At 49.2% G+C, this 67,156-nt stretch overlaps 5 protein-coding genes across 20 annotated transcripts; 3 read left to right on the top strand and 2 right to left on the bottom strand.

Moving 5' to 3' along the window:
- Window positions 1–6,381: 6,381 nt before the first annotated feature.
- Window positions 6,382–21,759, top strand: ELOA (elongin A). 3 transcript variants are annotated; one of them, XM_060141129.1, is made up of 11 exons: window positions 6,382–6,506; window positions 11,300–11,356; window positions 12,142–12,248; window positions 12,781–13,972; window positions 14,339–14,453; window positions 15,496–15,651; window positions 15,756–15,853; window positions 16,906–17,086; window positions 17,339–17,450; window positions 18,047–18,226; window positions 19,205–21,759. In XM_060141129.1, exons 1-11 carry the CDS (start codon window positions 6,432–6,434, stop codon window positions 19,233–19,235), a joined length of 2,304 nt encoding a protein of 767 aa, XP_059997112.1. In that variant the 5' UTR covers window positions 6,382–6,431; the 3' UTR covers window positions 19,236–21,759. The 3 variants fall into 3 exon arrangements, with proteins under 3 accessions (XP_059997112.1, XP_059997111.1, XP_059997110.1); XM_060141128.1 differs by having other exon boundaries at window positions 6,383–6,506; window positions 12,781–13,966; window positions 18,047–18,222; XM_060141127.1 differs by having other exon boundaries at window positions 6,383–6,506; window positions 18,047–18,222.
- A 9,130-nt stretch (window positions 21,760–30,889) lies between these two features.
- Window positions 30,890–37,378, top strand: PITHD1 (PITH domain containing 1). The gene is made up of 6 exons (XM_060141126.1): window positions 30,890–31,179; window positions 31,815–31,858; window positions 32,225–32,302; window positions 35,004–35,108; window positions 35,789–35,897; window positions 36,436–37,378. The coding sequence occupies exons 1-6, from the start codon at window positions 30,982–30,984 to the stop codon at window positions 36,535–36,537; spliced, it is 636 nt and encodes a 211-aa protein (XP_059997109.1). The 5' UTR covers window positions 30,890–30,981; the 3' UTR covers window positions 36,538–37,378.
- A 2,089-nt stretch (window positions 37,379–39,467) lies between these two features.
- LYPLA2 (lysophospholipase 2) lies at window positions 39,468–43,957 on the top strand. Of its 6 annotated transcripts, none has more exons than XM_060141122.1 (10): window positions 39,493–39,605; window positions 41,060–41,163; window positions 41,430–41,461; window positions 41,589–41,654; window positions 42,129–42,176; window positions 42,268–42,338; window positions 42,479–42,552; window positions 42,630–42,731; window positions 42,833–43,006; window positions 43,156–43,957. In XM_060141122.1, exons 2-10 carry the CDS (start codon window positions 41,086–41,088, stop codon window positions 43,222–43,224), a joined length of 714 nt encoding a protein of 237 aa, XP_059997105.1. In that variant the 5' UTR covers window positions 39,493–39,605; window positions 41,060–41,085; the 3' UTR covers window positions 43,225–43,957. The 6 variants fall into 6 exon arrangements, with proteins under 6 accessions (XP_059997108.1, XP_059997105.1, XP_059997106.1 ...); XM_060141123.1 differs by having other exon boundaries at window positions 39,572–39,669; XM_060141125.1 differs by lacking the exon at window positions 41,430–41,461 and having other exon boundaries at window positions 39,468–39,605; window positions 43,099–43,957.
- A 59-nt stretch (window positions 43,958–44,016) lies between these two features.
- Window positions 44,017–48,643, bottom strand: GALE (UDP-galactose-4-epimerase). Of its 7 annotated transcripts, XM_060141114.1 has the most exons (11): window positions 48,527–48,643; window positions 46,708–46,928; window positions 46,446–46,561; window positions 46,244–46,357; window positions 45,834–46,010; window positions 45,446–45,559; window positions 45,284–45,350; window positions 45,094–45,179; window positions 44,907–44,984; window positions 44,574–44,688; window positions 44,207–44,401 (listed from the first exon to the last, which is right to left on the bottom strand). In XM_060141114.1, exons 2-11 carry the CDS (start codon window positions 46,826–46,828, stop codon window positions 44,343–44,345), a joined length of 1,047 nt encoding a protein of 348 aa, XP_059997097.1. In that variant the 5' UTR covers window positions 46,829–46,928; window positions 48,527–48,643; the 3' UTR covers window positions 44,207–44,342. The 7 variants fall into 7 exon arrangements, with proteins under 7 accessions (XP_059997093.1, XP_059997092.1, XP_059997094.1 ...); XM_060141110.1 differs by lacking the exon at window positions 44,574–44,688 and having other exon boundaries at window positions 44,017–44,401; window positions 46,708–47,911; XM_060141109.1 differs by lacking the exon at window positions 44,574–44,688 and having other exon boundaries at window positions 44,017–44,401.
- Window positions 48,644–49,847: 1,204 nt separating this feature from the next.
- Window positions 49,848–66,543, bottom strand: HMGCL (3-hydroxy-3-methylglutaryl-CoA lyase). Of its 3 annotated transcripts, XM_060141117.1 has the most exons (9): window positions 66,446–66,543; window positions 62,028–62,111; window positions 60,133–60,240; window positions 59,324–59,419; window positions 57,463–57,611; window positions 54,882–54,945; window positions 53,234–53,422; window positions 51,807–51,932; window positions 49,848–50,606 (listed from the first exon to the last, which is right to left on the bottom strand). In XM_060141117.1, exons 1-9 carry the CDS (start codon window positions 66,503–66,505, stop codon window positions 50,505–50,507), a joined length of 978 nt encoding a protein of 325 aa, XP_059997100.1. In that variant the 5' UTR covers window positions 66,506–66,543; the 3' UTR covers window positions 49,848–50,504. The 3 variants fall into 3 exon arrangements, with proteins under 3 accessions (XP_059997100.1, XP_059997101.1, XP_059997102.1); XM_060141118.1 differs by lacking the exons at window positions 54,882–54,945; window positions 57,463–57,611; XM_060141119.1 differs by lacking the exons at window positions 62,028–62,111; window positions 66,446–66,543 and having other exon boundaries at window positions 59,324–59,438.
- Window positions 66,544–67,156: the final 613 nt, after the last annotated feature.

The raw sequence follows: 67,156 nt of genomic DNA, 5'->3' as shown, positions 1-67,156 counted from the left end.
GGGCCTCTCACTGTTGTGGTCTCTCCCGTTGCGGAGCACAGGCTCCGGACGCGCAGGCTCAGCGGCCATGGCTTACGGGCCCAGCCGCTCCGCGGCATGTGGGATCTTCCCAGACCGGGGCACGAACCCGTGTCCTCTGCATCGGCAGGCGGACTCTCAACCACTGCGCCACCAGGGAAGCCCTGTAGTCCTTAATTCTTGACACCCGGTCTACAGTGTTCAAACAATTAGTTTATAGATTTTACCACTCCCCTACCTGGGATCCATAAAACTTCACAATAAAATACAAAGTCCTTACCATGGTCTCTAAAACCCTCCATAATCTGCCCCCTGCCTTCCTCACCAGTTCATCTGGTGCTGCCCTTCCCCTTTCTCGGTCCACTCCAGCACCAAGGCTGGAGTGAGTGAATGAAGGAATGAAGGAATGAAGTGTGTCAGTTGGATGGTGTATTCCCAAGTGGCCTCTCTGGCAAAAGGGGAAACAAGTCAGCTTAAGGTCAAAGAGCTTGAGCTTTGGTGCTGGACAAACCTGGCTTTGACTCATGGCTGTGCTGCTTACAAGTTCTGTGACTTTAGGTAGGTCACAAATCCTCAGTTTCCTCATCTGTGAAATGGAGATTATATGATATCTATATTGCAATGAACAATATTATAGGTACAGTTGATAGTTAATGCAAATTGCTTAGCATAATGTGTGGCACATTGTAAGTGCCAAGAATTGGTAGTAGTGTTACCACCATTGTTATTGTTATCATTGCTTTGATACATCAGGCCTCCTCAGTTAACAGATGAGGAAGCAGGCCTCGACAGCGTCAAGCAATGAGCCAGGGAAGGAGGAGAGGTGACCAGCACCCAGGTGTTCACGTATGGAGTGCAAGCCAGTGTGGGCTTCCGAGCTGAGCAGACCTTGGTTCATGTTTTGGGTTTGTCATTTACCACGTTGGAGCTAGTTGCTTTACCTCTCTGAGCCTTGGGTTCTCCATCCTTAAAATGCCTCATGAGATTGTTGGAAGGTGGAGAAATAACATGTAAAGGTAGCCCAGAGCTGGACCACCTATAAGGCACTCAACAAGCAGCAGTTCTTCCCACCTCAGTGGTGATGGGCCTTCTTAATCTTCTCTGCTTAACCCAGTGGTTGGTTGGTTGGTTGGTTTTCCCAAAGAGATAAGGGAGACACGGACCCCTTTGAGAATTTGTAACCTGTGGACACCCAAACTCAGAGGGTTCCTAAACCTTTGCTGATAGTGGGGGTGAAAATTTAATAGATCCAGACTTAATCCAATCAATCAATCTCTCCTTCTTCTCCCTCCGTCCTCTCTGTTCTTTCTCTTTACTGTCTGACCCTATGTGTGCCAGGCAATTTGCTTTTATTTAGCTCACACTTTTTCTAACAACTTACCTCTAAGGGACATTCTCAGCAAAGACCACAACCACACTCTCACTTTCTGGAGCTGAGGGCATGGTGTCCCTTAAGTTTCCAAAGCATCAATTTCCTTATCTATAAAATGGATGGTGAGGATTAATGAAGATAACATTGTTGGTTGATAGCACTTTGCCAGGTATGTTCACATGTAATCTCATTAAATCCAAACAATAATTCCGTGAGGTAGACCTTTCATTCAACTCAGTCAATATTGAGTGCCTACTATGTTCTAGGTAGTTTTAGCCACAGTGATGCCTCATGGAGCTCACAGAGGGGACTCACAGAGCTCACAGAGACTATAAAAACATGAACCACTAAATAAGGCAGTTTCAAATTGTAACAGATGTTGTAACAAAACTGAAACAAGGTAAAGAGCTAAGGGACGGGTGGTTAGGTTGCTACCTGGATACAATTTATATAAATTCGTAGTATCAAAGTATATCCTTGATACTTCTTTCTTTCTTTATTATTTATTTTTTTATTTTTATTTTTTGGTACGCGGACCTCTCACCGTTGCCGCCTCTCCCATTGCGGAGCACAGGCTCCGGACGCGCAGGCTCAGCGGCCATGGCTCATGGGCCCAGCCGCTCCGCGGCATGTGGGATCTTCCCGGACCGGGGCACGAACCCGTGTCCCCTGCATCAGCAGGCGGACTCTCAACCACTGCGCCACCAGGGAAGCCCCATACTTCTTTATTTTTATAGTAGCTCCCCGCCCCTACCCCCGTCCCTGCCCCGGTCCCATAAATACAGATTCTCAGTGGACTGCTCTCCATGGGCATTACAGAATGCTTCAGTCTGCCCTCTTAAGACAAAGGGCCTCCGGAGGTTTCTAGGCCTGATATCCTTAACTAGTTAGTAGAGAGTTTAACTGAACTTCAAGGCAAGTCTATGAAAGGTGTGGACTTTGACTCTCAGACACCATTGGAGCTGGCAGTCTCTGCTTGCATTACCACATTTGAGGAGGGCAAATCCAGCCTGTGAAACTCATAAAGATGCCATCCCTAAGTAAAATAACCACCAACTGAACATGTTTGAAGTATGTGAAACAAAGATGAATGTAGTCAGTTCAGAAAAATAGCCCATTGGGGAAGAGAACAGGGGCTACAGCTGTGCAGAACGAAACTGCCCAGATGGTTTTATATCGTCCTTTACAGCAGAACATAATATTCTTTTTACCAAGGCAATGAATTTTCTCTAATAATTTGTTCTTTGAAAAAAAATACCTGGGCTTCCCTGGTGGCGCAGTGGTTGGGAGTCCGCCTGCCGATGCAGGGGACACGGGTTCGTGCCCCGGTCCAGGAAGATCCCTCGTGCCACAGAGCGGCTGGGCCCGTGAGCCATGGCCGCTGAGCCTGCACGTCCGGAGCCTGTGCTCCGCAACAGGAGAGTCCACAACAGTGAGAGGGCCCGCGTACCGCAAAAAAAAAACAAAAACAAAAACAAAAACCTACTGTATGTCAGTTACTTAATATAATGTATTAATAAACTTCACAAGAAATCTATAAAGAAACAATTTCAGCCAGTTTAAGTAACTTGACCACAGCCAACATTGGCAGAGGTGTCACTGAGCTCCAATCCTGTGTCCTTTAAATGCACCGCCCAACAAACCTCAGATGCCACCCACTTGGTTAGAGAGAGGAGTGGCAGAGCCCAGGCCAGGCGAGGTCCAAGGGGGAAGCCCTTCACCCACCTGTATTCCTCACCCACCTGTATTCCTCACCCAGCACACTGTCCAGCCCACAGAATCCCACTTGACCATTCCATGAAAGGCAAGGGCCCCTTTCTGCTATCAAGGACAAAGTGGTTGGTTTTTTGTTTTGTTTTGTTTTGTTTTTGTTTGTCCCCCCCCCCTTGTCTTTCAGTGTTTTAAATGACTCTAGTGCCAACCAGCTTGGGATTGCTCTTTTCCAAAATTAAAATGCCTTTAAGTTGTTTTCGTTATAAAAGTGGAACATATTTGTTACAAAAAGTGTGTATAGCAGAAGAGAGCGAGCCTCCCTGCCCATATTTGTCTCCCAGGATAGCCTTAAACATGCCTTCTGAACATGCTTTGTTGTTGTTTTAAAAGATGAGTCTTTTAAGTCCTCTCACAAGGGGCTGTATAGTGCTAACCCCCTCAGGTTTTCAGATGACACTCTGGGCTGGCCTTAAGTTGAATAATAATTAGTTCAGTTTTCAAGAAACCTTTATGGAATGTCACCTGTGTGCTAGGTGTTGCTGATCCAAGGTGGACAAAACAGCCTCAGACTTTAGAGAGCTCATTCTGTTGTTCAAAATCCTTGCATAAACCAAGGATTAGATAGATGGTGATCCTCCAGTGAACAGAGTATCACTTTAGAACTGGTTAAAAACTTTCTTTTTAATCAGAATGACACATATGATATAATTAACTGATCTGAGACACAGACGAATATTCAAGTGTAAGAGTTCTTTACTTTGCAGGTAACCCTGCCTCAGGCTGGCATAGATGGGGTAGGGATGGGGTGCATACCCCCCAGCAGCATACATTGTTTCTTTTCATTCCCGTTGTTGAGATCTCCCTGGGTAACTTGCACAAAGTGTTCCATGTGGCCTAAGTATATGCCAGGTCAGTTAGTCAGCAATTCTGCATCAGGAATGGGCCCATTTTTCCATTACACCAATGTTACATTTTCAAAATGGAAGGCATTGAAAATGTAAATTTAAAAGCATTTTTTTTTAACATCTTTATTGGGGTATAATTGCTTTACAATGGTGTGTTAGTTTCTGCTTTATAACAAAGTGAATCAGTTATACATATATATATGTTCCCATATCTCTTCCCTCTTGCGTCTCCCTCCCTCCCACCTTCCCTATCCCACCCCTCCAGGCAGTCACAGAGCACCGAGCTGATCTCCCTGTGCTATGCGGCTGCTTCCCACTAGCTATCTACCTTATGTTTGTTAGTGTATATATGTCCATGCCTCTCTCTCGCTTTGTCACAGCTCACCCTTCCCCCTCCCCGTATCCTCAAGTCTGTTCTCCAGTAGGTCTGTGTCTTTATTCCTGTCTTACCCCTAGGTTCTTCATGACATTTTTTTTTCTTAAATTCCATATATATGTGTTAGCATACGGTATTTGTCTTTCTCTTTCTGACTTACTTCACTCTGTATGACAGACTCTAGGTCTATCCACCTCATTACAAAAAGCATTTGCTGTGCAGGAAAGGGAGATTCTAGGGCCAGGACTAGAAACCAAGTCTCCTCACACCAGTTTGATGTGTTTTCCATTACACCCCATGATTGAGTCTTAGAGCACTGAATGGGTGATTATTAATCTTTATGGATTATTAATCTTTATGATTAATTAATATTTTTATGATTTTTAATATTTTATGATTAATTAATATTAATCTTTATGATTATTAATCTTTATTAATCTTTTTATCCAATGCTGATTATATGGACTGGATTGTGCTGGGCAACAGAGATTTAAAGTTGGACGGGTCAGGGAATTCCCTGGCAGTCCAGTGGTTAAGGCTCAGCACTTTCACTGCGGGGGCCTCAGTACCATCCCTGGTCAGGGAGCTAAGATTCCACAAGCCACACGGTGCAGCCAAAAAATAAAATAAAGTTGGACAGGCCAGTCACTGCACTTGATAAATAAACAGCTCAGTGAGAAGACAGAAGAATAAATTGACAATTTACACCCTGAAAAGTGTTAGTTGCAGAGGAAAGGGCACCAAGCAGAGGGGGTGGGAACACAGTGCAGGGGCGGGGAGAGGGGGGCTTCTCAATTTACGGAGTGAATGAAAGCTCATTTGAAGAAACAATTTATATTGTTTCTTTTACCTTTCCCAGAGCCAAGACCTGAAGAGCCCCTGGGCTTTCCCACATTGGTTGGGAGGTCAGGCTCGGTACACTGCCAAATTGTTGATGGTGATCAGATTAGTATGTAATCCGATATGATCTAATCAAACAAGATGTAATCAATGCTGGTATTTTAAACCAATTTTCAACTGTTTAGTAGTTTTTCTTTTTTTTTAGTAGTAATAATACTTTATTAATAGTAAAATTTAGTGCTTCTAGGATGAGGGTAAGGGCCCTCAAGGATGGTGTCTTGGGCTTGTCTGATTGAGGCCCTACTGATTTAGAGGAAACAGCCATTCATTCATTTATTCATTCATTCATTCAAGAAGTATTTATTTGGTACCTCTGTACCAGACACTGTTTTTTGGGGAAAGTGAGACACGGGCTATTACCTCTTGTAGCTAAACTGTTTGAATTTTGACAAATCACTTTCACTCTCTGGGCCTCAAATCCTTGACCTGTTCAGAGATGTGCGGTCACAGTGGACCTGGACTGTTTAGATTCACATTCCAGCTTCACTTCTTTCCTGTTACATGACCACATGCAGGTTAATTTAGTCTCCCTGAGCTTCAGTTTCCTCATCTGTAACATGGGGATAATATGCCTCGTTTCATTGGGTTGTACTGAGAGTGAAACTTAGCTCAACCACTGGGCTTAGTGCCCTCAATCAAGGCTGGCACTAGCGTCAATCCCTGATTTCCTGAGCCGCAAACCCACCCTGGAACCACACACAGGTGTTATTTGGGGCGTGGCTCACAGCGCAAGGGGGCGGGCTAGGATTTATAAAGGCAAGGTCCGGCGCAGTGGTCTCATCCTGCCTTGGCTGGACACCGGAGTGGTTTTCCAGGCCGTGGCTCCGCACTACGAGGACCAGAAGCGAGGCTGCCCAGCGGCGACCAGTGCGAAGCCGACGCGCTCGGGCCAAGCTGCTCCAGCTCCCGGCGCACGCGGCTCCGGGAGGGCGCAGAGGACCAGACCCCAACAACCACAGGCCGTGGGGGCGGGGCCTGCAGCCGGCCGGCCCCCCCACCCCCCGCGGCCCCTACACCCCACTTAGCCGAGGCCCGGAAGGGACCAGTCGCGCTTCCGTCCCCGCGGGGGAGGCACGGAGGGCGGAGCAGCAGCCAGAGGACGCGACGCGAGCCCAGTTCCGGCGAGGAGGCCGCGCCAGTGACAGCGATGGCGGCGGAGTCGGCGCTCCAAGTTGTGGAGAAGCTGCAGGCGCGCCTGGCCGCGAACCCGGACCCGAAGAAGGTGAGCGAGTGGGCAGCGCGGAGCGGGCCGGGTGTTGGGCGCGGCGCGGCCCCGTAACGGTCGCGGGCCCCGGTGCGGCTCCTTCCCGAGCGGCCGGGGCCGTGGGGGCTCGGACCCGGAGCGCGGCCCCGGCGGTCTGCGGCCTGCGATCGGGAAGTTAGTGGCCCTTGGCCGCTGCCCACGCGGTGGGACCCCGCACGGCGGGCGGCGCGCCTCGGCGGGCCCGGCCTCCCTGCCTCCCGGGCCGGGCGCCCGCGGGCTCCGGGCGGACACCGCGTGTCGGCGGGGCTCCCGGAGCCCTCCCCCGGCGTCCCGGGCCAGCTGTTTCCTGTCGGGAGAGCTCGCCCGGAGTTAACTCCTGCCCGCTCCATTCCTCACCCTGCGAAATGTTTCTGATTTCTTAGTGTCTTTTGATGTTTGTTGGGAGGAGGTGGTTCTGCCTGTGCTTGATGGAGTCTAGGCTCGGTGTGTGGTCCTGCGTCTTTAAGACGTTTTTATTGCTTTGGCTTGATTATTAGAGCGTGGACCTTTTCGCTTTCTCAGTAAATCTCTTTCGAAACAAAATAAACCTCACGTCACCCTAACTAAAAACTTAGGTTGTAAATGGAAAGAAAAAAAAAAACAAGACTTAGAAGTTGCAGCTAGATTTCCTTCTGGCCTTGATAGAAAGGTAAGAGCTACCTTTTGTGGCTGCTACGAGTGATGGGCAACCATTTTTAATTGCACTCAGCTAGTTTTTTTCCCCCTTAACTATTCTCTTAAGTTAAATGCGTTCTTCTCTCTTTGCGACTTTTCTTCCATCCAGCTTCTTGGTGTCTGGGAGAGTGTCCCGTGGATGTTAGAATTTTTTTTTTAATTGAAATACATTGATGAAAACACTCAAGGTGTTTGACATTCTCTGTCAGCATTATAGCTGGAGTGTACAGTGTTGTAAGAGTTGGATCTCTGAACCCCAGAGTGGCTTTTGAAGAGGAAATAATCCAGGGAGGCAGTCGAAATAAAGTGGTGAGGAGATTTGAGTTCTAATTTATTTGCCAGCCATGGACATTAGGGATGTTCCTTGCTAAGCCAGTTTCCTCACCTGCTTCTTCCCAGGACAGAACCAAAAGGCAGAAGTGCTCAGTAGATGTTAATCTCCACTCTTTACAATTTTTCTTGAAGGGCCCCTTTCTCTTCACCTTTTCTTGGCCTGTCATAGGTGAGGTTTTTTTCCCTCCGTTTCTAAAGGCTGCTCAACGCATCTCACTATCAGACCACTGTTTAACTCTTCTCATGCATACCTAGCTCAAAGATCCACTTCTTCAGGACGACATTTTAGCTTTAAGTCTGTGAAAACCGAAATGCTTTCACTTGTTTTGTGTTATATTTTCTATAATGGCTTCAGTACCTAGTGAACAGACACATTTACAAGTTTCTTTTTACAGTAACCCTTTGTGGGCATCTAATAAATGGTCATTATTTCCAAGTACTAGCTTGTTTTCCCAAACACTGGAGGTTTGTGACTGATTTTTTTTAAAACCCTAGAGCAATATGATGTAAATCGCCCCCACCTCCCCAATTTGGTCTTCCATCGGGTTAAAAACAATGCACTGTGTAGTGTCTACAGTCATTTTCCCACTAGAATTTAAATTTTGAAGTAGCTTTTCCAGTAGTTGATGTGCATGAAATTTCAAATTAAGAAAAGGTTTGTTTGACTTCACATCCTATTTGAACTATTAGTGATGGTGAGAATCTGGGCTTTCTCTTCCCAGATAGAAACTCACCCTGAGCTTCTGGCTTGGCATTACGAAGATCATTTTTGCGAAGGGCACAGTAGTTGGCACGCACAGTGAGCTAATGCAGAGGGAAAACTGCAGGCTGGCACACTGGCCTTCTCAACCTCTGTTAACCCGACAAGCTCCCACAGGTTGTTCTTGAAAGTGCAAGGTGATTATATGGCAGTACTGAACTTACAACTAAATCTTGATTTCAAACCATTATTAGCCAAACGGTTGATTCCACACCTGTATTCATAGATTTCCTCGTATTAAACATAGGTGTTTAACTGTAACTCTCTTTTCACTTTAAGCCCATCTATGATCTAGGCTTACTTGGGGAAAAAGGTATCAGGCAAACCAGGGTCACTTGGTTCCTATTATTTAAGTAGAAACAATTTTCATGGCTGGTAAAGTTACCTGTCCTGGGTTACAGTTTGAACGTGGAAACTACGAAGAACACAGTTTGAAGCCAAGCGGAGAACGAGGGCGACATTATGAACATCTTTAGCTCTTTGTGATGAAGTAGTGTGCAGAGGATAACTGAGATTCTTAAGCGTGGACTGTGCAAATGTTTGACATTTCTCAATGACTTGTTATCAGTTCTTGCAAACTACAACTGGTCCCTAGGTTTGATAACAGCAAGTTTCCACCTACCTGAGGATACCCAAAGTGCTTTATCATTTTAACGCTTTGTTCTTTTTTGAACCTCATTGTAAATAGAGGGGCTCTGAAGCCCTTTTTCTCTTACGTTGGGCTAAATTGGTTTGAATATCTCTAGGGTTTTAGTTTCATCTGCTTTTAAGCCATCCCTCCTAACCCCAAACGAAGCAGAAAGGCAGTGCTTATACTTCCAATTAGTGCTGGGCTTTGAGATGAACACACCTTCAGTGACTTCTGGCCCCATTCTTTTTTTTTTTTTTTTTTTGCGGTACGCGGGCCTCTCACTGTTGTGGCCTCTCCCGTTGCGGAGCACAGGCTCCGGACGCGCAGGCTCAGCGGCCGTGGCTCACGGGCCCAGCCGCTCCGCGGCATGTGGGATCTTCCCGGACCAGGGCACGAACCCATGTTCCCTGCATCGGCAGGCGGACTCTCAACCGCTGCGCCACCAGGGAAGCCGTGGCCCCATTCTTATATGTGGCCTTTGTAGAGGTCCTGGGACTCTGTCCTGGTGGTGACCTTCTTTCCTCTGTGGACTCTAAACTGCCTGACAACGTAACACTAAGGAGGGGTTCTTCTGCTTTGTGTCGAGTGTGCTAAGAGGCACATGAACTACTGCTCCATTTCCTTTTCCGGTCTTCTAAGGACAGTGTCTTTACGTTGGTTATTTCTCCTGACTTTGTAGTACATGCTGTGGTAAACACACTTGTTAGGCAAGTTACCTAACCTCACTGGGCTCAGTTTTAATATTTGTAAAATGGGGAACGTAATATCCATTTTACAGAGTTGGTTAATGAGGATGAAATGAGGTAACACATGTAAGGACGTAGCATAGTAGCCAGTGCACAGTAAATAGTATATAAATGCCTTCCAGGGAATGGCATTAGAGGAGACAACCTGTCTTTAACCTTTTCAATGATTCTAAATTTTCCTTTAAGAAAAGGAATTGGCATTCATCTTTGCACCCACAGCTTTGATGACAAGAAATACACATATACTTTGTCCTGAGTTGGATGGTGGTGGTGATCGAATTCGAAGTGGAGGATAATTTTCACTCAACTATGAAGGTGAAACTCCTTAGATACACCACTTGGCTTCTCATATGTTCCCAGTCAAAACAAGATTATCACATGTGATCCAGTTGCTCTGCGTAGCAACCAGGTTCAGTAATTATTGAAGTAGAATGACCAGAAAAACATACTTGCTACTCCACCTAGTAGCAATATAGCATACTAATTGTTGCCTGGGCTACACATAGGAAAAGAACAGGTCTTGTTATCAGATATTTAAATATAAAGGTAGTCACAGTTAATCTATTTTGAACTACTTGTACTTTTCAGCACTCCTCGAAAGGTAGGTATACTTATATATACATAAATATTTCCTAGAGAATGGCATAGCAGTCGTGACTTTGGGTAGAAGTGGAGCAAGTAGGAATTGGCTGGGGAATATCTGGTAGAGGATCAAGGGTAGCCGTTTAAAGAATGGTCAGTTGATGAATGAAATGATTAATAAGCATTTATTGAGCTTGTATAGCGTTCCAGGCACTATGGCTAAAGACTGCACATGGTTTGTCTCTCTGAATCCTCACAGCTTGTGAAGTACAGACAGGATCCAGTTCCTGTTTTGCAGATGAAGTAACTGAGGTTCAGAGAGGTTAGTGACTTGCACAAGATCACCCCACGAGGAACTGGCAGCGCCAAACTGAAGCCTGTCTCTGACTCTGGAACTCTGTCTTAACAGCTCTGCTATCTGATTTTGAGCTAGCTCAAGAGAATACAGAAAAGAAATGTGACCAAACCCAGATTGCTTCTCTAATCTACCCAGACATTTTGTGTTCACCATTTGCAACGGCAAAGCTCTGATTCTAGCAACTTGAAATTGGTGTTGGCTTCCCACTTATGTCCAAAAAACCCAGTTCTGTTAAACACACTTTTTCTGGAAACATGATACCCTTTTTCTGTAGAGACCTCTTCTCCTTTTTACTTTCCTCTATGCCGGGTGCATGAGTAATTTCCTAAAATTGGCTCCTTTCTCAGAAAGTGTCTCTCAAAACTGGGCAGAAAGATAGTTGTTGATTACGTTTCTTAGAGCTGATAGGTTTGATTCTCTTCTCTAAGTTTGATTTCCCCTTGTGTAGCATAGTGGCTGAAAGCACGCAATCTAAAGCCGCAGACCTAAGTGAATCCTGCCCTACTTGCATCCTGGGGCAAGTACCTTAACTTTTTCGAGTCTGTTTTCACACTTGTAAAATAAGGATAACAGCCATACTCTATACTACAGAGCAGTGTAAGTACTTAACCACTGGATATTATTCTTATTTGTTCCAGTGAATGATTATGATTTTATAGAAATTAATGTTTATTTTATTCTCTGCAGCTATTGAAATATCTGAAGAAACTCTCCACCTTGCCTATTACAGTAGACATTCTTGCGGTAAGAACTGTGTAATTTTAGACGTTATATAGCTATATCCCCTCCCCTTCCCGACCAGAGGGATTGTACAGTAAGAGCATGGGCTTTAGAAGTGAAAGAATCCAGACACAAGGCCACATGTTGTATGGTTTTATTTATATGAAATGTCCAGAATAGGCAAATCCATAGATAGAATGTTAGATTAGTGATTGCCAGGGGTGGGGGGAATTGGGAGGAACAGCGTTTCTTTTTAGGGTGATGAAAATCTTCTGGAATTAGTGGTGATGGTTGTGTAGTATTGTGAGTATTCTGGAAACCACTGAACTGTACACTTTAAAATGCTTAAAATAGTGAATTTTATCTCAGTTTTTTTTCTAAAAAATAAAAGAACATTGGCATCTAGTCCTGGATTCAAATCCAAGTTTGTGACTTTAGGCTGTTCCTTCTTTGTAAAATGGGGTAGGTCCTAACCTCACAGAGTTATCATATGATAAGTATTAATTCAGACACTGTATGCAGTGCTCTTAGCTCAGTGCCTAACACCTGCCATGATCACTCTTGTTATTATTGCTAAAGTTCTAGAAGTGTTTTAATTTAGTATTTTCCTCTTCTGAATCTGGTGCACTTTGCTACTGTGTATCATTAGAGGTTTGGGGCACAGACACAAAGTAAGTTTGTACTGAGATTTGCAAGGTATGTTTTTGGAAGGAAGTATTGGTTTGTTGAAAAGTAGGAGGTCTTATTTCTTTAGAACATTGTGAGCCTAGTTCTACAACCCTCTAACAATTCCTTTGTCAATTTTGTAGGAGACCGGGGTTGGGAAAACGGTAAATAGCTTGCGAAAACACGAGCATGTCGGAAGCTTTGCCAAGGACCTAGTGGCCCAGTGGAAGAAGCTGGTTCCTGTGGAACGGTAAGAAACGTTCCTCAATTCTGCCTCAATTATAAGAAATAATCCATGATCATTATAGAATACTAGAAAGCATTTAAAAATAGAAATAAGAATAAAAATTTCTTAATTCAACCATCCAAAGATAAGCATTATCGACATTTTGGAATGTTTCTTTCTAACTTGTTCTTAAAAGGCATTTTTATATAGTTGTGAATAAACTGATGTAAATGACAGCTCTTTTTTAATGTAACAAGTTAAATATTTCCCTGTGTTGAAAAGCTTTTTAAGTATTTTCACTTCCCAAGATGTTTGATCTTCTTTGTGTCCTGTAGTTAAACTCGTCATTTTCCACTTATTGAATATTTGGGCTTTCCCAGTTTTAAACCTTAGCTGAGTATCTTTGAGCAGAACCCATTTACCTTCTCCCCAAGACCTTGTTTCTAACTCCAAACTCTTCATCTCTTTCGTGAGTTCAGGTCCTGTGATGTTGTCCTCTGAACAAGGATTACCCTGAGATTTATGTCTGCTTCATCTGCTTTTTCTTTTATTTTAGAAACACTGAGCCTGATGAACAGGACTTTGAGAAGAGCAATTCTCGAAAGCGCCCCAGGGACGCCCTTAAGGAGGGGGAGGGGGAGGGGGACTACCCAGGCAGCTGGAGAGCCTCCGGCAGCCAGTCGTGCAGTCCTGATAACAGGCAGAAGAAACACAGAAAACTCCCGGAGCTTGACCGGCCTCACAAAGTATCTCACAGTCATGAGAGGAGAGACGAGAGAAAGAGGTACCACAGAGCTTCTCCAGTTTACTCTTCAGACCACGAATCTTCGGACTACGGCCATGTTCAGTCCCCACTGTCATCCGCCAGCCCTCATCAGATGTCTGTGGACCATTACAGATCCCTGGAGGAGGACCACGAGCCCTTTGTTTCACACCAGAAGCCTGGCAAAGGCCACAGTAATGCCTTTCAGGACAGACTGGGGGTCAGTCAAGAACGACACCTGGGTGAAGCCCAGGGGAAAGAGGTCGTGAGTCAGAGCAAGGAGCACAGATCTTCCCATAAAGAAAAACGTCCGGTGAATTCCAAAGGAGATGAGAAGTCGTCTTTGAGCAGAGAAAAATCACACAAGGCCATCTCCAAAGAGGAAAACCGGCGGAGGCCACCCTCAGGGGACAGTACAAAGGAGAAAGCGCCCTCTAGTGGTGTCAAGAAAGAGAAGGAAAAAGAGGGCGGCACCAAGAAGCTTTTACCCCCCTTGGAGGTGGCATCAGACAACCACCTTAAAAAGCCAAAATACAGAGACCCAGAGAAAACCAAATCAGACAAAAACAAGCAGAGTCTAGAAAGCTTAGACACAGGCAAGGGGGCAGGAGACCTGTTGCCCAAGGCAAAAGAGAAGGTTTCTAACAACCTAAAGGCTCAAGAAGGAAAAGTAAAACCTTCTCATTTAGATAGAAAGTCCGTGGGCTCCTTCCTTAAAGCTGAGGAGGCAGACGTGGATGATGAATTCGAGCAGCCCACCATGTCTTTTGAGTCATACCTCAGCTATGACCAGCCCCGGAAGAAAAAGAAAAAGATCGTGAAAACTTCAACCACGACTCCTGGAGAAAAAGGATTTAAAAAAAATGATTCAAAAAGCACTAGCAAAAACTTGGACTCAGTTCAGAAACTACCTAAGGTGAACGAAAACAAGTCAGAGAAGCTTCAGCCAGCTGGATCCCATTCAGCCAAGCTGAAAAAGGTAAAGGTAAGCCCTGTGGCCCCTCCCAGCCAGAGCGCCTGGGCTGGCAGAGCTCCCGGGACGACCCCACCGCTGTCTGGGCTGGCTTTCCCGTGGCCTGTTGAATTTCAGTGTGAAGTAATTTCCTCCCGGCCTGTCTGGCCACCAGGGTCAGTAGAACCCAAGAAAAGTATTTTCTGAGGCATCCCATCGTGCTGGGCCCATCTCTCCGTATCTCCTGACTTAGGTGGTGTCAGGCACAGCTGCCGCCCCTCCTGCAGGCTGGATGTGCCTGTGAAGTTATCTGCCACGTCAACACTGCTGGGCGTCGACTGTGGGAAAGAGCTGTGCTTGTAGAAAGAGGCTCTCCAGTCACTGGTCTCTTCTCTGCAGGTCCCCAGCGATGTGCTGCCAGTGTTACCAGACCTTCCATTACCTGTGATACAGGCCAATTACCGCCCACTTCCTTCCCTTGAATTGATATCTGCCTTCCAACCAAAGCGAAAAGGTAATTTTCTTTGTCTTTTTTTCTTTTTTTAATGGAGAAAATGGTTTTAAAAATTCATTCATGCTCTGTCATCAGATTTTGGTGCATTTCCTAAGAGCACAGGTTCTGGAGTTGGATGGCTTGGGTTTGAATCCCAGCTCTGGCTTTTACTACAAGTTACATGAACTTGGGTACAACTTAATTTCCTTGGACTTCAGTTTCATATTCTGTGAATGGGAGTAATAATGGTATCTGCCTATGAGGTGGATTGAAAGTGATAATGCTGGTAAAGCTCTGAGCTCTGGGTTTTTACACATAGTGTTTGCTAAATCTTAGCTGCTGCTATTACCAGCAGCCTTTTACTCTGTACATTCCATAGGGGCTTAAAAAAAAGGCTAGGGACTTCCCTGGTGGTGCAGTGGTTAAGAATCCGCCTGCCAATGCAGGGGTCACAGGTTCGATCCCTGGTCTGGGAAGATCCCACATGCCGCGGAGCAACTAAGCCCGTGTGCCACAACTACTGAAACCCCTGTGCCTAGAGCCCATGCTCTGCAACACGAGAAGCCACTGAAATGAGAAGCCTGCGCACCACAACAAAGAGTAGCCCCCACTTGCTGCAACTAGAGAAAGCCCCCGCGCAGCAACAGAGGCCCAAACGCAGCCAAAAAATAAATAAATAAATAAAGGCTAGTTTTAATAGCAAAAGAATTAGATGCTACATAGGTGTCCCTTAGCAAGAGACTAACAGATGGATCATGGTTCATCCACACAGTGGCATCCTATGCAGCCGTTGAAAAAAAGAAGTAGAAAATCTATGTACTGATGTGATTTCTAAAATGTAAATGACAGAATGGTTATAGTATGTTATTGATTGGTTAAAAAGGAATAAAATAAATATTAGTTTATTTTTGCATAGACTCTCTGGAAGGACACAAGAAACTGGTAGCATTGGTTGTCTTTGAGAAAGGAAACTGGGAGGCTGGGGAATGGGATGGAAGGAGAGTTTTCACTGTATTGCTCAGTGCCTTTTATAACTTACACTCCTGTTTTTCTTGCCCTACAGCACTCTCCTCATCCCAGGAAGAGGAAGAAGCTGGATTCACCGGACGAAGAATGAATTCCAAGATGCAGGTCTATTCTGGTTCCAAGTGTGCCTATCTCCCCAAAATGATGACCTTGCACGAGCAGTGCATCCGGGTGCTTAAAAACAACATTGACTGTAAGTCACATGCTTCTCTCTTGCTCTTCAGCACGCTGTTGTGGCACTGGGACACCGGGTGACTTGGCCGCTACTCAGTGCTTTTCCCCTTTGATTCTCTGCAGCAATCTTTGAAGTGGGAGGCGTCCCATATTCTCTCCTTGAACCTGTTTTGGAGAGGTGTACACCTGATCAGTTATATCGCATAGAGGAGTACAATCACGTGAGTATCCTGTTTGGATGGGAAGAGGGCAGTGTGCTGGCTTGCATCTCCAGAAGTAGCTTTGTCTCTGAATCTGCCACAATGATGGGCAGGTGGTGGTCGGATCACTTTTCTGGGTTTGTCTATGGGCCTTTAAACAGGCAGGTTTTTAGCACCTGCTTGTGGCATCTTAAGTAGGCCTCTTGGGCTAGAATCAAGATGGGATTGAAAGGTGGGAGAGGGGGACCATTTCCCGCACCTCCCTTGAGCTTGCCTAGTTACAGAGGTCAAAGGAGAATTCTAGCAGCACAACCCTTGGGATCCAGGGCAGGGACAGAGCTATGTGTTGACACTCAGGTGTCTGGTGAATATAAGATTGGCTGGGTGCCTCCTAGAGACAAACAGATCTATCCCCAAATCCTCCTAATGCTGGAGATGCTCATCTGATTGCATTAGCTGTCTCTAATTCAAAGGATCTATGACATATCCTTCTTAAGTGGCCCCTGGCCATTGCAGTTCAGTGTAGTGATGGGGAAATGCCTGGATTTGACTTCATCCCAGTTCCTACCCTGTACTGATCTTCTAAAGGAAAAGACTGATCTTAAACTAATTTTTGTGTTGCCTTCTCTCCTAGCCCCACAACCCCCAAAAGCAGCTAGTATAGTGCCTCACACTTAACATTTTTTTTTTTTTTTTTTGCGGTACGCGGGCCTCTCACTGTTGTGGCCTCTCCTGTTGCGGAGCACAGGCTCCGGACACGCAGGCTCAGCGGCCATGGCTCACAGGCCCAGCCGCTCCGCGGCATGTGGGATCTTCCCAGACCGGAGCACGAACCCGTGTCCCCTGCATCGGCAGGCGGGCTCCCAACCACTGCGCCACCAGGGAAGCCCACAATTAACATTTTTTAATTCAGTGATTAGGGTTTCTTTCCTAGAACTGTGGTATTTTAATATATTACCACTACTAAGAGGACCAAAATATCATTAGGAAGCTGGTCCCCCTGGGTGATTAAGGATGGAAAAGAGATGTGTAAGAGTACTTGCATGTAAATGATGTCCTGGTTCTGATTTTAGGTATTAATTGAAGAAACGGATCAATTATGGAAAGTTCATTGTCACCGAGACTTTAAGGATGAAAGGCCAGAGGAGTATGAGTCGTGGCGGGAGATGTACCTGCGGCTTCAGGATGCGCGAGAGCAGCGGCTGCGACTCCTCACAAAGAATATCCGATCTGCGCACGCCAATAAGCCCAAAGGTCAGGGGGCAGCGTGGGTCTGGCAGAATAATGAGCCCTGTGCTCTGGTCAACAGCAGGGCCGTGGTGGGCTCAGCTACGGTATCACCTCTGGCCCCCAAATCTCTCCTGCATTTGCAGAAGAGGGCAAAGGGTGAGGTGTTTCTTCTGCCACTATGCATGCTACCCTACAGAGGGGTTTCCAGGGTTGATAATCCCCTACCTTTAGCATCTCAGCTCAAGAAGGCAGGTATTAATCTCCATTTCTCCGCAGGCCGACAAGCAAAAATGGCCTTTGTCAACTCTGTGGCCAAGCCACCTCGTGATGTTCGGAGGAGGCAGGAGAAGTTTGGAACAGGAGGTGCAGCTGTGCCTGAGAAAATCAGGTAAGATCTCTGTCCCCTGTGGTTTCTGCCTGCTCAGAGCGAGAGCCCAAGAGCTTATCTTTCAGCCCTGAGAGGCAGCCCAGGGACAAGAGCGACTCATTTTGGGGGTGAAAGCGTGGCAGTGCAGAGTGGGTTCTGCAGGCTGACCTTGACCATCTGGGCACTTGACCTCCCTGAACCTCAGTGTCCTTGACTGCACTGTGGGCGGGATAATGATTCCTGCCCTTAGGTGGGGTCGGAGGTGGGGTGGTGGTCAACACTAAATGGAGAACAGGGCCTGGCTTCTGGGACACATCCCCTAAGGCTTTCCCTTGCCCCACTTAAACAAAAAACATATTACTGTGATGACTAAATTATCTAAGTACATTAGCATTGTCAAAATACAGATTTACACCTAAACAGTGAAAAGTTAGTTGAGATTATCATTCATTCTGAAGGCCTACCACAGTCACTTCCGAGCCATCACCAGAATCTAGGGTTCTAGGTCCACTGGTCAAAGCCGCAGAACTGAGTCCTCAGAGCAGCCAGCTTCAGGCTGTTGGTGCCGGGGGCAGATCTCTCCTGCTCTTGACTAGCGGCTTTGCTCTGTGTCACAGGATCAAGCCGGCGCCGTACCTCTCAGGAAGCAGCCGCTTGGGCAGTGGCGGCAGCAACAGCTTTAACGCCAGCCCCGAGGAGCCGGCCTACGACGGCCCGAGTACCAGCAGTGCGCACTCGGCACCCGTGGTCAGCAGCACTGTTTCCTGTGATCCTAGGAAACCGACTGTGAAGAGTAGGTAACTTGGAGCTCCTGCTCAGCTATTTCAAAACTAGTATTTGAACCCCTCTAATGTTATTACTGCTGCATCACACTTTGTGTGTTAGATGTAGCGTATGTGATGCCTTGCACACAGCTGGTCTAAATGTCAGGGCCTCCTTCCCCTGCTTTGTTCGTAGCGCATATTTCACGTGTCATTTAAATTATGATCGTAGTGAATATTCATTTTGGTACTCTGCTTTCTTTTTCTTTTATTTTTTTCAACCTAAATGTAAACCTGTTTCTCCAGGCAATAACATGGAGTTTCCAACTGTTATTATTAACAGCTAAATAATTTTATTGAAGTTTTATAACCTTATAACCCCACCTTCCAAGTATTCTTTTTATATCTAGTTGGGTCTCTTTCGTATTTTACTAACTTTACTACTGTAGACTATCCCCAATATTCTACAGCGGTGTCCTAACTTAAGAAAAGCATTATTCTGTATTTACTTCAGGGCCCACAGGAGGGTGGGAGTCCTGACCTGCACTTTGGCTCGGTTCAGGTTAACCAGGCTAGAGGGCAGGCTAGTCGTTCTTAGGTGGTGTGTGCATTTAGCTCATCTCAGACCTGTTGCTACACTGGACAGACAGGTGCGGGAGGGGGTGCTTCTGGCTGGTTTGGATATTGGTGAGGCAGAGTTAAATTATGGCTCAGAACGGCCTTCAGAGCCTGGCAAGGCTGGAACTCCAGTTCTGCCACTTACCGTACAGGGTCCAGCCTGAGTCTTGGTGAAGTTGTGAGAATTAGAGGGGGTGATGGTCAGGGGCCTGGCAGGTGCTGGCGAAGTGTTACCTTTGGGCTGCTGCTTTTCTACGGGGTTGGCAGATAACTGCTACTTGTATCCATTTGTCTGGCTGTGTAGAGCCAAGAGTAACAAGGCTTTGTTTGATTGTGAACCGCTGGTGTCCACACTGCCGTGGATCTGAAACAACTGCCTTATTTCTCTTTTCACAGAAATTGCCCCAATGATGGCCAAGACGATTAAAGCGTTCAAGAACAGATTCTCCCGACGATAAACTGAGGACTTAGCTTGGAAATGACTTAGCTTGGAAATGAAATTTGCGGGGAGGAATACGAGGACAGGGTGGGGGGGTTGGGGAATGGAACTTCCAGAGAAGACCAGGATCTTTCGCTTCGTGGAGGCTTTTGGTCTCCGAGTCCTGCACAGTCAGCAGGCGTCGTGCCTGTGCCTGTGTCCGCAGCTGCCGCCTCCCTGCCTGGCGAGCACTTCCGAGTTCTGAAGATGTGAAGCCTCACGCTCACTGAGGATTTTAAGGTCAATTGTACCTTTGTTGCTAATTACCTTCTTTGTAAACTATAAGACATAGTTTTAATTAATAAATATTGCCCCCAGATTGTATTTATATTACCCCCAGGTTTTTTTTTGTTTTTTGGGGTTTTTTTTTGTTTTTTTCCAGTCCTATACCACACACTTAGCCTTTTATTTTTAGGGTTCTTTGTTAGACAAAAGCCTATTGAAAGCCTTTCCGCTGTCCCAGTTCATCTCTCCTGAGCAGACTTTGGCCCATAGAGAGGACTGGGTGTCCCCAGAACCTGTGTGGCACGTGCTGCACGTAGAGCGAGGAATGGGTCCTGGGCTGCCTGTCCTGGAGGGGGAGCCCCGGCGTGGTGACAGGAAGCGTTCAGGTCGGACACCCCCCACCTCTGAGACCCTCAATTGCTTTGAGGTCCTGTGCAGGTGCATCTCTTTCCTCCTCATTCAGGGAATTATTTATTAAGGGAAGTTCTAGAGTCTTTCCCCCCATCCTTTTTGCCAGGTCCCACTGTTTTTGAGGCTCACGAGAGGGCACAGAACTCCAGTATTTTTACAATTTCCAGTTTCTAATTCAAAACTTTAGGGTTTTTTTCCTCCCCTGTTTTTCCTCCTCCCCGCTGGCATGGGGCAAGACCCAACCACATGGCAGGGCTTTCTGTAGGCCCCTGAATACAACTTTAGAGTTTTAAAATCCAGCACTGTAATCTCCTAGTCCCTGTGAATCGCTACTAGAAGTGAATGGTTTTAAAAGGTAATGCTGTGTTGGAAATTGGTTTTGTTTTTGCCTTTCTTTAAAAGGTAAGATCATGTGATTGAAAGAGCACAACAATTTGCTATGTTTTGTAGAGAACTTAGCAGCTTGAAACTCTCTACTTTTTGAATCTTTAAACCAGAACTTGGAGGCAAGGGCCAGTTTAAGGAAAGGGTCTGAGCTGTAGCATCAGGATGGGGGAGCCACAAGGGCATCCACCAGTCTTGGGAAGGGAGTATCTCACTTTCGAGTTGACATAGGGGGAGAAATCAGAACTAGGAGGACAGTGTCAGTGTCCTTCTTGGCCGTTGAAGGACACTCATCTAGTAGGAACCCACTTGGTTGTGACCCAGGTAGAAGTAGATACTATAAATTGGAGAAGCCCATCCCTAAGAAACCTGAGAAGCAGATTGAGGGCGTGGTTAGTGTGATAGCCCGTGGAGCTTGGCAGTTACCAGTCCCTTTGACAAGCTCACTCAAAGCCCAGAATACGGAGCCCGCTGTTTTTAACCATCCTGGAGACCTCAGTTAGGCTAACTCTGAAGACTGCAGAGCAATGCAGCAAGAAGTCTGTGCAGCAGAAGCATTGTGTCAGTGTGCTTTGCTGTGCAGGGTACCTGAGGGACACAAGTATTGCTGTGTTTTAATTTGCTGTATTTTTGAATTGGGTAAAGCGTTCTTTCTCTTGATTGTTTGTATTACCATTCCACCAGTCCCCCGGCCTGCTCCCCAAATGTGATATTAGAAAGCCTCTTATCTAAAACCAAATGAGCGTCTGGGTCAGGTGCCAGACACCTGTTGCCTAGAATAGCTTCCTCTAGGTGTCCACGCCTTGAATTTGTCTCTTACCTGTGTGTTCAAGTTTTTACCATTGAAACCAGTTTTTCATATTTGATACAGTTGTGTATGATTTAATTTCCTTTATTAGGAGTCTTTGGGCAGGGAGGGAAGAAAAGACACATCCCAACATCACTGTCCATCTTTGGATCACCCCTGTTTGCATAGAGCCAGATCTTTCCCTCTCCCCCTCCAAGACTGTCTGCATCAGGGATGTGACTTGGTGAGAAGAGGGAAGAGGAAAAACTGAGTTTCTAAGCTACCGCCTCTCCTGGGTTATTGAAATGCCTGCAGAGCAGACACAGGATGATGTTGAACCTTTGGTCTCATTTGTGAAAACTTGTGTAATTTTTTTTTTCTGTGCTACACTACATACAAATCACCGAACTGCAAATGAACTTAACCTTTGTGATCCTTGGTGTAATGAGCAGTTTCTTTGGGGCTTTTCCTTTCTTTCCGGGAAGTGGGAGGGAAAGGAGCAAGGTATTATCTTGCTCTTCATTTGTATTTTGGTCCCAAAATGTAAATACAATTTTCTATGTTACTTTTTTGTGGTAACTACCAAGATGAATATTTTAATTAGATAAGTTATATGAAAAAGAAGGAAAATTCCATGTCTAAATTAAAAAAAAAACAAAAACACCATATACTGTTGTCTTTCTTCCTTTCTCCCTTATTGTGTCAGAGAATGGAAGTCGGTCACAATGTCTGGTTTCTGGGCTGTGAGGCAGACATCTTAATCCCTGGGCTGGGCCATAAAGGATGCTGGATTTCTGTCTGTACTGTAGCACCACAGGTCTGGGAAAAGGGGACTCAAAGGGAGAGAACCCTATGAGCAAAGCAAGGAAACTCAGATGAAAATGAGCACTTGGTGGGGACCATGCACTGTCCCTTACTGCACTTGGAACCCTGGGACTGACCTGTTACCCCGTTTTACAGTTAGAAGCTGAGGCTCTGAGGGGTGAAATGACAGCCAAAGCCATATAGCTAGTAAGTGGCAAAGGAAAGGATTTCAAACCCAGATTCTCTGACAGCAAAGTGTGTGCCACTCTACTTTTCAGTCACTTCCAGCGGGTGTGGAGGACCCAGATAGGTCTCCTCAGTCTTACATTGGCTTCCTAATGAGAGCACAGTGAGCACACAGGCAGAAAGGTCGTGGCAGCAAGGGCTTAATAAGAACCTGCTGTGTTGGCCCTGGCTGAGCTGCCAGAGTTGCAGCATTCGTGGGTGGAGCCAAGGGCTTGGTTTCAGCCCCTACATCCATCAAGAGCCTTGGTTCTCACATCAAACCTCAACATCGCATGGCAACACGGTTTTATGATGATCCCTTCTCTCCTAAAGAGGGTATTCTTGGTGTATGGTCTGGACTTACTTTTCCCAATTCTTTACTGGATCTAATTCTCACTGTTCCAAATTACTATGCATTGAAGTTAATGATGGAATGTGGTATCCGATGGATGATTTTACTCGGTGTCTGTAAGTTAGCCCTTTGTCCCTTATTCATTAATTCAACATTTGCTGAGCCAGGACCTGTATTAGACCCTGGGATATAGAGTAACATGCCGTCAAGTCTGGCGCTCGTGGTCAGGTAAGAGTAACTGAGCTCACTGGTTATATACCTACCATGTTCCAGGAACCATGGTCTCATATACATACATTATCTCGATTATCACAACGGTATTACTATAAGGTAGGTTGTCACGGCCCCCATTTAAAAACTGAGAAAGCTGAAGCACAGGGAAATTAAGAACTTGCCCAAGGTCACACAGTGGTGACCAATGGTGCTGTGTGCTTTCGGTCTGACTCCCAAGCACATGTTCTCAGTCACATTTCCCATCTCACACGCAAACACATACCCAATGTTAGGCTTCTGGAACAAAGCCAACCTCCAATGCAGAAAGATGCCCAGGCCAAGACCCTAATCATTTCTAGGAATGACTTCTCTGTGCTTCGTGTAACCGATGTCCAGAAGAATCCTTTACCTGGCTCATCACCTTAACAGATGCCCCTCTCACAGGATTTCTCCACTAAGGTTCCACATCCACTTGAGTGTCTCCCTGGTGATTTGGCTAACCTGATTATTTGGTGACATAGGCAGTTTCTGCTCACAGGCCCGCATACTGCTGTGATGCCTACTGTCTCAACTCTTTTCAGAAACGTCTGAGGAAAGTTCAAGCCATCAAAGTTTTATATACCTATACCCATGTTTCGCAAGCAGAGAATCTCGGCTTGGGGCCCCAGAATGTGCATTAAAAAAAAAAAAAGAATCCAAGCAATTCTTCTTATAACGCACATTAAAGTTTGAGAGCTGCTCCAGAGGATTTTCCACAAGTAGTGTAAAAGCTTTTCACAGCTGGCCTGTGTGTCAGGGCCGGGAAGCTTGCGTATTCAGTCACACAGCAAACACTGTGCTGTCCCCACTCTGTGTCACTGCATGAGACAGACATGGCCCTGCCTTCATGGAGCTTTCGTCTAGTAGGGGAGACAGTAATCAAGTAACTACACAAATCATTGTTTTCTTTTGGTTTTTTTGGCCACACCACGTGGCTTGTGGGATCCCAGTTCCCCAACTAGGAATCGAACCCGGCCCCTCAGCAGTGAAAGCCTGGAGTTCCAACCACTGGACTGCCAGGGAATTCCCAGAATCATTGTTTACAGATTTCTGGCCCCGCTGCAGAAATCTGAATTGGTCAGAGGTAGGATGTGGAAGTAGGCACTTTTTTTATAGGCCTCCCCCAGTGAGTTTGATGAGCAGCCTGGTTTGGGAATGCCTCGTGCACTGGGAAAACAGCGCATGAGCTTTGGGATAAGACAGATTCAGGTTCAAATCCTGGCTCCACCACTCTTCAGCTTTGTGACACCTCTCTGAGCCTTAGTTTCCTCATCTATGAAATGGGAATAATGACACCTCACAGGAATTCTTGTAAGGATTCAATGAGAGAAGTGGAGCTCAATAAATTTTACTGTCCTTCCTTCATTCCCTCTAAATGCAGAATGAAAGGCAAAGTTTTGTTTTCTCTTGACAGGAATTAAAGCTTTAGGATCACAAGATGAGGACTATTCTGAGGTCACTGAGTCCTTCCTAATAATTGAAATCTTAGCCCCTGCTGCCCCAGATAGGATTAGTTCAGCTTTTCTGTTTTTGGACTCCTATTTCAGGTCCCTTAAACCATAGCCCCTAAAAACCACCAAAAAGGCAGACACTACCTAATTTCTTGTTATCTCAGGGGTCGCAGATACCAGGAGTTTGGTGTAGGACAGTGGGAAGTGGTGGGAACCGAAGGAAAAAGGGCTATTTACACAGCTCCACCTGATTGCTTCCAGGCAGAAGGCAGGGCCCAGTGTGGCCACATCATGGAGTTTTAAAGAAAAGACAGAAATCTAGACGTCTATGTAAAATTTCCCAGTATTTAAAACCCAGAAAATCTATATAAAGTGGATAATTTTCCAGAAAAATACAACTTACCAAAACTGACCCATATAGAAATGACAAATTTAAACAGACTAATTACCACAGAAAAAAATAGAGAAAGTAGTTGTAGAGTTTGCCCTATGAAATAGCTCCAGGCCTAAGATTTCATAGGAGAATTCTTTCAACCTTAAAGATTAGATGATACCAATGCCACGTGAACTATTCCAAAGCAAAGAAAGAGAAGAGGTTAAGGAACCCTGGACTTGGTTATGGTGTAGCAACAATTCCCAAATCTCAGTGGCTCAACACAACCAAGATTTGTTTCTCACTCACACTACATGTCCAATGAGGGTCTGTTGGAGCTCTGCTTTACGTCATCCTCACGCAGGGACCCAGGCTGAGGGAGGCCTTCTAAGATTTTCAAGGCAAGTTAAGAATACTGCACTGGGGCTTCCCTGGTGGCACAGTGATTGAGAGTCCGCCTGCCGATGCAGGGGACGCGGGTTCGTGTCCCGGTCCGGGAAGATCCCACATGCCGCGGAGCGGCTGGGCCCGTGAGCCATGGCCGCTGAGCCTGCGCGTCCAGAGCCTGTGCTCCGCGACGGGAGAGGCCACAGCAGTGAGAGGCCTGCGTACCGCAAAAAGAAAAAGAAAAAAAAAAGAATACTGCACTGGACCCTAAGCTACGTCCAGAGGTGACATCCATCATATTTCATTGGCTGCACCTAAATTCAAGGGGACAGGGAAGTACAATCCATCCATGCACCTTGATGCAGAGAACTGGAAATATTTGCTAACTCCAAAGGCAATCACAGTAGCCTGGACTCTCAGGTACTCCACAAGGCCACCCAGCTTTGAATTCCACACTTCCAGGCTTCAGCAGGTCACTTAACCTCTCTGTGTCTCAGTGTTTTCCTCCCCAAATGAGGAAAATACACCAACCTTGTGGAGCTATCATATGATGATTTAATGAGTTAAACATGTAAAGTGCTTAAAATCGTGCCTGGAACATAAAAAGAGCTCAAGACATGTCAGCCAGGACGTCAGTGATGAATTAGGTGAAGTACCCAGCATGGAATGGGCATTTAGTAAAGGGTTTTTTTAAATTTCATTTATTTATTTATTTAATTTTGGCTGTGCTGGGTCTTCTTTTCTGTGCATGGGCTTTCTCTAGTTGTGGTGAGCGGGGGCCACTCTTCATCGCGGTGCGCGGGCCTCTCACTGTCGCAGCCTCTCCCATTGCGGAGCACAACTCCAGATGCGCAGGCTCAGTAGTTGTAGCTCACGGGCCCAGCTGCTCCGCGGCATGCGGGATCCTCCCAGACCAGGGCTCGAACCCGTGTCCCTTGCATAGGCAGGCAGACCCCCAACGACTGCGCCACCAGGGAAGCCCAGTAAAGGGTTTTTGTTATAACTGAAGCTCTGAGGAAAATGATTTGTCCAATGTAACCTACCTGGTACATGCAGCATAACATGGTGGTTAACAGCCTGAGCTCTGGGGTCTCAGCTTTGCACCAGAGTAAGTACTTAATAAATGTTAATTAATATTTGGAGGTGGTTCAATGTGGTTAGCCTCAGCACAGCCTCTGGAGGCCCACTGCCTGGCTTCAAATCCTGGTTCCACTACTAACCAGCTGTGTGTCCATGGGCAAGTTACTTAGCTTCTCTGTGCCCCAGTTTTCTCACCTATAAAATGAAAATAATAGGACACCTATAATTACGAAGATTAGAAAACAATATAAGTAAAGCTCTTGGGACAGTGTGTGGCACATTATTAGTGCCATATGGTTATTAGCTATTATTAGTACAATACTCTCAGTTTGCCACAAGGAAACATTCGAAAGTGACAGAAAAATAGTTCATTTCTCCCAGCTTAACTGAGACAGGAGAGGAGGGAAGGTGGATACAAATTCAGCAGTCCTTTTGCTACAGAAATGTTTGCAGATGAACCTGGGAGTAGGAGAAAGAAAAAATCGGAAGCTTTTCCTACCTGCCCCAGGGTAATCTTAGAAGTCGGTGAGAATTCCCATTTGTCCTCAGACATCCCTGCAACATAGGAGTGCAAGGGAAGAGACAGAGTAAGGAGAGGCAAAAGGCATTATCCGCAAATCAGAGCCAGGCTACCTTGCGAGAGCTGGTTTCTTCCAAATCCAACCCCCTTAGCAATTGCAATTTCCCACTGAACCAGACGGGGATGCTGAGCTGACACTAAGTAATGGACACTATCTACCCTTTTCCAACCCACCAGATGTTGTTCCAAACCTTTCTCATACATTATTCATATCGCCCTCATAATAAAACCCTACAGAGTAGGTACTCTTAGTATTCCCATTTTATATATGACAAGTCTGAGGCTTAGAGAGGCTAAGCAACTTGCCCAGCAGGCCATACTCCGTATTTGCGGGATTGAGGCAAGAGTACAAATGGTGGTGTACTTAAAAAGTTATAAATGGGGCTTCCCTGGTGGCGCAGTGGTTGAGAGTCCCGCCTGCAGATGCAGGGGACACGGGTTCGTGCCTCGCTCCGGGAAGATCCCACGTGCCGCGGAGCGGCTAGGCCCGTGAGCCATGGCCGCTGAGCCTGCGCGTCCGGAGCCTGTGCTCCGCAACGGGAGAGGCCACAACAGTGAGAGGCCCACGTACCAAAAAAAAAAAGAGTGAAAGGGGGATTATCACCACAGATCCTACAGACAATAAAAGGATAATGAGAAAAAATTAAAAAAAAAAAAGTTATAAATGGAGCTAACGAACAGTTAAATAAAATACAGCCTAGGCAATTCCCTGGTTGCCCAGTGGTTAGGACTCTGTGCTTTCACTGCTATGGGCCCGGGTTTGATCCCTGGTGGGGGAACTAAGATCCTGTAAGCCGCACAGCCTGGCCAAAAACAAACAAACAAGAAATACAGCTAGAATATTCTGCTACCTGGACAAAAGAACCTTCGCAGTGACCTGGAGGCCACCTTCAGATTTCTGAGCCTTTGGAGCTCTGCACTAGAAGGTGGTGGAATGGGAGAGAACAGGGCCCGAGCCCCACCCCTCTTCTCTTACCCCTAAAATGTGTCCCTGCAAGGGGCCTTGTGCACAGGCGTGCAGGTGTCTTAACCTGTATGCTCACGTTCTGTTCTAGGGTCTCTAAATTGAAAAGGTCCGTCAGGTATCCAGCACAATGAATGACAAAAGAGCCACAGCACTGCATTTCAGAACACTAGGGACCAAAAGAAGATCTTAAAAGCTTCCAGAAATGGAATGAGGGAAACCCACACAAAGAATCAGGAGTCAGAATGGCATTGTATTTCTCAAAGCTAGAAGACAACAGAGCAATAGCTTCAGAATTCTGAGAGATTCTATCCTCATCCAAATTACCAATTAAATACAAGAGAAATTTAAAGACATTTTCAGTGGTCACTTAATATGTATGGCAGTGTGGTAGCCACCTCCAAGGGGGCCTCTAATGAGTTCTACCTCTTGGTATTCACACCCTTATGTTGTTCCCTCTCACACTGAATATGGCTGACCTATGGAACCGTGCAATATTTTAGAATCAACAGTATGTGATTTCTACGGCTAGGCCATAAAAGACATTGTGGTTTCTACTTTGCTCTGTTTGATCACTTGCTCTGGCGAAAGCCAGCCACCATGTCACTAGGACACTCAAGCAGTCCTACGGAGCGGTCTACATGGTGAGGCCTCGTGCCAACAGCCTGCACCAACTTGCCAGCCATACGAGAGCACCATCTTGGAAGTGGATTGTCCAGCTCCATCAAGCTTTCAGAAGACTTGAGGTTCATGAGAGAGCGAAGACAGAACCCTCCAGCCCTCCAGCAAAGCCCCTCCTAAATTCTTGACTTGCGGAAATTGTGAGATGAATGCTGACTGTTGTTTTAAGCGGATAAATTTGGGAGTAATTTGTTACACAACAAAAGGTAACCAGTATGGGTCTATTGCGGGGGGAAGAGCAGGGAGCCACAGTATTTTGTAGTTCTTCCAATTAAAAGGTGAAGTCTGTCTCTCCACCCTTGAATTTGGATTTGGCCAATGAAACTCGTTTTGGCTGACGGGACATTCACAAAAATGATAGAGGCTGATGGTTAACAGGTGCTTGTGCAATTGGGTCTTCCCTCCTGTGCTCCTGGAACTCAGCAACTGCAACAATGTGTCTGAGTTCTGGTAGTCTGCAGGAGACTTGTCGCCATCACCTCAGCTGACAGTCCATATCAACAAGACTTGTGAGTGAGGCTATTCCAAACTAATCAGCCTACCCAACTTGCCCAGAAAAGAACTGACCAGGTGATCTACAGAAGCATGAGAAATACTAAATGCTGTTGTTTAAAGATTTTAAGTTTTGGAGTGATTTGTTACATGGTATAAGCTAATCGATACAACATATTTACTTCATGTATACCTTTTTGTTTCAGGAAAACAAACTAGGCTCAAAACCTAGTTATTTCCCAAACTTATCTGATCTTGGGCAAGTTAATTTACCTCCTTCAGCCTCAATTTTCCTCACCTTCAAATTGGGGATAATATTGGGTAACACTCCCTATCTCTCAAAGATCATGTGACAAATAACTGAGATGAACTACACGAACTACATAATGTGCTTAGCACCATGTCTGGCACACACTGCTCGATAAACCACTAAAGGATGACAATGATGCGAACGATAGGAAAGAAGCCAAAAGTGAGTAGAAGGCCTGGGTTAGTCCTGCAGTGGGATACAGTCTTCCCAAAGAAAGGCTACTGAGTGTATCATTCTATCAAACAAATATTCGCTAAGCGTTTAGCACTTGCCAGTCCCCTTCCCTGAAACTGTAACACGAAGGCAGGAATAAGTCATAACATTGAGCTAGCTGAACCAGAACCAAGCTTGCCTGCTTCACAAAGAATTGAACTAGGACATCAAAATATTTCTGAATGGAACTTGAGCAGATGTTTATTTTCGTTTGCAGCCCCCAGTCTGGTCTGGATACTTCAGAGCCAGAGTGAAGGGTAGGGGCTATCCAAAGTATCTCTTAACTCTCTCAACTTCCTCTCTCTCCCCGTCTCCACCAAGAAGTAAGAACGCATTCTACCCCGAAACCAGAATCATTTCAACTCTAAATAGTGGCTTTCCACTCTTGATCGCAACCCAAAAGATGAAAAACATTTTAAATTGCACCTGAGTATACAAGAAGCTGAAACAAAAGTTCCATAAGTGGAGACTAAAATGTGTAATACATTCTGAATTTTCTATTTTATTCTATTTAATTTTTTAATGCCGGTCACAATCCTCTAAATGGATTTTAAGACATATCAATGGGTCACAACCAGCTGTTTGAAAGAACTGCTCTGAAACATCACATGGGGAGGGGACTTAAAGGTCATCTAGTCCAATCCTTTTATTTTACAGAGGGTAAACTGAGACTCAGAGAGGTTAAATCACTTGCCCAAGGCCACAAAGCTAGTAAGTGGCAGTGCTTGGATTTCAACCAAGATCTGACTCAACTATTGAATTCTTACCATGTGTCAGCCACTACGCCGAGTTCTTGAAGAGCATTATTTCATTTAATACCCACTGTGATCCTATGAAACAGATATTACCATTCCCACTTTACAGACGAGGAACAAAGTCTCAGGATGGGGAACATGACTTATTCAGGGTGTCACACAGTCAATAACAGACCCAGGACTTGTCTCCAGATTCAGCTGTCCATAAATCCTGTGGTCTCGACCACTAAGCCCACTCAGAAGAAAGTGGTTATGAAAGTGGGTTTGTGAGCTCTAAGCGCCTAAGCGTGTACATGGGCGGCAGTGATAACGTTGTGCTCCCTACTCTTCAGGGCCTTATCACTGCGCCACCAGCTCCCAAAGAACGTTGGTGGTGGGCTTCCCTGGTGGCGCACTGGTTGAGAGTCCGCCTGCCGATGCAGGGGACACGGGTTCGTGCCCCGGTCCGGGAGGATCCCACATGCCGCGGAGTGGCTGGGCCCGTGAGCCATGGCCGCTGAGTCTGCGCGTCCGGAGCCTGTGCTCCGCAACGGGAGAGGCCACAACAGTGAGAGGCCCGCGTACCTCAAAAAAAAAAAAAAAAAAGTTGGTGGTAAACGAAAAGAGAACAGACTTTAGCCTAAGGAGGAGGAGGATTCGAAACGCAGCCCGGAACATCAGTTTAATCTCTGTTTAAACTCGGAACACCAGTTTAATCTCTGCTTTTCAGTTTCCCCATCTGTGAAGCTGGGACTACAATAGCATCCGTCTCCAGGACTGAAAGAGCCAATCTTAATTTCCCGGCCCCCGGAAGCGCCTTAGCAAACGTCGACCCTTTCCGAGCCCCGCCCTCTTCTCCCCACGCGCTTGCGCCGCACAGGGGCGCCTTTTACGACGCGGCGGTCGCGGCGCGCTTGGCGGCCGGAGCGAAACGAGCGAGCCGCGGGTGGCGGCGGCAGGGCACGGGGACGCGCGGGCGGTGGCGTCGCCATGTCGCATGGCCACAGTCACGGCGGGGGCGGCTGTCGCTGCGCCGCCGAACGTGAGGAGCCTCCCGAGCAGCGCGGCCTGGCCTACGGCCTGTACCTGCGCATCGACCTGGAGCGGCTGCAGTGTCTCAACGAGAGCCGCGAGGGCAGCGGCCGCGGCGTCTTCAAGCCGTGGGAGGAGCGGACCGACCGCTCCAAGGTGGGCCTTCCGGGGCCTGGGTGGGCGGGCGGGGACCCGCGCGGGGCCTCAGGCCGCCCGTCTGCTCTGTCAGTCTCATTTCTGAAGTTAAAAATAACCACGGCCCGATTGCCAAGCGCTTTCCCGTGCCCGTCTCCTGCCACCCCTTTGAGAGGCGAACAGGGTCGAATCTCCCCATTTTGTAGGTAGAGGAGCCGAGGCCCAGAGACGGGAAAGGGCGCTTTGCTTTACACGGCCAACGTTCAGTTCCAGGGCTGCGGGGGGTAGTGACGGAGGATGACCCATCAGGGCGTTTTCCCTACCGTTTGACCACTGGTCCTAGTGGTTGCCTGATTACTTATCACCTGATGAAGACCGAAGACCAGCCTAGGGAGATGAAGCACGTTATCCTATCTAGAGTATTTACCATTGTGGGGCGTAGAGCCATTTGAAAGCTGTGGACCGCATAGGCACAGATCTCTGCACACAATTTCAGGAGGCTAGTTGGTGCAGGAAGTTAATAAGTGCTGGAAGACTGAGGGCGGTTGACTATCTGCATTGCACTCCAGCTGTAAAGCAGGGTGGAAGATGCCTAAAATCGTAGGCGCTCAGCAAATATTTGTTGCTTTCTCCTCTCTCCTCCTTCTCCCCTCCAGTTTGTTGAAAGTGATGCAGATGAAGAGCTTCTGTTTAATATTCCGTAAGTATTTCTTTGGTGCTTGCCTCAGGCTAAAGAGGCTGTACCCATTTGCCTTACCAGGATTCATTCCATGGTTGTGTCAAGAGCACACCTCTGTTTCTGGAAAAGGGGTAAATTACTGAGGTGGGTGTGAGTAGCTTTCTTGGTGCAAAAAAGATGTATTTGTTAAAAGATAACTGAGAAGTCAAGGTAAATTTTTTAGAACCAAAGAATACCAGAGGCAGACATGATCTTAGAAATTACCTAGCACAAGTCTGACACATGAGTAAACTGAAGCCCAGTAAGGGGAAGGGCCTTGCCCAGGGTCACACAGCTCAGCAGAGATTGAACCCCAGGTTGACAACCCTCTTTTTTGCATTCTGGCAGATTTACAGGCAATGTCAAGCTCAAAGGTATCATTATAATGGGAGAAGATGATGACTCACACCCCTCTGAGATGAGACTGTAAGTGGCAAGGGTCTAGGCCCTCAAGAAGCTCCTATCCCTTTTTCTCTTTTCTCTGGTAGCACTTTATTCCAGAATAGTCTAATTTTTTCTTTTTACTGGGTTAAATATCCCCTCCCCCTCTTAAAAAAAAGTCTTATGTTTGTTCTGCATTGAAATACACTTATCTATCTCTTCCTGAATTAACGACATTTTTAGATTAAGTATCTTTAGCGCCAACAGCTTGTCTCTCTTCAAAGTATTTGCTGTGGCACCATTGGCATCCTATAAATGCCAACTGTTGATGACTTTGCAGTTTTCTTAATAACCCAGCTGCAGATCTCAAATGATCTTTAAGGAGTCTACTTTGGGGTTAGCTTCAACATCTTCCCTTGCTGTTTCAGACAATTACAATCTTTCTGTGTGTTTTGTTGAGATGGAAGCAGTCCATCTGAGTTTACATGGCCTTTAGTTAGCAAAGTTCTATATACCTCTTGTAACATGGAATCTGTTCATACTAGAGCTAGTACTCCCTTTCTGACAAGTTGCCTTATTCCAGCGTAGCCTTTCTAGAGGAGGGGACACCGCTTTCTGAGGGCTGCAGAAGCAAATACCAGAAGAACTTTACATAAAAAGTTCTTCTGAAAAATTGATCAATTTAAATGAGAGATTTAAGAAATGGACACTATTTTTGAATGTTAGAAACATGAATTTGAAAGCAAATCCACATATTTAATCATTGTAAGGAAACAAAGTACGTTTGAGGTGATGCTTTCTGGGACTCGTTTACTTGTGAGATGGATTGACTGGACAAGACTAGACATCCATGTTGTGTTGTAGTTAAGAGGGGGCTCTGGGGTAAATAGTCGGGTTCAAATTCTGGCTGTACCGCTTGCTAGCTGCATGACTTGGGCATTACTTCTCTGTATCCCAATGTTTCCATATGTAAAATGGCAGTAATAGTCTGAACCTCTTAAGATTGTGGAGAGAAATGAGCTATAACATGTAAAGAGCTTAGAATAAATCCGGAACGTAGTATGTGCCCCGTTTTGTTTTGTTTGTTGGTTGGTTTTGGGTGGGGGGGTTGGCTGCGCTGCACAGCTTGTGGGATCTTAGTTCCCCGAACAGGGATTGAACCTGGGCCCTCAACAGTGAAAGAGCAGAGTCCTAACCACTGGACCGCCAGGGAATTCCATAGTATGTGCCTGGTTTTGGAAAGGCAGGTGCAAATGCTTATAGAGCCCTCAGTTCTAAGCACTTTGCACTTTATCAAATCTAAGATGTCATTGATTATAAAATGCACCATTATTTTATGTCCCGTTGATAAAGAAAAAAGCAGTATCTGTTCAACTATGACATGTCACTGATACATTCAGAAAAGTTAACTTGAGACCTTAAATCAGTGAAATTTGAACACAAACTAGGTGTTAGATGATATTAAAGAATTATTGCTAATTGTTAAGTTGTTCATCGTAAAATGGTATCATATTTTTTTTACGAAGTCCTATACGGACATATTTATGAATGAAATGATACGTTTGAGGTTGCTTCAGAATATCAAGCGCAAACAAAATGGGGGTGATAGGCAAAATTGGCATGATCTTGAATATTGAAGCTCAGTAATAAGTATATGGAGATTCATTATATTTTTCTCTTTACTCTTAAGTATGTTTGAAATTTTCCATAGTAAAATTTTTTAACAAGTGTGTCTCTTAGAATTGATTCAATTTAATATCCACATCAACCGTATGGGATATGTACTATCACTATCCCCATTTTACAGATGATGAACTAAGAGACAGATTAAATCACTTGCCCAAAATTACACAGCTGGTCAGTGACAGAACCAGGCTTTAAACCTAGGAAGTCTGGCTCCAGAGACACTGCTTTTAACCACAGTGCTACACTGCCTCTCATAATGCTGCTTATAAATGTTCACTATTATTATTATTCTGTGCATCATTCTTAGAAACACTTTGAAGCAAACATTTGCTTTCCTATGTTACCTGCATTTTGCTGCAGCTAATATCTAGGCCCCTCCCATGTGGGTGTGTTAATAAGACACTAGAGATTGGGAGTGTGTGTGGCCCAGTCCTTTAGAATTTGTGAGTTACAGAGGAGACTGCTGTTTCTTAGATATGTCTTTGAAAATTTGTTTCTTCACTAGCAGTTTTACTTAACTTTCCAAAGCCCATTGTGAGTTGGCGGCCTTTTGTGCTTTCTTCAAAATGGAAATCCCCAAGTTGTATTTTTTTAAGACTTGTAGGATGACTCTGTATATAGGGTAATTTTGAACACAGAAAAATGCTTGAGTGTTGGGTTACCTGATCTTATCTCTTAACTGTGTTTAAGATGTTTCTGCCAAAGTATTTTTTCCCCATGAGTAAGCTGTTTTATTTAACATCCTCAGCTTGGTCTGAATGTGCTGAGTTGCTTATTTTCTCCATGCATTTGCTGCATGTGACCCAGTTTGAGCTATCGCTTTGTGTATTGCTTCTCATGCGCTCTTAACCCACTCAAAGATGCCACTGGCTTATGTTGCAGTTCTCAGCTCTTGTTGGATTAAAGATATGTGTGTATAAATGCAAGTAAAATGCCGTTTCCAAAATTTGATCTCCTGTTGATAGAACCGAGGGCAGTTGAGGAGTCAGTAGGAAGTTCTGAGAACCTGAAAAATGTGATAATGCACATTTCTTGATTTTTCTCCCCTTTCCTTTCTCAGGTACAAGAACATTCCACAGATGAGCTTTGATGATACAGACAGGGAGCCAGATCAGACCTTTAGTCTGAACCGGGATCTTACAGGAGAACTAGAGTATGCTACAAAGTAAGCACTGGGCCTCTCTTCCACTCTTTGGCTTCTGAGAATGGCAGGCGCTTCCTCACTTGCAATGAGCATCTGTGAGCAATGCTAAATGCATTAGCATTTAGTGGGCTTGCAATTGTTTTTGGCCCATCTCCTGCTTCCTTAGCATCAGAAACAAGTTAAAACAGTGGAGAGCCCTAATCCTAGGCTTGGTCAGATTTTGGCAGAGGTTCAGTGCAAGCCACAGACTTGTTAACCTGGAAGCAATTGACAGATTTGAATGAGCTCCTAGTATGGTCTTAGGAAAGATGTTTTCAGAATTCCTCTTTGCATAGTGGGCTTACAGCAGCCAAGTTACATGTGACCACCTTACCTCTCTCATTTTCCTACTGAGCTTGCTTTCAGATCCCTGCGTGGTCGCACAGCATTTCTCATTCCTGTTCCTTGCGGGCAGGGGCAGTGTTGATTCATTTTTCTGTCCCTATTGCCTTGGACAAGATCTGGCAGATATTCAGTAAATGTTCACTGTATTCATTGCTTGCCCAAAGGAGAAGTGAGACGTAAGACCCCAAGATTGTTCTCTGACATTTGCCTGGGTTTTACCACAAGATGGAGCTGGAATTGACTTTTTTGACATGGGTAGTGAGCTTCTCACTGAACTCTTAATTGTTGTCTTCTCTCTCCACTCTTTCATCCTCTAGAATTTCTCGTTTTTCAAATGTCTATCATCTCTCAATTCATATTTCAAAAAACTTTGGAGCCGATACCACAAAGGTCTTTTATATTGGCCTGAGAGGAGAATGGACTGAGGTAAGATGGCGTTGGAAGTATTATTGCCCCTCTAATATGTGTACATATGTTTGTATATCTGCATGCTGTGGTGGTAGGAGCTTGAAGGAAAGGAAAAAGAGCAAGTGAGACATTGATTGCTCCCAGTCTAGTTTTTCTCAGTTTCATCACTGTAAACTGTCTGTCTCATTTGACAGGCTATAGGAATTTTAAGGGGGTTGAAATAATACAGTTGATATCAATGCAGTTTTTCACCTTAAAATTCTTTCCTTCATTTAACATTGTTGGTAACCTTTCTTGTTCTGGGCACCAGAGATAGGGTGATAAACAAGATAGACAAGGTCTTCTTCTCATGGTGCCTCCATTATAGTAGAGGAATGGATCTTCTAAGTGATGGGGTGAATCATTGATTCGATCTTGCCCAGGCTTCTCAGGATAAAAAGTATCAGAACGGGGAATAGATTAGATGATGACTTCTAGAAATGAGCCTGAATAAGGACCACTCCGTTGAGTGGTCTAGGCAATGGCCAGCTGACCCAGCCTCTCAATTTTCTTGCAGCTTCGCCGACATGAGGTGACCATCTGCAATTATGAAGCATCGGCCAACCCAGCTGACCACAGGGTCCATCAGGTTACCCCACAGACACACTTTATTTCCTAAGGGCTGGCCAAGGCTCCCACAGAGGCGTTGTGTCAGTGAAGATGTACGACATACTGTTGGGAAAGACAGAGAGAGATGGGGCTCCAGAGAGAGTTGGCTGCCACAGCCTCTGCCAAGCTTTGTCTTTGGGGCTTGCTGCAGAAACCTGACCTACGGAAGACACCACACCCCCGGGAAGGGTCGTGTGGGTGCCGAGGGACAATCGTGGTTCTCTGGGGCCCTGCAGAAGTTGGGTCTTGGGGTGGTCAGCACCTGGCAGTCATGGATAATGCCTGCCTTCCCAGTTAATGTGGCCACGGGATCCCAAGTGTCTTGATGCTTTGTGGCAGGATTTTTGTGTGACTTGTTTTTTTTAAATGGAGACTCCTCCTGGGCTGCAGTAAACTTTGTGAAGCCTCAGCATTGTGTTCGTATTAACCACCAGGAGGGTGTCGAGCTAGAAGTCCTTGTCCCTGCGTGCTCCTTCTCCCTGTCACCTTTCACCATTCTTGTCAAGCTGCCCAGCTTGGAGTTGTCTGTCGTGCGCTAGTGTCCCATGGTTATAGTTAGAAGAGCAAGAATCTCCTGATAATGCGTAATAGCTTGAGAAGAAGTTCTTTTTTCCTGCTAACCAGGTAAGCAGTCTGAGGAGAGCATGGGCATCGTTTCTGTGTTTGTTGGGATCCTGGTCGGGGTAAGATTGGGACTTAGATAAGATTCCTCTTGGGACATCCTTAATATTTATTAGCTTCTAACTAGTGTTGTAAGCCCAGTTGCCAATTTGGAGATCTCAGTTCTTCTGTTCATGGATTTTTATTCACTGTGACTAATAAGCTTCCTAATAAATCCTTGCCAGACTTAATGTTTGTATATTCTTTTGAGTTCTTGGTAGTACTCATGAAACCTTTACTGAGAACTGTATGAAACTTTGAAATCTATTGTTGTTTGGGACCAGGTAGATGATAAGTGCCACAATTAAATTGACAGTAGATCAGTATCTCCAGGAAAGGTCAGGTTTAATTCTGTACAGTAGGCTAAAAATGCTCCTACACCCACCCACCCACATTTTGTAAAGAAGAAGGTGAGGTTAAAAACCTTCTATTCCATTTCTTAGGTAAGGAAGTAAGTTGTGATGTTTACAAAAACAAGGGAGAACAGATTCTGGAGCTCATCAGAAGAAATGATGGTGAGGAAAGTGAAGTGAGCAGCCCCTAAGGTCTGAAGGTAGACCCAAGAAGTTGGACTTAAGATTTGAAAGTCAGTACGGCAATTGGACAGAATTTAAGTATCCTAAAAGAGGGGATTTAAAGTGGTCAGTATTCTCTCCTTTGCAGAAATTAGAAACACTTGATAATGGAAATTAGTGTTGAATTTAATCCTGTTGAGAGAATGCCTCTGAGGGATTGGCCTACACCGTTGCTAGCCTGTTTCTCCAGCTTATCCTGGGGAAAGCCTGCCACCACCAAGCCTTGCCCGAGCCTCAATTTCTAAAAATGCAGCCTGAAATCAACCAGAATGCAAATACAATTCTCGACGCACCAAGGGTCCTACTCACTCCTCCGCCACAGCCTTTTTATTTCAGTTGGGTCATTTGGAGATAAAGAAGGGCTATGTTTTAATTTGGAGTAGGGGGAAAATAAAGTTAGAAGTGTTAGAGCAGACTAACCATTAATCCCACTAGCACTAATCACCGGTAGCCTCTGAGACAAGGCCTCTGAATTTGAGCTTCACTCTGAAGAATTTGCTCAAAGTGCCACAGTGTTATAGGTGATTGGGGTGCAGGAGGAATTGTTTATTCTTCCACAAGCAGACCCAGCAGGGATTCTGGGAGTGGGAGCAACTGTGTTGTCCTCATCCATTCACCCCTTTTCCAACCCTGGATCCTTGGCCTGCTCTGGTCCTCTGGACCCAAAGTTTTCCTGCTCTGTGACGGGCTGAGCACTTAAGACCAAACTGCCTCTTAACCTGGGAAAAAGTGCTTTGTTGAGCTTCCAGATATACTGTTTTCTTTCAGTTCAAAAAAACCTAGTGTACATTAAGCTGGGCAGATGAGTCCTAAGCTGCTGAGGGATGACTCATTTCCTGTGTGCAGATGCCCACAGGCCCTGTCAGGGACATGGTCCTGCAAACCCAGTTTGCCTCCCCTTCCAGCCTTTATGTGGACCCTGAGCCCCATTCCACTTTTTCCGATGCTGCAAGGAGCAAAGGGTGACTCGGTGACCAAATGAAACCCTCTTTGTTAACAACTGGAGCTCGCTGATGGTGGTATTTTGTGCACTGTCTGTGTGGTATTGCTTGCTGAGGGCAGAGCTAAGACAACACCTCCGATTCCTGACCAGTTGTCTCGGACACTGCTGATGCCAGTGTTCTTTTCTCCCAGGTCCTTTTTAGAGTCATTATGTCCTCAACGCTGTGATTTTACACTGTATAGAGCATTTCCACACGGCCTCATTTGAGCCTAACAGCAAAGCTGTGAAGTAAGCTGGGTGGTTATTGTCACCGTTTTACAGCTCAGGAAGCAGGTGCAGGGGCAGCATCACAGTGTCATCCTGAGATTGCTGTTTACTTCCCTCCCCTGAGCCTCAGTTTCCTCATCTTTAAAGTAAGGTTGGAAGACTAGATGGTCTCAAAGTGTCTTTTCAGCTGAGCGTATGACTTTATCCATGACCCTGGAACAGGACGTGAGGGCCAGTGGTGGAAACCCAAGACCATAAATGGATGGGAAGGTGGGAAACTCTGCTAGTGTGAGGAATGCCTCTCCTTCAGGACAGGTTTCCTCCAGGAGACGCACGGGTGGTGGTAGCAAGTGGGAGCCACGGAGGCACTGTCTAGATTCGGCCGGAGACTCCGTGGCTTGGTTATGGGGAGTGGCCCCACCGTACCCAACATGGCAGCTCCTATCTGAAGAAACCCCGACGCCCACTTCCGGGTTCCGTACCGCTGGCCAGGCTACTTCCGGCAGCGCGATGGCTGGGTTCCCGGGACTCGAACGGAAGTTCCGGCGGGGGCGGCAGAGGGGGAAGAGTGTGTGTCTGTGCGGGAGAGGGAGGAGAATCGCTCGAGAGGTCTCGAAACCCCCACGAGTGGAGGTACCGTGGTCCGGGGCCAGCAGGCCCGGGGAGGGCACTGGCGGGGCATCGGCCCACCGCGAGGGTACTGGCGAGTGGGGAGGGGCAACCGCAGTTGTGAGGGATGGGGGTGGGGAGTGAGGTGCGAAGAGGCGCTGGCCGGTCTGGGGGACTTTGAGGGCAGAGAGGGGGAGGAAGATGGGGTCCCGGTGTGATGAGAGGGACTTCGGGGTCGGAAGTGGAGGATCCCATTGTGGGGCGGGTGCTCTCCAGGGTCAAAGGTAGAACGCCCCTTTGTGGCCAGAGGCGGGTCCGGGGTCAGGATAGAAATTGTCACTGTGGGGAGGGCGACTCTCGGTCAGAACAGAAGTTCCCATTGTGGGGAGTGGGAGACCATAGGGCAGGGTGGAAGTTTCTACTGTGGCGAGGAAGACCCCAGGTCAGGGGGGAAGGCACCACTCTGAGAGGAGGGGCCTGGGGTGAGGGTGGAAGTATCTCTGTGGGGAAGAAAGGGAATCTCAGCTTAGGACAAAAGGTGCATTCCTGTGTGGGAAGAGGAACCCCAGGGTCAGAGGTGAGGGATCCTACTGTGCGGAGGGGCGCTCGGGGGAGAGGGGAGGGGGAAGCCAGTTGGTGGGGTGGGAGGGGTGGGCGCTGCTAGGAAGGGTCGGCACTTAGGGGCAGGTAGCAGAAGCTGCCGGGGAGTTTGGAGGATGCTAAGGACGGGAGGAGCCAGCCAGCTTGGCATTCTTTTGTGCGTTTGGGAGTCCCAGAGCATGGTCGAGCTGGGGGACCTATTTGGAGTCAGTGGGCAGCAGCAGGTGGCCTCATACAGGGGGGCGGGGGGCACTGTTTAGGAGGTGGGTGGTGGATCGGAGTTTGTGTGCCTTCTGGGGACATGGGCAGCTCCCAGGGGCTCTGAGAAGGGCTGAGCCAGAAGGCTGATGGGGGCTGGATGGGAGGGAAGTTGGAGAAAATGTGTGTGGGGTTGAGGGTAGGGGTTGGAAACATATTTCCCGGCAGTTTTCCTTCCCTTCATTTCCCAGTAGGGCCGGGAGTTGGGAAGGAGGGGACGCAAGGGCTCTAGAGAAGGGGGATGATTGGAGAGCAGGGAGAGGAGGCAGTTACCTGCCAACGAGTGTTAGGTGGGGAGAAGGCAGCAGGGGATGCCCTGGCTCCCCTGCCCCACGGCCCCAAAGCCCTGCCTCTGCCCACCTCCAGCAACCTCAGGCTGTGTGGGGGGCCAGAAGCAGGGCCACTAGGGTGGCTGCCCCTGCTTTTCAGCCCTGGAGTGAAGGCAAACTTCCTGCCCGCTTGCTCGGACCCAGAACTTCTTGCCTGGCTTTTCTTTGTGCCCAGGATAGAACCTGAGGGCTGATGGCCCGGGTAGGCCCTGGGTTTGAGGCTCTGCTTCTGTGTCAGGATTCTCTCCCCTTCCTGGCCTTGCTCTTGACCACTGTCCCGAATGTGCACAGGCCCCAGCCGTGGAGCCCTGCAGTGTATGTGTGGTAACACCATGTCTGTGCCCCTGCTCACCGATGCTGCCACTGTGTCTGGAGCTGAGCGGGAGACAGCTGCGGTAAGGGTCTTCTGCTACCCACGCAGCCCCCAAGGGGCCAGCTGGGGAACTGGCTGGAGGGGGCGTGGGGAAAATAGAGGTGGCAGTGAGGAGAGGGCGAGCAGCCTGCAGCCGGGAGGCAGGGGCTTAATCACCTGTCTGGCTGCCACCTCAGTTCCCCTCCAGGTCCTTGGGGGTGAGGGAGGGGTGGCCAGAAGTTGGAGGACAGAGTGAGAGTGATAGCAGGACGGTGACTGCCCTATTCCCCATCTCTGATCCTTTTCCAGGTTATTTTTTTACATGGCCTTGGAGACACAGGGTGAGTGAGCTGGGGAGGGGGTGTTTCTGGGGAAGTGGGGGAGGGCCCAGGGGGCGGGACTGGAGCGGCCTGCGCCCTCCTTTCCTCCCTCTACACATCGGTGTCTTTTCTCTCTTCCCTCCTACAGGCACAGCTGGGCTGACGCCCTCTCTACTATCCGGCTCCCTCACGTCAAGTACATCTGTCCCCACGCGTGAGTGTCACCCCAGCAAGGGGAGGGGCTGAGGATGGGGGGTGGTCCTGTGGTCCCAGGCCTGTTCTCCTGCCGGCTGCATCCTGGGGCCTGGGGCCCAGAGCAGTCACAAGTGCCATTTTCAGCCTTCATCATTCCTGTGGAACCCTCAGGAATAGGGTCCAGCCCCAGACCCAAGGCCTCCTAGACCTGATACTCCTAGAACTAGCACCCCCTGTACCCCTTCCCCAAGTACTCACCGACTGAGCTGGAACCCCGCACACCGAGTGCTAGGCTGTGCTTCTCCATTGCTACTGCCGATGCCCCCAGCCACAGCCTCCAGCCCCACGTGGCAGGTTGCCTGGCAACACCTTAAACACAGGCCCTGCCTGCTGGGAGGGTTCCCCAGGGGTTGCCCTGCCCCCACCTGGGCTCTCTGCTGTGGCTTCCTCATCCCTCCTGAGCATGACGGCCCCTCTTGCTGTCCCTCCCCAGGCCTCGGATCCCTGTGACACTCAACATGAAAATGGTGATGCCCTCCTGGTGAGTTTGGAGAGGGGGAATAGGAGCTTGAGGGAGCTGCCTGGGGCCAGCCCAGGTCTCCTAGGAGCTGCCAACGCCTCTGCTCCTCCAGGTTTGACCTGATGGGGCTGAGTCCAGATGCCCCAGAGGACGAGGCTGGCATTAAGAAGGCAGCAGAGAACAGTAAGGCCCCAGCCCCTCCTCGGCATCCTCCCTCTCCCCCTCTGCCCGCCGAGGAAAGTGCCTGGCAATACCTGTTTGGCTCCCTTCCTTGGGTCCCTGTGGCAGCTTTCCTTCCACCCAGTCATGCCCCCTCCCCCCAGTCAAGGCCTTGATCGAGCATGAGATGAAGAATGGGATCCCTGCCAATCGGATCGTCCTGGGAGGCTTTTCACAGGTGAGGGGAGAGAGAGGGGGGTGGGGGGTGGGAGTTGAGCTGTGCCCTCATGAGCCCTCATTCTCTCCTTCCTCCAGGGTGGAGCCCTGTCCCTCTACACAGCCCTCACCTGCCCCCACCCTCTGGCTGGCATTGTGGCATTGAGCTGTTGGCTGCCTCTGCACCGGGCCTTCCCCCAGGTGAGTGTCTCCACTACCCCGCTCCTGCCCTCTGTCTCCTTGAGGCTGGGGCATTGCGCCCAAGCACTGGCTTTGCTCTCTGAGTCCCGTCTGGCCCACAGGCAGCCAACGGCAGTGCCAAGGACCTGACCATCCTTCAGTGTCACGGGGAGCTGGACCCCATGGTTCCCGTACGGTTTGGGGCCCTGACAGCCGAGAAGCTTCGGTCCGTTGTCACACCCGCCAGGGTCCAGTTCAAGACTTACCCCGGGGTCACGCACAGCTCCTGTCCTCAGGTCAGTGCCGAGGGGCTGCTTCCCACTCCCGCCCTTCTCCTTCCTCCCTCCAGCCAGGAGCCTCTCACAATACCCCCACCCCCCACCCCCAGGAGATGGCAGCTGTGAAGGAGTTTCTTGAGAAGCTGCTGCCTCCTGTCTAACTACAGTTGCTGCCCCCCAGCGCGGTCCCCCAGCTCATGGGGGACTTGGCACACGCGGCACCATCTTGGATCTGAGCCGGTCGAGCCCCTCTCACCCTCCTGGACCCTTCCTTTTCCCACAGGCCTCTGGGGTAGGCAGGCCAAGGCCTGTCCGGGCCTCCCTTCCTGACTTCAGCCACCTGGCTGTCTGCCGCAGGGGGTGGGCTGCTTTCTTATCCCATTTCCCTGGAGGGGGGGGCCCCCCTGGCAGCAGTATTGGAGGGGCTGTAGGCAGCGGGAGAAAGGGGCCCAGCCGCTGACCCACTCACTCAGGACCTCACTCACTAGCCCCACTTTGGGCCCCTCCTGTGACCTCAGGGTTTGGCCCCTGGGGCCCTACCAGGCCCCACCTCCCACCCTCTCCCGCCAGCTGATTCTGCCCAGATAATCGTGTCTCTCCTGCCTCCACTCCAGCTGCTTCTCAATCATGAATGTGTCTGTGGCCCGGGCCCCCTTGCTGCTGTGGGCTCCCTGCCCCTGCGCAGGAGTGTGGGTGATGGGGCGGAGTCCTTCGAGGGGGCCTCCCCTCAGCCATTCTGACTTGGGGGCTGGGCCCTGCCTCCCCATTACCCTCCGCCCCCGCGGGCCTGGAGCCTGCAGGGCTGGACTGAGGCTCAAGGTCTCCCCCAGCTGCCTCACCCCACATTGTCCCCACTCTAGGGCCAGGGGGAGGTGGGGAGGAGTCATGTCTTGTCTTCTGTCTCCATGTAGTTTTGGGTGTTTTTCTTGTTGTGTCTGGATTCCGATAAAATTAAAGAAATTGCTTCAACTCTTAGGCCTGGATGATTCTATCCAAGGGGTAGAGTGTGATCACGTGCAAGAATCTGCTCCAGTGTAAGAAAACTTTATTTTAAATACTTTGGGAAGCTCCTTCGTAGCAGTATAAATTAGTGCCCGGGAGGAGGGCGTTCTGTGTGTCTCAGGGCCCTGCTTCGCCCCACTTGCTCTTGGTGGTCCTCCTGGGTTCCTGGACCCTGTGGAATAGAGACCCCTGATACCTGGTCAGTGGTGCGCTTGGCCTCATGCCTGGTGGGCTGAGTGGGCACCGTTGGGGTCTGAGGTAGGGGAGGCTCTGAGGTCCCTGGGTTCCTCCCAGAGGCTGGAGAGCAGGCAGTTGTTTCTCTTCCTTTTCTGGTCCCTGGTAGGTGAGGGTCTCAGGCCTGCGCGCCAAAGCCTGAAGGATTCTGCTTCTGCCAGCGCCATAGATCTTCACCTGTGATGGGGCGAGGTCTGTGCTCAGGGTCCACGCTGGAGTGCAGGGCCCGCACCACCTTGGACAGCCCGGAGTGGGCAGGGCCAGACCCCCGGCGGCCCTTTTCCTAGCCCCTGACTCTCTCCCAGGGGCCAGGCCAGCACCCAGGGTCAGGGGTTGGGCTAGCACTCACACATCCTATCCAGCCCTAAGGCTGCTGACCAGCCCAGCTCCTTGAGGGCCAGGCTGGGGTTGGCATAACAGGCAGCCACATCGCCTTCCCGCCGGGCCACCACCTTGTACGGGATCTGCAAGAGAGGGGGCGGTTGTAGCTTAGCTGAGCTGGCCCTAGCCTTATCTGCCAACTTGCTAACCAGGCCCTCAAGAAATGGAGGTCCAGAGCAGGGTCTCGCTCTCAGGCGTCAAGTCCTAAGGCAGGCTTGGGGAGACAGGGCGGTGCTGGGATGCCCGTCATGTAGGTTAGTGGGAGGGGCTGGGGGTGGGTCAGGGTGGGCTGCCAGCCTACCTTCTTCCCCGAGGCCTTCTCCATGGCCACGACCATCTGTAACACCGAATAGCCTGTGCCCGTGCCCAGGTTGTAGATCTGCCCAGAGAGGAGAACAGGGACCGTGCCGGGGGCTGGACTTACTACCCCTGTGGGCCCCATTGGTCCAGGCCTCCGTCTCCTTCCCCTCCCTCCCTTCTCTTCCTACCCGGCAGCCACACTGCTCCTTCAGCTTCCTCAAGGCCGCGATGTGGCCCTTGGCCAGATCCACGACATGGATGTAATCCCGGACGCCTGCAGAGGAGGAGGTGGTGGGGCGCTGGGTGCAGTACAGTCTCTGTCCCACCGCAGTCTCCCTCCCGGCTCCCACTCCTGGCTCCTCCTGGTTCTGAGCTCACCTGTGCCATCCTCTGTGTCATAGTCATTGCCAAAGACATTTAGTGCCTCCCGTCGTCCAATCGCCACCTGGGGTGGAGGTCAGGTTAGCTTTTCCCAGGACCTTGGCACCAGCTGTAGCCCTCAAGTCTAGGGCTACCCCCTTCCTTTCCCTTCTCCCTTACCTGGGAGACATAGGGCATGAGGTTATTGGGGATGCCCTGGGGATCCTCGCCGATGCAGCCCGAGGCGTGGGCGCCTATGGGGTTGAAATATCGCAGCAGCACTGCATTCCAGGCCTGTGGGACGCAGGTCAGACGATGGGGGTTGGGGTGCAGGCTGCGCGTCCCAGCTGAATCCAGAGCCCACCCTGCTGGTTGTCTATCCCTAGAAAGGAGCAGGGTATCGGGCCCTCCCTGCAAGTGCTGTGACCTCGTGCAAGTCACTGCTGCTTCCTGAACCCCAGCCTCCTCCTTGGTGGAGGCTGATCAGGATCCCGTCCTCAGGCTCGCCGGGGGTGGGCTGTGAGGGGTCCGTGAGCGGAGCCACGGCTGAATCAAAGGGGGCCCTCACCTTGTCTGCCTGGCACAGGTCCCGGATCATTTCCTCGATGAAGAACTTGGACTTGCCATAGGGGTTGGTACAGCCACCTGTGGGGTGAGCCTCATCCAGGGGCAGGTACTGGGGGTTCCCATACACGGTGGCCGAGCTGCTAAACACCAGGTTCTTCACCCCGTGGGCCCTCATGATCTGCCCGTGGAGGGGAGGCGTCAGTGGCCTCTGCCTCGCACGCTATTCCTGCCCCCTTACACCTCCCAGGCGGGTGGGGCTGAGCTATGGGCTCCCATTTACAGAAGGGGAGACTGAGGCTGAGAGGCAAAGACCTAGCAAAGATGACACAGCTTGGGCTCTGCCACCGTGTTTGGCACTGCATACCCGGCCAGGGGCCCTCACAGTGTCTGTGTCCTTGCCTCAGGCCTCACCTCCAGAAGCTGGATGGTTCCTGTCAGGTTAACTCGGTAGTAATCCAGAGGCTTCTGCACCGACTCGCCCACAGCCTTGAGCCCAGCAAAGTGGATGACTGCCGTGAAGCTGTGCTGCAGGGTTGCAAAGCTGGGGTCAGAGGTTGCTTACAGGCCTGGCCCTTGGCTATGCCCCTTTCCTGTCTGCCTGCCAAGCACCCACCTTCTTAAAAAGACGCTGTAGGGCTGCCTGGTCCAAGATGTCCATCTCCTCAAACTCCACAGAGTGGCCTGTCAGCTCCTGAACCCGGCGCAAGCTCTCAGGCATGGAGCCCCCTCCTGGTTGGGCACATAGAGGCCATCAAAGTCAGAGAAGATGGGGTGCTGGGTTCCCAAGGGACTGGCCAGACACTCATCTCTTGGAGGCAGAACGCAGGGTTTCCCTTCCATCCCCCTGGGAGCCCCAGCCCCCTCCGCCTGCTCACCACGAATGGCGTTATGGAAGTTGTCGACGACCACCGGCGAATAGCCCGCCTCCAGCAGCTCCAGCACGGTGTGGCTGCCGATGTAGCCAGCCCCACCTGTTACCAGCACCTTCTCCGCCATCGCGCCTGGCCCAGGACGGAGACTCAGAGGTGGCTGAGGCTGCCTGATCAGGGCCTCCTTCGATCTGGACTCTGGCGTCAGAGGGAGGCAGTGGTGCGTCCTAGTTAATAGGGTGGGTCTGGAGTCAGCCCTGGCCCAAGACTGGATACCATCACTTTCTGGCCTTAGGCCTTGGAGACCACTTCTCTCTTGGCCTTAGTTTCCATCTATAACATGGAGTTTATAACTGTCCAACTATCACGTGGTAGTGTGAGGGTCAGATGAGGTGATTTTAAAGGACTGCCACATGGTACAGGTGGGGAGACTGATGGCACAAGTGCCATAACTGACCGGGGGTTGGGAAGATGGAACCCTAGGCTCCACACTGCCTTCCCCGAGGTGTCTGGGGACTGGACAGTTCTGGACAGAAGGAAACAAGGCAGCAGCATTGGGACTCCAAGAGCCCAGGAAGGGGTTCTGTCTGCTCAGACTCGGACCTTCCCAGTCCCTCTGCCATCACTAGGTATAAACTGGCTCCTTGGTTCAGTGACTAATACCTCCTGGGGTAAGCAGCCCCCTGACTCCCTCCCACAAAGGTCAACTGGGAGGAGGCAGGAAATATAGCAGATGGCCTCAGGGTGGGGTCTTTTGCCAGGCAGGCTGAGCCCAGCTCTGGGGTTACAGCACTGCACTCCTGGAGTGGGCCCCACCCCAGGTCAGCCAGGCTGGTTCCGCCTGTGCGGATGCCACTCCCGGCTTGGAGCTAAGGATCCCGCCTAATTCTAGGTGGCACTGAACAGGGTAGTGTAGACGTGGCCTTGGCCCCAGGCTCCACTGTCAGGTGTGCACCACCACCCTGAACAAACTCTACGGGCAGAGACGGTGGAGCGGAGGAGGGGGGCGGGGGAGGAAACTCAGACACTGAGGTCTTTCATTCCGGGCGGCCTGGCCCGCAGCCGCCTTCCTCCGAGCTGCGTCAATCCTCTTCTGGGCTCATCCAGCTCGACTGAACGCCCGCTGCGTGCCAGGCTCTGTATTGGGCACTTTTGCATTATTTTCCTGAATTCCCCCAATATCCTGATGAGGCAGGTGTTATTACTGGCACTTTACAAAAAAGGATACTAAGGTCAGAGAGGTGAAGTAATTGCCTTAAGTCACAAAGCTAGTGCTGGCCGGGCTAGAATCTGGATCTCCAGGATCAAAGCCCCGCCCCTCTCCCCAAGCAGTTCGCCCCCCGCCCCCACTGTTTCCCGCTGGACTCTGCTCCTGACGCTGAAGCCGCCCCCGCCCCCGTCCCACCGAGCTCCATGCACTGTGCGGGCCCCCGGAAAGTGGTGGCGGAGGAGCTATGGGAGGCAGGAAGGCTGGTGAGGCCGGCCTCCCTCCGACTCGCAGAGTGGCCTCGGTCAGCTGTCGCCTCCTCAGTTTTCCCAGTCCGTAAAATGGAGAGGAGGGGGCGCAGAGCCGTGAGCTATCAAGTGCACTTGAGCCTCAGGCTGGGATTCGGGCGGTGGCTCGGAGGGGGCCGAACTAGGAGTGCCTCGGCCGGGAATGAATGAACCCTGGCCACCCCAGCCAAGGCAGTGGGAGCTGCGAGCAGCGAGGGTGGGTCCGCTCTGGCGGGACTCTGCCCAGAACGCAGCCCAGATCCCCGAGACTCTCCTTCGCGCCCGGTGGACCACCCGGCCCCTCGCAAACCCGCCCAGACCCCCCATTCACCTCCCGAACCTGCTCCGCACCACGCACCCCGCGCTGCCTCGAACGGCGCCGCCTTCCGAGCTCCGCGCCCAGTCCCTTTAAGAACCGACGGCCCGCCCTGGCCCCGCCTCCTCCACGCCCCCAGGAGACGTGTCAGCGGGGAGACCGCAGTACGGGGCGCCGGGAGGACCAAGGAAGCTACGTCTTCAGGACGCCTGCGCGGCACGTCCCGCAGAGGGCGGTACCGACCCGTGCCTGGGCGGTGGGCGGAGGAAGGCACGGCACGGCCCGGAGCCGCGCCCGCGAGCCCAGGCGCCAGCGCTTGTCCCGACCACGGGAGACAGGCGCCGCGCCCCAGGAGATGGGGCTTCTCAGGGGCGCCCGGCAGCCGTCCCGCGGCGGGAGCCACAGCCAAGCGCGGGGCCGAAGACCGCGGCTCCACGCTCGCCCGCAGGTTTTCCACTGTTTTCGCAGCTGCCAAACTCTTTCTTTTTAGTAACCCTGGCATGAAGCAGATGGCTGCCTGGAACAGAGGCGAGAGGGACGGCGCCGAAGGACGGGAACGGGTAGGGGTCGCCCAGAAGCTGCCGTTCTGGAAAGTCTAGTTTAAAAACCCGCCAAAGGGAACTTCCCTGTCGGTCCTGTAAGACTCCGTGCTCCCAATGCAGGGGGCCCGCGGTTCGATCGGGGAACTAGATCCCGCATGCATGCTGCAACTAAGAAGTCCATATGCCGCACCTAAAGATCCCGAACGCAGCAACGAAGACCAGGCATAGATTAGATTAGATAGATAGACCCGGCGTAGATGGATTAGATTAGATAGATAAGATGGTTAGATTAGATAGATATTTTTTTTAAAAAATACCGCTAAGGGAGCCCTAAAACTAAAACAGGAATTATAGCGCCAATTGCGGTCAGCCTGGAACGGTTTGCACGCTGCCTACCATAATAGTACGTTAGAAAATGGTGTTCTGTTTTTGTTTAAAATAAAGGGAGGGCTAAGGAATGATGTGTATAAAGGCATGACATACTGAATAATCAAACCCGAGCAAAGGAAGAAATGCACACGTGTGTCCCACAGCCTGAGTGCCCTGGGCCTGCCCGAGTCCAGCAAGGACGCTGACAGGCAGGAGAGGCTGAGGTCCCGAGAGCTGAGTGTGCCCAGAGCTGCACCTGCCCAGGCCCAGAGGACCTTGTGCAACAGCCCAGGTCACAGAGCCACGAGCCTCAGAAACAACCTCCCCAGGGTGCTCTGGTCAGCGCTGTCATTACCATCGACCTCCCCAGTTCTCAAGAAGGGAAAGAGGGAGAAAATTCAGAGATTAATAAACTGAAGTCTGTGTTTTCCTCTTAGAGGAAATGTTGAAAAGATGCTTTATTCCCTCTTCCCTATGTACACACATCTGTACAACAGAACACTGGAATGGTTATGTCATTAAACCTTTAATTACATAAGCTGCTTTCAACAATCATGTTCAAAGTGGAGATTTTCCAGAGGTGCTGGAGTTGGCAGGTGGCCACCACAGCTCAGCCCTCACCCCTTCACCAAATGCCCTCTGCCAGCTGAGGGAAAAATTCCTCCCTGCCCCTTTGCCCTACAAAGTCAGCGAGCGATGGCCCCGAGGATATGGCAGCATCAGGCTGTGCAGAGTGGCCAACTGGCAGGATTCACCCAGAGATGAGACTTGAGGATCAACCCAAGTCAGAGAATTGGGTTCCCAAATGCCTTTAGGCATCCAACTCCTGGGCCTTTGGGTCCATGGTGAAGGGAGACCTCCAGCTGCCCAAGTCTCTTACTCATACTCAGGTCAGGCAGGGAGGGCCTGAGGCCAGGCAACTCCAGTCCACCTCCTTTCCGCCAGGAGAGATCTAGGTGCAGAGCTGGCAGTGAGGTGCCTACTCCTGTTGATTTCATTCCCATTTCCACATGCCCATCTGTGAGTCATCCACACATGTCCCTATTCCCACACAGTCCCCAGGGCTTTGGGGGGCAAGGGGCTCACAGTTTACAGGTAGCCTGAGCCACTTTGGAGCTGGTTCTTCTGTTCAGGGCTTGACAGATAAAGGCCCCAGCTTCCAGGAGCTTCTGGAGGTTCACACCCTTTGAGAAACAAGTTAGAGGATGCAGTAAGTCACGACATGCCCTCAACACCCAGGGAAACATCAGACTGGACAGGAAACTGTAAGGGTGAAGACAACCAGGCCCTTGTTCCTCTGACGACGGAATACCAGTTGCCTGTGAGGTGGTGTCCTCGTGGCATGTGGGGCTCTCCAGCTCCAGAGTCTAGCACAGGCCTGGCCCACCGTGGTCAAACACTGAATACTGAAGTAAGGACCGTGAGGCAGAGAGAAACAGGAGTAAAAACACCAATTAAGGGCTTCCCTGGTGGCATAGTGGATAAAAATCTGCCTGCCAGTGCAGGGGACACAGGTTCGATCCCTGGTCTGGGAAGATCCCACATGCCACGGAGTAACTAAGCCTGTGTGCCACAGCTACTGAGGCGGCGCTCTAGAGCCCGTGCTCCGCTACAAGAGAAGCCACCACAATGAGAAGCCCACGCACTGCAACAAAGAGTAGCCTCCGCTCTCCACAACTAGAGAAACCCTGCAACGTAACCCAACGCAGCCAAAAATAAATAAGTGAAAAATTAAAAAAAAAAAAAAACACCAACTAAAAGGGTCACACTGAAAACCTCTTGATAACAATAGCTATTTACTGATGCGTACTATCTGCTTAGCTCTGGGCCAAGCATTCCACATTTTCTTATCTTCATAATGACTCTGTGAGATAGGTGCTGTTATTATTCCCACTTCCTAGGCCCAGAGCTGTGAAGTAATCTGTCAGGTCACACAGCCTGTGAGTGACAGGACTAGGTTTTAAACCCAGTTCTGTCTAATCCAAAAGCACAGATACTACACTGCTTCCAACCCACACTGAGGGCCCTTACTGACTCCGGCAGAGCCCTGGGGGGCTAATGCTGCCGCCCTCATTTTTCAGAGAACAAAACAAAGGTCCAGAGGAAACTGACTCGCTTCAGGTCATGGCTTTACCCTTTCAGGGCTCTTTCCCTACACCCCCGTGCCCCCTCACACCGAGGGCCTGCCTCCTCGTGGCCTCCATCTGCCACGCTGTTATCCCAAAACATATGACAGAACGGCCCTAATCCCTTGGCACCCTTCTCTTAACTGCACCAGCACCACCACAAAAACCCTGAACAAACCCAGCAGCTTCTGTCTTCCGGCTTTAGGCAGAGCTCTGGTCAGTTCAGGGCTGCCGCCACCGGGAGGCGGGTGACATTACCGTGTGAACGCCCAAGCCGGCCAGCATGTAGACCAGGTCCTCGGTGGCCAAGTTTCCTGATGCTCCGTGTGCATAGGGACAGCCTCCCAGTCCCGCCACAGAAGAGTCCACGACACTCACTCCCATCTGCAAACAAGGATGGTGAAACATGGCTGTCACTGTGGGGACCAGAGCCTACAAAGCCGGTTCTTGTAAACCTACCATCTGCTGCCTGAAATTCTTTGGCTTATGATTCTGTCGACGTGAAAATCCCACTGAAAGAAACTGTTCCTCTTTTTAGTTCCTAAAACAGTGTGAGTCTTTTATGCTACACTGTTTCCTCTGCCAGGAATATCCACCCTCCTTCCTTTCATGGTCAACTCCTCACCTTCTCCTTCTCAGCCTAAAAGTCACCTCCTCAGAGGGGCCCTTCCCGATCACCGACCTAAACTAACCCTCTCCCACTGTTGAGGTTTCAGACCCCTGTTGCTTACTGTGTTCACTCACCCCCGCTCCCACTCCCTCACCCCACATCAAGCCTCTAACCCCACAGGGGCCTATCCCATTTCTCTAGGTCAGTTGCCCCACTTTCCTAATATGACTGTTTCACTTTCTCCTCTCTCCTTAAACCTCAACTCTGAGAAAACAGACCCAGAAGGTAATAGAATCATCTGGCTTAAAGACATGAGCCTCAAGGAGGTAACATGAGAACTAGAAAGAGGGGAAAAAATAAGGTGGCCCCGGATTGCTCTAGCTAACCTAAAGACAACCGGCTGGACTCAGACTATCACTACAGCAAGGCAGCCTGTGGTCAGACACTCGGAAATTTCCGTCTAAGGGGCTGCTGGGCCACGGGACCCTCATTCTGGGCCAGCCCGCAAGAAGCAAGCCTCAAAAGAAACCCAATCTGAGGTCTTAGTCCAATATTTGGGGAACAGCATTAAAGGTTCTCCCTCTGAGTGACCTCTGCCTCCCTCCCTACTTCCTGCCCCCTCTCGCTACACACAAGCACATGCTGGTGTGCTAGGGCGGGGCCGGGGCACCTGAGTCCTCCCTGACCCCACCTTAGTCTTACAATGCAGTGCTGCCTGGTCACCTTTCCGCTTCCCTTTTTCAACTGCTTAACTTTCGTGTCCTTCAGGCCTCCCCTGGCGAATCCTCCCTGGCCTCCCCAGCTGGGACTGGGGCCTTGCCGAGCGCCAGGCTTCCTCCCTGCGTGGCATCTGTCACAGTGCATTAGGACTGTCTCTCCTAACAGACAGATGCAGGCACTTTTAGGGCAGGCTCACGTGTGTATCCGCCATGGCCAGCCCGCAGCCTGGCACACAGGTGTGGGCCTTCAGCACAGTGAACACTTGCTGAAAGAATAAACGGAACATAGCTGTCCTGCCACCATACCCTTCGGGAGAATGGACATGTGCCTCTACTCTGGGACATGCCCTGATTACCTGCAGGGCCATCAAGGTGTTGGCCAGGGCCTGGCCATAGGTGTCATGGCAGTGGACAGCCAGGGCAGCCACCGGCACCTCATGCATGACAGCGGACAGCATATCCTTCATGATCCCAGGGGTGCCCACGCCAATGGTGTCTCCCAGAGAGATCTCATAGCAGCCCACTGAGTACATCTTCTTGGCAACCTGGGGAAACAAGCAGGCGCTTGGAGGACCCCAGATTCCTCAAGCCAGGGGTCCTTAGCCTACGCAGAACACCTCCACGTGTGAGACACTAAATTCCTACCAGACCACAGACTCCTTACAACTTTATGAGTGGGAATGACGATCCTCCTTCTACTCGTCAGGAGACTGGGACGTAAGGAGCAGAGCTGGCCACTGGGTGCGGGCCCTGGGGCCCCAACCCCTGTGCTTTCCTCCTGTGCGTGCCTCAAACTCCATCCAGTCCTCCACTTAACCACCTTCACACACTGTGTCAGACCCAGGGACCAGAATCAGTAGAATTGATTCCTTTCGCGTAGCTCTATCCTTGGTAGGAAGATGTGTGAAATCATGGGTCTGGGGTGCTAGTTATATATTTTTAAGAGAAGTACATAACTATTAAAATTTTTAGAAGCGCATTTGTCAACCCCTAAAATCACTGCAAAACCAGAGCAGTATATGCCCCACCTGAGGAGACGCTGCTCCACACTGCTGTGCTGGAGAAGGGGGAGGAAGGCGGAGGTGGGGTCAGGCACGTGGTGATACTCAACGGTGGTCTGATGGATAAAGAAATCGGTGAGCCCCCTCCGCGACTGCCCATGTGGGCAGAATGACAAGGAGCCATGGCAGCCAGTGGGCGGCAGAGGGTGCAGCAGAAGCGGCAGGCTCGGGAGTGACGTGATGCTGAAGTGAAACCCCAGTTCCGCTGCTCACTAGCTATGGGACCTTGGCAACGGACCTAACTTTCCTGAGCTTCAATTTCTGCTTCTGAAAAACAGTGACGAGCCTTTGCAGGGATACAGGGAGGACTGGCGGCAACAGGAGGCTGAGATTCTGGACGACAGCAGCCACTCTCAATAAGCAGTTGCTACTGTTAGCAATGCTCATTTCCGGGTGCTACCTGGTATGTGGGAAGAGCAAGAGGGCTTTAGAGGTACGCAGATGGGGGTTGAGACCTGGTTTCACCATTTGCAACCTGCATGGCAAGTTAGTCTGTTTCCTCAACTGTAAAATGGAATAACAATAACACCAAATTTGCTGGGTGCTTTTGAGGACAAAATGACATATAAGTTCTTGGGCTGTTCAAGTTCATTTCCCGCCCTGTGTTATTCTCAGAGGATGTCAATGGCCTCTCCAACCACTACAAGGAACCCCTCTGCAGAGGATTCTCACCTCACATCACCTGTCCACTGACCAGACTGGAAACTGAGTCAGGGGCTTTCACCCTGGGGTAGAGGGCAGGGGCTTCGGAGACTCCATGCCAGGCTAGGAGGTGGCCCTCCAGGGGTGAGCACAGGGCTGTGCTCTCAGAGGGGCTTAATGAAGGAGCTGGGCAAAGAAATGAAATCCGTGACCCACCATGAAAGTGTGGCGAGAGCAACCTACGCACTCAGGGGCAGGCACGGGAGCCAACGTTCACGAAATCCCCCCCCACCACACACACCTCAGCTACTTTAGCCGGGGAGATCTTCCCTTCGTAGGGGCATCCGAGCACACAGGAGACGTACCTGTGGGAAAACAGGGAGGATTGGTGTCAATGCCTCCGGGCTCTTTGGCCAGCAGAGCTGGGGCAGGGTGGCTGCTTGACACACATCCCTGGTTAGCCTGCACCCAAACCTGAAGCCAGGCGGGAGGCCAAGGGCCTGGCTGAGAGGCTAACTCAATGCCGGCGAGTGGGCGAAGGCAGTGCTGCTCAGTGCCAGGAGCGGGCAGTGCAGCGCCACAGCAGGGAGGGCAAGAAACTAACAGGCCTGTAGTTCAGGAAGCAGGCGACACACAGAGAGGCAGCCAGAGACCAACCAAGGGGGAGGAGAAGCTAAAGAGGGCACTATGGGCAGCCAGCGGAGCCGCATGGAGTGGGGCCATGCTCGGGAGAGGACTAAGGACGGGTGAAAGCAAAGCGGGAACGAAAAAGCTGGGCCAGCCGAGGGCCAAGGGACCGGCTGCTCCGGCTGAGTGGCCAGAGGGTTCAAACACTCATTTATTCAACTGATATATACCAAGCTGCCCACAGTGTGCCAGGCACTGGGGAAGCACAGTGAGCAAGACTGAAAAGATCCCCACTGCCACGGAGCTTAAGGTTTCAGGTAGGGAGACAGCGATAAAAGAGTGATCTAGGGCTTCCCTGGTGGCGCAGTGGTTGGGAGTCCGCCTGCCGATGCAGGGGACACGGGTTCGTGCCCCGGTCCGGGAAGATCCCACATGCCGCAGAGCGGCTGGGCCCATGAGCCATGACCGCTGAGCCTGTGCGTCCGGAGCCTGTGCTCCGCAACGGGAGAGGCCACAGCTGTGAGAGGCCCGCGTACAGCAAACAAACAAACAAACAGTTTAATAAGGGAAGGACATAATCTCAAAAAGTGACGTGCTATGAAGGAAAGACAAGGGAAGTGTGACAGGAGCAACCAGAGGAGGCCAACAACAGTAGGATGGCCCAGGAAGACCTCTGTGAGGACGCAAAGCTGGAGCTGAGATGGGGGGAGAGCCGTGTTCCGGGCAGAGAGAAGAACCAGCGTAGAGTCCCTGAGACCGAAGAGTAGGTGTGTTCAAGACACAGAACAAAGGACAAAACAGCTGAGGTATGGGCAGCAAGGGGCAAAGAAGTACAACATGAGGTTGGAGAGGAGGCCACCGGCCTGATCGTGGGGTCTTGCGAGTTACGGTGAGGAGTCTGGATCTTGGGTGTAGCCAGTTTCTATGTCCACCCACCCATTCAGGCTGAGGCTCCATTAAAACCTTTTAGAGTCTTACAAAGTACTCTGCATATTATGAGGCATAATAAATGTCTGCTGGATAAATACATTTCAGACTCAAACATCTCAGTGTATTTTTCCATCTTAATCCTTCTTCTTACTCTCCAATCACTGCTGAGCACAGAAAAGCTAAAGGAATACTGAGGAAAGAGCACAGGCTTGGGAGTCAGGAAGACCTGACATGCCCTTGCTTCCCCATCCATCTATCCGCCCGTCGGTTCCTGAGCACCTACTATGTGCTAGGCCCAGAGCTGGGAGAGGGAGTACAGCAGGGACTGAGGTGGGCTCTGCCCTCACGGAGAGCAGAGTCTAGTGGGGGATGGGAGGCAGAGGAGAATTTAACAAGCAGGTAAGTGCTTTGTTAGAGGATGTTCAGGGGACTCTGGGAGCCCAGAGGAGGGACACCAACTCCACCTAAGGGAAGAGAAAGCTTCGTGGAGAAACTGGCATCCATGAGAGGACCTGAGATGAGCAGGAGTTAGCCCTGACAAGTAGGATGTAGAAGGAAGAGTGTCCTGAGTCTACAGAAAGCACGTGCAAAGGCCCAGAGGCAGGAGAGAACTGGGCCATGTGACAAATGGAAAGAAATTCCAGCTGGCTGGAATGCAGTGTGCTGAGGAAGCAGGGCCAGAAGAGGGATGTGAGCTGCAGAGAGTGACAGGGGCTGAAAAACGCAGGGGCTTGTAAACCACGTTGAAAAGTCTGGAGTTGATAAGTCACTGACAGGTTTTTAACCAGGGAGTGATGTGATCAGATGTGTACTTCTGAAACAGCATTCTGGCTGCAGTTTGTTGTGTGACCTTACAGCAGACTCTTCATCCTTCCTGAGCCTCAGTTTTGTCATCTGGAAGTGCGGACAGAGGCCTCCTTGCTGGGCGATTGTGAGGCTACAATTAGATAATACATGGACAACGCCTGTCACTACTGTTATTAAAGACGTGATGTCGGAGACGTCTTAGAGGCCGAGGCGATTCCTCAGGGATGTGTGAAGAGTTGGTGGTGGAGCGAGGATTAAACTGACCTCCACAAACCCTGTTTAGTGTCTGTCCTGCTAGATTCCTCTGGTGAACTGACCCAAAAAAAATGTTTGGAGAAAGCACTTGCCAGGATTTCTTCTGACCAAATTTACTTGGGAAAATATGTCTGCGTGTGGAGTTTGGGCTGCCTGCACCCAGGATAAGGAGTCTGTGAGGCACGGTCACTGGAGTTAGAGCCTGGCCCTATTCCAGAATGGTACTGAGGAAATAGAGGCAGCACCAATGTGGTCAGACTCACCCCCGCACAGGGATACTGGCTGCCCGAGCTGCCTTCAAGATTTCGTCAAACCGCTGCACACTCTCATCTATGGAGCAGTTGATGTTCTTCTTGCTGAAGAGCTCGGAGGCAGCTCCAAAGACAGCCACTTCCTTGGCTCCGGCAGCAACCTGCCAACGGCCAGGTGGATTCCTTTCAGCATTTTTCTCTTCAAGGAATACCCACACAGAGTGGCAAAAACCTTTGCCTAATGGTGAATTTTATGATATATGAATATTATAAGTTGATTTGTGTCCTTCCCAAAGACATGTTGAAATGCTGACCCCCAGTACCTCAGAACGTGACCTTCTCTGGCAATAGGGTCACTGTAGATGTAATTAGCTAAGATGAAGTCATATTAGTCCCTCTTCCCTTATATGATTGCGCCCATGTGAAGACAGACACAGAGGAAAGGCCAGCGAGGGGGAAGCAGATACTGGAGTGACGCACCTAAAAGCGGAGGAACACTGAGGATTGCCAATCATCACCAGAAACTAGGAGAGAGGCGTGGAAAGATTCTCTCTGAGACCTCAGAGGAACCAACCTGGGCTTCCCTGGTGGCGCAGTGGTTAAGAATACACCTGCCAACGCAGGGGACACGGGTTCGAGCCCTGGTCCGGGAAGATCCCACATGCCACGGAGCAACTAAGACCGTGAGCCACAACTACTGAGCCTGCACTTTAGAGCCCCCAAGCCACAACTACTGAGCCCACACACCTAGAGCCCGTGAGCCAAAACTACTGAGCCCGCATGCCTAGAGCCCATGGTCTGCAACAAGAGAAGCCACCATAATGAGAAGCCTGCGCACCAGAACAGAGAGTAGTCCCTGCTCGCCGCAACTAGAGAAAGCCCACGCACAGCAACGAAGACCCAACGCAACCAAAAATAAATACATAAATAAATTAAAAAAAAAAAGAAGGAACCAACCCTACTGACACCTTGATTTAGGACTTCTAGCCTCCAGAACTGTGAGAGAATACATTTCTATTGTTTTAAGCCACCTAGTTTTTCCATATTTTATAATGGCAGCCCTAGGAAGTTAATACAGTGAATTATATCTCAATAAAAAAGAAGCCTTGGCCTTCCCCAAGAACCAACACTGCTGCTGCAGTCACCATCCTGGAAGTCACTCTTTTTTTTTTTTTTTGCGGTACGCGGGCCTCTCACTGTTGTGGCCTCTCCCGTTGCAGAGCACAGGCTCCGGACGCGTAGGCTCAGCGGCCATGGCTCACGGGCCCAGCCGCTCCGTGGCATATGGGATCCTCCCAGACCGGGGCACAAACCCGTGTTCCCTGCATTGGCAGGCGGACTCTCAACCACTGCGCCACCAGGGAAGCCCTGGAAGTCACTCTTAAAAGAAGCTTTTTGCCTAAATTCGGAATCAACATCTCCAATGACGTTCTCATGTAAAATTATAAGCAAGTTGACAGATACTAGCAACCACCTTTAACTCTTGTGGAGAGCTCAATCACCTTTCTTTAAAGAGGAGATGGGCAACAACAACAAGAGCTAACGTTTATTAAGCACTTATCTTCTACCAGGCTCTTACTAAGCAACTCATGTGCATCCTATCTTCTGAAATCCTCACAATGTTAGGTACCATCATTAACCTTATTTTATAGGCAGAACCTGAGGCTCAAAGAGGTTTAGCAGCTTGTCAAGATCAGAGAGCTGGGAGTGGCGGTGCCAGGACTGCCCCCAGGTCTGTCTGACGGTGCCCATTACTGCTGGAGACAAGTCATTCAGACAGACATTCTGGGACAGGGACTGAGCCCAGGGACAAGACAGAGGCCAACGCCATCAATCTCATTTCAGGGGCCCCCACCAAAAACAGGTCTCTTACCGCTGCCTGGAAGCCTTTGAAATTTGGGGTCAGCACTGGGTAGCTGATGCCGGGAAATTTCTGGATGCCCTTCATGACTTCAGCGTGGTCAGCCATCTGAGAGCCAAAGGAGACACTGCCAAGTCACCACCAAGGGCAGGCAGAGTTTAGGTAGAGAAAAACGTTTTAGCACAAAATCTCTGTTCTCCAGGACCCTTGCAGAATGAGTCCTTTTGCAGAGCTGAGTCTCCCCAACGCTCTTACTGTTTGTTTGACTGCTGATGAGCGAGAAGGCTCCTTGGGATGGGTGAGATCCCCAGTCTCTCCATATGGCTAACACTGTCAACTCGACATAAGGAGCAACAGCAGCAATGGTACTTGTAGCCATTTGCTGAGAATGTGCTCCGAGCCCGGCACTGTGCTCAGTGCCATCTAACTCAGTTGGAACAGGATCTTTCTTCCCACTTGACTATCTCTGTGAAGCAGGAGTCGCCAGTCTTTCCCCTTCACAAACGCAGAAGCCACACCTCTAGACAGGCCTAGAGATTCTAGACTTCTCAGAGCCAGAAGAGACCTGAGAGGTCATCTTGAAGCTGGAGAGGGGAAGGCCTCACCAAGCTCACCATGCAAGTCGGGGCAGGGCCAACACTGAATCCAAGCCACCTGCCTCCCGGGGCATGCTCTTTTGCTGCACATGCTACTGTGAAGCACAGAGAGCTCTCAAAGCCAGAGACCTGGAAACCTACGCTCCTGACTTCTACTGACTTGCAGGGCAAGTGCAAAACTTTACATCCCTCTCATCTGAGACATGCCTGAGGGCTGGGGCTCACCTGGGGAACCCATTTGGGAGACACAAAACTGGTGGCTTCTATAACAGGGAGTCCTGCTTCGGAAAGCATGTCTATCAGTTTGATTTTCATTGGAGTAGGTATAATATTCTGTAATGCAGAGAAAAACCAGAAAAGACAGGTTGGCAAAGTCAGTAATAAAATGGTCTCAGAATGCAGCCTGTTAGTTCAAAGGTTTTACTACAGCAAGCACTTCACTATCTCAACTTTCAAACACTATCACGAATTCACATGTAATCCTGGCCAACAGGTGCAGAACAAGGCTTGTCTTCGAATTCTACAGATAGCATTTTGCAGTGGAAGCAGTTTCTCACTTGAAAATGAGTTAATACTGACATGGAGACAATATTTTCCTGTCATACAGGCTTTTAAACTAAATTTTTGTTGCTTTATGACCCCATCATAAACAAAGTGCCATGGCCTTCTGGGTCCTATGAGATGTGGCCTCCGAAGGGTCGCACCATCCCCTTCTGTCTCTCAGCGGGCACAGGAGCTCATCCTCACATGATCAGCCTACTGCTTCTCTGTCCCTCACCATGTCTGGCTGCTCACCAGACTCTGTGGACTCCTATCTCCAAATCTACCATCATTATCCCATGTATGTTATGGCATGGTCACAGTCACTCTACCAATTCCTCCCACACAGGAATCCTTCTAAAACACAGTCTCCATTATCTCACTCTCCTGCTCAAAAGCCTTCCATGGCTCCCTAGTACTTACAGGATTAGGTCAAAAATCCTAAAACTCCAAGTCCTTCTCGCCAGGCCCTTCCACCCCCAATTTCTCTCCCACTGCTTTAATTTAATCTATTCCACAAGTAATTTTTGAGAGCCTTCTATGTTCCAAGGATTGTGCTAGGAGCTACAGATACAGTGGTGAGCAGAACAGACATGAGCCTGTCCTCAGAGAGCTTACAGCTTATTGTTTCCAACCAACACTCACTATTAAAGGTAGGCTGATCATGCTTTAAAAAAAAAATTTTTGAAGAGGTTTTCTTATTGAAAAAATAATTAATATATGATTATTTCAGAAAAACATGCCAAAAACAAAAGAAAACCACCCTTAAAACCTCCCAGAGATAACACTCTTAATACCCTGACAGGTAACTTTCTAGATCTGTGCAGTCCAGTACATTAGACATGAGCCATACGTGGCTATTTAAATTTTAATTAATTAAAATTACATTAAAAAATTCAATTCCCAGCCACACTAGTCACATTTCAAGTGCCCAACAGCCACAAGTGTTTAGTGGCTACTGTACGGGACAGCTCAAGCCTAGAACACTTCTGTCTTCACAGGAAGTTCTACTGGACAGCACTGTTCTATGATCCTTTTCTAGGCAGGTGCTCCCACACATATATAAACTTTTTTGTTTCTTACACAAAAGTATAAGATTAAATATATATATATAGACACTATCTTATAATCTGATTACATCTTAATATACTCCTATATTATTAATGTCTTCACAATATTCCATTTTATGAAGTCATTAATGTATTTGAGTTATCTTTCCTCCTACTGAACATTTAGGTTGTTTCCAACTGTTCTGCTGTTACAACAGGGTTTTAAGGAACATCCGCAAGGCTAAATCTTTGCATGTGACTTTCATGACTTCCTTTGGACAAATCCCCTTATGTGCAATTGCTGGATCAAAGGCACGCCCTCACCTTCCCTCTGCGCTCCCGCAGCACTTACCGTCCCCCCCACCCCACAGGGCCTTAAGGTGGACCCGGGGTCACAACACTTGTGGCTGAACTGTCACAGGTGCCTGCCTGGCCTCCCCGACCCGGCCCTAAGTTGGGTATAGTTCTGCACCCCCCCACATGGAACTCTCGAAGCCTGCAAAAACTTTTTTGGTTGATTTCCAGCCTTACCTTTTCATTTTGTAGTCCGTCTCGGGGACCAACTTCCACAATTTTCACTTGCTTTGGGAAAGTACCCACAGATGAGGTGCTAACCTTTGGTTTAAAAGAGGAAACAAAAAGTAACAGGAGGAAATTGTCACAATTCTCCAGGGGGGCAAATCTGAAAGAATGTATCCATCTTCACTAATACTGAGACAAGAAGCAATATTTCTCACCCTTTAATTCACATTTGCTCTGTTTTAGAATCAAGAACAACAAAAAAAATTCACTTAGAAACAGGAATAGAATAAGACAGCAGTCCCCAACCTTGTTGGCACAAGGGACTGGTTTCGTGGAAGACAATTTTTCCACCGACTGTGTGTGTGGGGGAGGGGATGGTTCGGGACGATTCAAGTACATTACATTTATTGTGCACTTTATTTCTATTATTACATTGTAATATATACTGAAATAATTATGCAACTCATCGTAATGCAGAATCAGTGGGATCCCTGAGCTTGTTTTCCTGCAACTAGATGGTCCCATGTGGGGGCGATGGGAGACAGTGACACTTGAAGTGTGTGGCTTATGTCCAGTCTACTCCATAAGATGCAGTTTGTCACTTGCCACTCACTGATAGGGTTTTGATATGAGTCTGCAAGCAACTGATTTATTATGGTCTCTGTGCAGTCAAACCTCTCTGCTAATGATAATCTGTATTTGCAGCTGCTCCCCAGCGCTAGCATCACCGCCTCAGCTCCACATCAGATCATCAGGCATTAGATTCTCACAAGGAGCGAGCAACCTAGATCCCTCGCATGTGCAGTTCACAGTAGGGCTCACGCTCCTATAAGAATCTAATGCTGCCGCTGATCTGACAGGAGGCGGAGCTCAGGCGGTAATGGGAGTGATTCGGCAGATGAAGCTTCGCTCACTTGCCCATCGCTCACCTCCTGCTGTGCGGCCTGGTTCCTAACAGGCCACAGACCGATGCTGGTCCATGGCCCGAGGGTTGGGGACCTCTGGAGTAAGTGATTCATGCTCCCAGTACAGGGCCATTTCCAACTCTTCTTTAGTCTAGACCCATTTCCAACCACCTGACAGTTGAGCATTTAGGTTTTTATTTTTTTTAATTATTTTTTAAAAATATTTATTTAGTTGGTTGCACTGGGTCTTAGTTGTGGCTCACCGGCTCCTTAGTTACGGCATATGGGCTTCTTAGTTGAGGCATGCATGTGGGATCTAGTTCCCTGACCAAGGATCGAACCCGGGCCACCCTGCATTGGGAGTGCGGAGTCTTAACCACTGCACCACCAGGGAAGTCCCTAGGTTTTTTTAAACAAACCCATTTGCGCTCTCAAACACAGGTGTCCCTAAACAGAACTTTAATTACTCCTAAAGCCCAGTCCGACTTGAGTCTTCCTATCTCAGTAAGAAGCATCACATACACCCTGTTGCCTAAGCCAGAAACCTGACTCATTCCTTCCCCACTCACCATAGCCTATAAGATTCTTATCATCTGACTCCTGCCAATCTCCGAGAACTCATTACTGGTTCCTACTGTTCTGCACTCACCCCTCAGATGGGTCACTATACTCCGGACCCACCAGCCTTTCTCCTATAGCAGGGCCTCAGGGCTTACAGTTCCTCTGCCCAGGATGCTCTTCACCTGGCCCTTCCCACATCTGGCTCCCTCTCATCTTTCAGTTATAGATAGGCCCCTCTGACTACCCTTTGTAAAGCTGCCAATCCCCTCACCCTCATTATTTTCTATTTCAGGACTATAATGACTTCCTTGAGAGCACTGCAAATAATGCCTGCTCAATGATTCCTCCAGTAGAATGTATGCTCTATGAGCGACTCTGTCGTAACCTCCACTTCCTCTCACGTTTGACACTGTGCTTGGCACAAAGGAGACACTCATTAAATAGTTATTAAAACAACAGATAAATGCATGAAGGGCATACCTGCCCCAGAGGAGGGCAATTACTGAGTGTGGTGAGAAGCAGTCTTGGACTTTGTGGGGTTGTGGGGATGGACGGGGCTCTGTTCTCTTATAATCATAGGCTGGGTGATGACAAGGAGAGTGAGTCTGAGAGGAGATAAAACCTTCAGCAGTTGAAGACATTAAAAAAAGGCCCCGAGTCTCCTCTGTGTAAAGTCTGTCCTATATAAAGTCCTCTATAGGAAATCTCCCCCTCCCCACCACCACAGAGTAATACAAGGCTTTTTTCCCCTCTTTCCTCTATTCTTCTTAGTACTACTTAATACTGTTTAATTACCTTTTACCAGATTTGCTCTGGATAAACATATTGCAATGGGGCAAGGGGAGAGGGGTACTGGGAATCTGACAAGGATCCCAAATTCCTGAAACCCTTAAGGAAGGAAATATTCCCAGCTATGAATCAGCTGGAACTTAAACAACTCACCTGAATTGGCTTTGGTTTTAGCCAGTTAAGCTTCCTAGAGACTAAGGTAATGAGCCACTGAATTTCAGGATGTCAATAGGCTAGGCTGGAAGGTCCCTGCAAGTTGAATGTCCCTCCAAAAGGTATGTTGAGCCTCTGCTGGTACATTACCCTAAAAGGATCGCACTGGAATGTAAGCTCCATGAGGCAGGGACTTTGTTTTATTCATTGTTATGTTTCCAAGGCCTTGCTACCTAATATGGGCTCAATAAATAACCAGTGAATGTTGTTGAAAGAATGTAAAACCTGTTTCCAAGTTCCTTTTATGAGAACAGAATAAACTCAATTCTACTTCCTTCCCCATAACAACACTTCATACTAACAACAAAACAAGCATTTACTATTATTGAAGCATTTACTATTTGCCAGGCACTTAAAAGAGCCTTTTACATATTAACCCATATTATCCTCTCAACAACCTTATTAGGTAGGAACTATTATAATCCCCATTTTACTGTGAGAAATCTGAAGTGCAAGGAGATTAAGTAATTTTCCCAAGGTCACATGGTTAGCTAGTCACTGAGCTCTTATCTGAACCCAGCAGTGTGGATCTAGAGCCTATGCTCTTAACCCCTAGGCCATGTTGCCTCTGCCACCCTTCGGTCCCCCCCAGTCTTCTCTCGCCTTGGTTAAACACCCAATTCATTCCCTCTGTAAAGTTCTGCATAGAAATAATCCCCTCTAACCACACAAATCCTGGGCCACAGCCTCCTGAGCTATGGTACCTTTATCAACAGCTAAAACTGACTAAAGCCCAGTGCTAACTTCCAGACATCAGCACCTCATTTAGTCCCTACATGACAGGAACTATCACTATTCCAATTCCATAGAGGAGGAAACAACCTCAGAAAACCCCAAATCACACAGGTAGGAAGTGAGGAAGTTTGGATTTAACCGTCTGGTTCTGCCATCAAGTCTGTGCAAGTTACCCCATGGAGGGAGGGCCTACTACCAGCATTTCATTACACCAGGAATTTTTTCAAATCACATTTACATCCACCATCTCATTTAATTTTCTTAACTTTTCAAGCTGGACTTACTGGATTTATTTGCAATGAGCAATCGGTGGGGGAAGGTGGTCTAGTAGACACTGAAGTGGTTTTCTGAGAGGGGCCCCTACTGCCAAGGCAGTGTAATTTTTACCAGTTTAAACTCCTCCTAAACTCTAAGGCAACAACTGAGCAATCACTTACTAAGAGCTAGAACAATGTTAAATGCTTTACTTACGTTTTCCTTAATCTCCAAACCAACCCTGAGGTAATCTTTTCTCATGTCATAGATCAAGAAAACCAGGGTTTAGAGACCTGTCACTCAACCGCAAAAGTGGCTTCAGTACCACTGGGACATCTCAGCTCGAGCTTTACCCAACACAATGTATTCAACCCTTTATACAATTAGGTCTCCTACACTTTCCTTCCACTCACTGAGCATGGGCGAGAGGTGGAAACACCAGGATCAAACTGGCCCAAAGTACAATTCCAAGGGAATCACAACTGGCCACACGCGATCTAAGTCCTGCTCAGCACGCTGGGATAGCTCGCCAAGCGTCCCCAAATGCAACAAGAGCTGGAAATGGAGACGGACGTGGGGGACGACCTGGGTTTCTCCACTCGAACTGGCAGGGTAATCATGATTTTCCTTAATGAGGGACTTGGGGAAGTCTGAAGCTCAGTTACAGGAAGACAGATGCCAGGGTCACCAGAAAGAGCCTTGGCCAGGGAATGAGGACGCCTGGGATGGCGACCCAGGTCTCCACGACCCGGGCGAGTCGCTCCCCATCTCTGGGCCTCAGTTTCCCCATGCCCCTCAAGGGATTTGGACGAGTCAGAGAGGGTCCAAGATTCCAAAGCCCTCCCAACCCTCCTGGCCTGATGAGCTGTCCGGCTTCGCCTCTCAGAAAGCAGCCGCTATGGGCCAAGCCCCCGACCCTGACCATCACGGTGCCTTCAGGACCGCCCCTGGGCGGGCCGGGGCACTTACAGCCCGGAGGGACGCCAAGCCCACCAGTCTCCACAGAGGCGCCTTCTTCACTGTCGCCATCTTCACCCAGCTTCCCCGGCGGCAGCCCAGCGGAGCCCCACGTGACCACCGACAGCCAGGTGGGCGGGGCCCCGCCTGTGGGGCGGGGCCTCTGGAGCGCCGTGATGACGCTCTACGCTGGCTCCGTGCCCAGTCTGTCTACGTTTTTATTTCTTCTGGGCAGTGCTTCTCTAGCTGTTATTTATGCGCGCCCTTTGTGTGCCAGACGAAGTGAGGCGCTAGGACTATAAAGATGAACAAAAATTAACCAAAGTCTCTGACTTAATGGGTTTGTAGTCTGGGAGATGTGGGAAGACAGATATTAACAGTCACACGAATAGTTGTAGAATTACCTTCCGCATTAATAAGATGAAGCATTACTATTTGCCACGCACTGTTCTGAGTTATTTGCATGTATTAACTCATTCATCACGATCTTCAGGACTTAAATGCAGGCAGTCGACTCCAAAGAGAGAAGCATCCTTTGATTGAAGAATGAGTAAAATTTACCCAGGTAAAGAGGATACAAGAAAAACTTTCCCGACAGAGCATAGCATATGCAGAGGACCCGAGGCAAAGAAATTGAATGCCCAGAGCAGTGTTTTTCAAAATGTGTGTTGTACCTCATTGGTAATAATATCAATTTAGTGGGTACTTTTTCAAAGAAATAGA

The sequence above is a fragment of the Lagenorhynchus albirostris genome, chromosome 2 (genome assembly GCF_949774975.1).
Source record: "Lagenorhynchus albirostris chromosome 2, mLagAlb1.1, whole genome shotgun sequence".
NCBI lineage: Eukaryota > Metazoa > Chordata > Mammalia > Artiodactyla > Delphinidae > Lagenorhynchus > Lagenorhynchus albirostris.
Note: the sequence above shows the minus strand (reverse complement) of the source record. Positions and strands in the feature narration are given on the sequence as shown.

What these genes read in the sequence shown, in the direction of transcription:
- PITHD1 (XM_060141126.1), top strand. Translation starts at nt 30,982, where the DNA reads ATGTCGCATGGCCACAGTCACGGCGGGGGCGGCTGTCGCTGCGCCGCC. An exon ending in GAGCTTCTGTTTAATATTCC is followed by an intron (nt 31,859 to 32,224) that starts GTAAGTATTTCT and finishes GCATTCTGGCAG; the next exon opens with ATTTACAGGCAATGTCAAGC. An exon ending in CACCCCTCTGAGATGAGACT is followed by an intron (nt 32,303 to 35,003) that starts GTAAGTGGCAAG and finishes TTCCTTTCTCAG; the next exon opens with GTACAAGAACATTCCACAGA.
- ELOA (XM_060141127.1), top strand. Translation starts at nt 6,432, where the DNA reads ATGGCGGCGGAGTCGGCGCTCCAAGTTGTGGAGAAGCTGCAGGCGCGC. An exon ending in CTTCCAACCAAAGCGAAAAG is followed by an intron (nt 14,454 to 15,495) that starts GTAATTTTCTTT and finishes CTTGCCCTACAG; the next exon opens with CACTCTCCTCATCCCAGGAA. An exon ending in GCATAGAGGAGTACAATCAC is followed by an intron (nt 15,854 to 16,905) that starts GTGAGTATCCTG and finishes TTCTGATTTTAG; the next exon opens with GTATTAATTGAAGAAACGGA.
- GALE (XM_060141110.1), bottom strand. Translation starts at nt 46,828, where the DNA reads ATGGCGGAGAAGGTGCTGGTAACAGGTGGGGCTGGCTACATCGGCAGC. An exon ending in AGGAGCAGTGTGGCTGCCGG is followed by an intron (nt 44,985 to 45,093) that starts GTAGGAAGAGAA and finishes CTCTCTGGGCAG; the next exon opens with ATCTACAACCTGGGCACGGG. An exon ending in AGAAGGCCTCGGGGAAGAAG is followed by an intron (nt 44,402 to 44,906) that starts GTAGGCTGGCAG and finishes GCCCCATCACAG; the next exon opens with GTGAAGATCTATGGCGCTGG.
- LYPLA2 (XM_060141125.1), top strand. Translation starts at nt 39,483, where the DNA reads ATGGCTGGGTTCCCGGGACTCGAACGGAAGTTCCGGCGGGGGCGGCAG. An exon ending in CGAAACCCCCACGAGTGGAG is followed by an intron (nt 39,606 to 41,059) that starts GTACCGTGGTCC and finishes GAATGTGCACAG; the next exon opens with GCCCCAGCCGTGGAGCCCTG. An exon ending in AAGTACATCTGTCCCCACGC is followed by an intron (nt 41,655 to 42,128) that starts GTGAGTGTCACC and finishes GTCCCTCCCCAG; the next exon opens with GCCTCGGATCCCTGTGACAC.
- HMGCL (XM_060141117.1), bottom strand. Translation starts at nt 66,505, where the DNA reads ATGGCGACAGTGAAGAAGGCGCCTCTGTGGAGACTGGTGGGCTTGGCG. An exon ending in CTCCCAAATGGGTTCCCCAG is followed by an intron (nt 59,420 to 60,132) that starts GTGAGCCCCAGC and finishes TTTGGCTCTCAG; the next exon opens with ATGGCTGACCACGCTGAAGT. An exon ending in CCCCGGCTAAAGTAGCTGAG is followed by an intron (nt 53,423 to 54,881) that starts GTGTGTGTGGTG and finishes TTGTTTCCCCAG; the next exon opens with GTTGCCAAGAAGATGTACTC.